At 41.4% G+C, this 72,089-nt stretch overlaps 4 protein-coding genes across 4 annotated transcripts; 3 read left to right on the top strand and 1 right to left on the bottom strand.

The window, feature by feature from the left end:
• Positions 1-14,501: 14,501 nt before the first annotated feature.
• Positions 14,502-15,461, bottom strand: LOC132901235 (olfactory receptor 4E2-like). Its single transcript, XM_060943563.1, has one exon. It carries the CDS (start codon positions 15,459-15,461, stop codon positions 14,502-14,504), a length of 960 nt encoding a protein of 319 aa, XP_060799546.1.
• Positions 15,462-32,560: 17,099 nt separating this feature from the next.
• On the top strand, positions 32,561-34,284 carry LOC132901234 (olfactory receptor 52B2-like). Its single transcript, XM_060943562.1, has 2 exons — positions 32,561-32,582; positions 33,332-34,284. Exons 1-2 carry the CDS (start codon positions 32,561-32,563, stop codon positions 34,282-34,284), a joined length of 975 nt encoding a protein of 324 aa, XP_060799545.1.
• An 8,668-nt stretch (positions 34,285-42,952) lies between these two features.
• LOC132901232 (olfactory receptor 52B2-like) lies at positions 42,953-46,189 on the top strand. The gene is made up of 2 exons (XM_060943561.1): positions 42,953-43,220; positions 45,225-46,189. The coding sequence occupies exons 1-2, from the start codon at positions 42,953-42,955 to the stop codon at positions 46,187-46,189; spliced, it is 1,233 nt and encodes a 410-aa protein (XP_060799544.1).
• A 472-nt stretch (positions 46,190-46,661) lies between these two features.
• On the top strand, positions 46,662-67,357 carry LOC132901231 (olfactory receptor 52A1-like). The gene is made up of 3 exons (XM_060943560.1): positions 46,662-46,718; positions 66,275-66,293; positions 66,384-67,357. The coding sequence occupies exons 1-3, from the start codon at positions 46,662-46,664 to the stop codon at positions 67,355-67,357; spliced, it is 1,050 nt and encodes a 349-aa protein (XP_060799543.1).
• The last annotated feature ends 4,732 nt before the right edge of the window (positions 67,358-72,089 follow it).

Below are 72,089 nucleotides of genomic sequence, written 5' to 3'. Positions count from 1 at the left end.
ATTGAATAAAAAGTAACTTGGATATATCATTGTTAATTATCATTCAAATTTTAGGTAAATTATTTTAATTTGCATCTTATACGGATTTTATCAGGGAAATACAGATTTTGGAGGTTGGTTATACAGGTTTGATTGACCAAAGGTTGACATGTATGTGTGTGTGTATGCCCCACAGGTTGGATGTGAGAATGAAGAGAAAGAGTCTTTCTGGGAAAAGATGGATGAAGTGGTAGAAAGTATACAGAGGGAGGAGCATGTGCTGATAGGAGCAGATTTCAATGGACATGTTGGCGAGGGAAACAGAGGAGATGAGGGCGTGATGGGCAGATATGGTGTGAGAGAGAGAAATGTGGATGTGCAAATGGTGGTTGATTTTTCAAAGGGGATGAATTTGGTAAGAGTCAATACATACTTCGAGAAGAAAGAGCAGCACAGGGTGGCATTTAAGAGTGGAGGAAGATCTACACAGGTGGACTACATACTCTGCAGAAGGGGTAACCTGAAGGAAATTAGAGACTGTAAAGTGATGGCAGGGGAGAGTGTAGCTAGACAACATCGAGTGGTCGTGTGCAGGATGAGCTTGAAAGTGAAAAAGAGGAAGCATGAAATAGTGGAGCCAAAGATTAAGTGGTGGAAACTAAAAGAGATTGATCATCAGAAGGAGTTTAGGGAAGAAATGAGATGAGCATTGAGTGGTAACGGAAGTCTGCCAGAAGATTGGGATACTACTGCTATAGTAGTAAGAGAGGCAGCAAGGAAGGTGCTAGGGTGGTCATCGGGAAGGAGGAAGGAAGACAAGGAGACATGGTGGTGGAACAAAGAAGTGCAGGGATTTATAAAAGAGAAGAGGCTAGTTAAGAATAATTGGGGCAATCAGAGAGATGAGGAAAGCAGGCAGTTATACAGAGAGATGAGACAGAAGGCAAAAAGAGCAGTAGCGAAGGCGAAAGCAGATGCATACCAGGAGCTGTACACAAGGCTGGAGACCAAAGAAGGAGAGAAAGACCTGTACAGACTAGCTAGGCAGAGAAACAGGGAAGTGAGGGATGCACAGCAGGTAAGAGTGATGAAAGATGTAAATGGAAATGTGCTGACAAACAAAGAGAGTGTATTAAGAAGGTGGAAAGAGTACTTTGAGGATTTATTAAATGAGGAGAATCCAAGAGAGAAAAGGTCAGAGTCATTGGAGACAGCAAATCAGGAAGCAGAGTTGGTTACTAAGGATGAGGTGAGGGTAGCCATTAAAAGAATGAAGACTGGGAAAGCAGTCGGACCAGATGGTATCCCAGTTGAGGTTTGGAGATGTTTGGGTGAGACGGCTGTGGAGTTCCTAACGAGATTGTTTAATAAGATCCTAGAGAATGAGAAAATGCCAAATGAACGGAGAGTGTGCTAGTCCCAATACACAAGAATAAGGGAGACGTACAGAGCTGCAGTAACTACAGAGGGATAAAATTGATGAGCCACACCATGAAGTTATGGGAAAGGGTATTGGAGGCGAGATTGAGAAGAGAGGTAGCAATCTGTGAACAGCAGTACGGGTTTATGCCAAAGAAGAGCACGTCGGATGCAATTTTTGCTTTAAGAATGTTAATGGAGAAGTACAGGGAAGGGCAGAGAAAGCTACATCGTGTGTTTGTAGACCTGGAGAAGGCATACGATAGATTGCCAAGAGATGAGTTATGGTATTGTATGAGAAAGTGTGGAGTGAATGAGAAGTATATCAGAGCGGTGCAAGACATGTATGAGAACAGTGAAACAGCAGTGAGGTGTGCAGTTGGAATGAATGAATGGTTCAAGGTGAAGGTGGGACTACATCAAAGATCTGCTTTGAGTCCTTTCTTGTTTGTCATAGTGATGGATAGCTTGATGGACGAAGTGAGGCAAGAGTCACCATGGAACATGATGTTTGTGGATGATGTTGTGATCTGTGGTGAAAGTAGAAAGGAGGTTGAGTTGGGTTTGGAGAGATGGAGGTATGCATTGGAATGAAGAGGAATGAAGGTGAGCCATAGCAAAACAGTATACATGTGCATCAATGAGAATGGCGATGAGAGTGTAGTGAAGATGCAAGGAGTAGACGTAAAGAAAGTTGGTGAATTCAAGTACCTGGGGTCAACTGTGCAGGAAAATGGGGGCTGCGATAGTGAGGTGAGAAAGAGATTGCAGGCAGGGTGGAGCAGTTGGAGAAGGATTTCGGGAGTCATTTGTGATGGGAAAGTCCCAGCAAAAGTGAAAAGTAAGAATTATAAGACAGTAGTGAGACCAGCTGTGATGTATGGATTGGAGACCGTACCCTTAACGAAGAGACAGGAGGCAAAGTTGGAGGTGGCGGAGTTGAGGATGTTAAGGTTTGCAATGGGAGTGACAAGGTTGGACAGGACAAGGAACAAGCACATCAGAGGGATAGCACATTTATGAGAGCTTGGGAATTAAGCTAAGAGAGATGAGACTGAGATGGTACGGGCACCTGAGAAGAGATGCAGAGCATGTCGGAAGGAGAATGCTGAGGATGGAGCTGCCAGGCACACGAAAACGAGGAAGGCCAAAGAGGAGATACATGGATGTGGTGAGAGAGGACATGAAAGTGGCAGATGTGGTAGAGAAGGATGTGGAAGACAGGGAGCAATGGAGATGAAAGATCCTCTGTGGCAACCCCTAATCGGGAGCGGCCAAAAGAAGAAGAAATACTAATATGAATATTTTTCATATCTCTCTTCATATATTTTAGGACACATTATCTGTTATATTTGAATAATGCATTTTTATTCAGTTACACCCCTAGTATACAGTTGAATTTGCATAAGAATTTCTACTATAGTTCTATTAAATAAATAAAGGCTAAAGGGCTTGGTACCTAGCTACCATCTCAAACTCCGTATGAACAAATATGTACACATCTATTTCTCACATTTCAAAGTACTTTTGATATTTTATCACAAAATTACTACCTAAGCAATTTACAATATAAAATATGAGAAAGGTACCATCTCTCACAATTTACGGTGGAAAACATTTGCCAGTGCCTGTATAAGGTAAGTGAATCCTGATGAAAATATTTGAGTGATACAAGCTTCATAATTTCAGAATGCTAGCCAGCATGTTACACCACCATGTGGCAGATAGTACATCTGCAATAATTAAATGACATGTTTGAGAAAGGCATGATATAAATGTAACTTATTATTTATTATTTTTAGGCTGGACCTAAAATATCACAGGTAGAGACATGCCAGAGACATGCAGATACTTGAAAGAGCCCCAAGTATACCAGCCTTGTATTCCCATGAGCTATTCTATGAGTTGTTCTGTCCTATTTCTTTCAAACATTTTCTCTATTTTTTTCTACATAAGAGATCCTGCGGGCGGCACGGTGGTGTAGTGGTTAGTGCTGTCACCTCACAGCAAGAAGGTCTGGGTTCAAGCCCCGTGGCCGATGAGGGCCTTTCTGTGCAGAGTTTGCATGTTCTCCCCGTGTCCGTGTGAGTTTCTTCCGGGTGCTCCGGTTTCCCCCACAGTCCACAGACATGCAGGTTAGGTTAACTGGTGACTCTAAATTCACCAAAGGTGTGAGTGTGAATGGTTTTCTGTGTCTATGTGTCAGCCCTGTGATGACCTGGTGACTTGTCCAGGGTGTACCCCGCCTTTCGCCTATAGTCAGCTGGGATAGGCTCCAGCTTGCCTGTGACCCTGTAGAACAGGATAAAGTGGCTAGAGATAATGAGATGAGATGAGAAGAGATCCTGCAGATCATGTTGTCTAGCAATCCAACCACATGCTCAATGGATCTCATCCCTTACACAATGATCAAGCCCATCTTGGAAGACCTCATGCCCTTCATCCAGTTCACTGCAAATGGCTCCATAACATCTGCTTATCTACTTACTGACTGACTTATACCCCTTCTAAAGAGGGGTTAGACCTATTGTGAAAAAGCCAACACTAGGCACCTCAGATATCAGTAACTCCCAAGAAGTATCTTTTTTCCTTTTATTTCAACAATTATTGAAATTTTTAAACTTAATGTTGCATACAATCAGCTAACGCTATAGCTCACCCAGAACAACCTTTAAGATCCTGACCAGTCTGCCTTCAATGTGACATACTCCAGAGAATCTATCTTTGTGGCTGTACTTGATAATCTTCATGGAACTAGATCAGAGAAATGGATATTTGTCCTCTTTATACTTGAGAATATTGTCAATCACAAGAATCTCCTGTCCTTTCTTATGACTTCTGGAATTACTTGTATAGCATGGTGGTGGTGTGCTTCTTACCAAGAGGTAAAGTCAAATGAGATGACATGGAGGGGCTCATCATCTGCATCTCTCTGCTGATTCTTTGTTTACTCAATGTGGTCATATCATCATCATATGGTTTTTCATAACACTGCTATGCTGACTGAGTATTGATTATAAAATACTACTATTGACCTTTAAAGCACTGAATGGTCTCACTCCACAGTACCTGAGTGAACTTCTGGTCCTCTATAACCCGCCACGCCTACTTGGATCAAAGGGTGCAGGCTATCTGCTGGTACCTTGTATAGTGAAGGCTACATCAGGAGGCAGAGCCTTTTCTTACAAAGCCCCACAGTTATGGAACAGCCTTCCAAGTAATGTTTGGGAATCAGACACAGTCTCAGCATTTTAGTCTAGGCTGGAAACATATCTGTTTAGTCAAGCCTTTTGTTAATGGTGTTTATGAGGTAAAGGAGTAGATCTGGAGGGTCCTCAGACATAGAGTGTTTTGGTAAACTGGGATGTCTGGATGCTGTCAGTCCCCACTTGCTTGCTCACTTGAGTTTTTTGACGGTGTAGTAGCTGGCTGCTTTATGTCCCTGGCTGCTTTATGTCCCCTCATGCCTGTGCTACCTTCTGGCTCTCCCCTTTTAGTTATGCTGTCATAGTTAGTTTTGCCGGAGTCCCTGCTTGTACTCAGTGCAATATGTATACTGTTCCTACTTACAGTATTCAGGTGACATTGGGCATACCTAACAACCTTTTTTTCTCTCTCCCCCCCATCTGTCCCTCTGAGTTACATGTTGGTCCTGGGATCGAGATGCTGACCTCTTCTGCTCCTCAGACCTGTCTGATCCATCCTGGTGCCCTGTGTCTGGTTGGAGTCTCATCACATCGCTCCTGTGGAGGACGGCCCCATGTGGACAGTTGAAAGTCACATTTGGAGGATGCTCTGGACACTTACAGTAATGCTTTTATGGCTGAGGACTACAGTTGACTTACTAACTTTAGGACTGGAGTTGTCATGAACAGGTTTGCACTCAAGTTTTCATCAATGAAGAGTTATAACATCAATGAAACTGACTTCATGTTAAAACTGTTAATGTTATAGTCATCTTGTCTGTTGTTGCCCATATGAGGATGGGTTCCCTCTTGAGTCTGGTTCCTTTCGAGGTTTCTTCCTCATGTAGGCTGAGGGAGTTTTTCCTTGCCACCATCGCCACAGGCTTGCTCATTGGGGAAAGATTAGGGATAAAATTAGCTCATGTTTTAAGTCGTTCAAATTCTGTAAAGCTGCTTTGCGATAATGTTTATTGTTAAAAGCACTATACAAACAATCTTGACTTGACTTGAGACTAAACTCATCTCCTTTCCTCCATCAGACATGTATGTTTCACATGGTCAAAAATGTGCCTCAGAGTCTCATCTCACATCTGACCCAGTGGGAAATCCCCTGAGGGATTCCCCAAGGAGTGAGGAGGTGCGGTGCCCTCCCCCCTCCCTGTGTCATCATGGTGTGGCGCTGACATGGACAGCCCTGGGACCGCCTCCCCAGCCAATGTTGCAGCAGGATTCCCCCGTGACATACTAATATACCGTACATACTAATGCAGGACCCATCCACTACTTACTGTTTTATTAATGTTCTCAACCCCAGCCAATCTGTTCCCAGGATAAGTGAATGTGTAAGGCTCAGACAAACTGCCACGTCCACACTATGCTTTTCTCTCTGGAAATGAATTGTGATGGGTATTAGCAGATATTTGTGAACATCCCCGTATACACACCTCACCTTCACCAATCGTGTATTTCCCAGTGCCCTGCATTGAATCAGGCTTTGGCACATGGAGATCTGATAACCAGAATCCACCAAAGCCTGGCGTGTACCCTTTGAATACTCACAGAGATGCAGTATGTTCCTGCTCAATTGGGGGAAGCCTGCAGCACATCAGGAATATGAATCAGACATCCTGCCCCTTTGCAGAAATACTCCATCCATCCATCCATCCATCCATCCATCCATCCATCCATCCATCCATTATCCATAACTGCTTATCTTGTGCAGGGTCGTGGCCAAGCTAGAACCAATCCCAGCTGACTATGTGCGAGAGGCCAGACCCTGGACAAGTTCATCGCAGAGCTGACACATAGAGACAAACAACCATTCACACCTATGGTCAAATTAGAGCCACCAATTAACCTAACTTGCATGTCTTTGGACTGTGGGGGAAATTGGAGCACCCGGAGGAAACCCACGCAGTTGGAGAACATGTGGAGAACATGCAAACCCCACACACAAAGGCCCCTGTTTGCCACTGAGTTCAAACCCAGAACTGTCTTGCTGTGAAGTAGCAGTACTAACCACTACACCACCATGCCGCCTGCAGAAATACTGATTCTGGGAAATTCCAGCCTTCTTGCTGCATCAAAAGTCTGGCCAGACTTGCTCCTGATTTCTGTGGGCACAGGTGGGTCCACCTGGTGAGAAAGAGAGGGGTTAGTGGCGACACTGACACAGGAGGAGAAAGGGGTGAAGAGGCATGAAGTAAGACATGAGTGTGGGGAGTGGGTTTCAGGAGAGTTGGCCCCCATTTCTGTGGAGCTGGGTTAGGGGAGGGTTGAGGAGAAAAAGGGGGAGAGAAAGAGAGAGAAGCTATGGGAGTGCCTGCTCCCGGAAACGCCACCAGATGGTCCTCAGCCAACTCGATCGCTCTGTCCAGCAATGCAGGGTGGTGGCACTGGACTCACTCTGCTGTTCCTATAGGCAGCCAAGCGATAAACTTCTCCAGTGTGACTGCGTCAATGCCTGACTCCCTCAACATCAAAATCTTCTTCCCGAGCCACTGCTAGCAGGTGTCCTGGAACTGCTGGCTGTAGGCAGATTGCCAACCAGCTTCCTCCATGGTCAGCATGCAGAAGCGCTGCTGGTGTTGCTCGGGGGTGCATCCGGGATGCTACAGGATTGCATGCTTCAGGTCACTGTACTCCAGCCTGCTGTCAGTGGGCAGTTGCTGAGCTGTGAGCTGCACTTCGCCCATGAGGGGTGGCAGTAGGCAACTGGTGCTGGTTGTGTTGGGTGGTGGCGAGGGCATGGACAAATTAATTGAGTGGCAAGGACTCCATGAGGGCATTATGTTCCTCAGGCCTGGGTTTTGGCACCAGTGTAACATTTATCTAAGGTGGGATAATGAGGAACTGGGAGGCAGGCTTGAAGAATGGGTGTGTTTATGGGTGAAGTCCAAAGACATGCAGTTAGGTTAACATGGCTTGGCCTTGGGCTGAAGTGCCCTTGAATGGCAGCGTGCATGTACGCAGTGGCTTTGCTCTCTGATGATGAACTAAATTTCATTGTACATTTGTGCAGTGACAATAAAGGCTTTCTATTCTATTCTATTCTGTTGTACTTTTCACTTTTCACTGACTGCTAAATTCATAAGCACAAGCACAGTGTTGGGTGGCTCAGCTTTCTTTCTCATAACTGGTTATCTGAATGACACACAGAGACACACATTGAGAGACAGCCAGTAATTAGACACAGGTGTAACTCATAACATGTTACCTGCTGGTTCAACCTGACTCCTCATCGTTCACAGCCAATGCTTGACCACACCCTTGCTGCCACGCATGTGTAAGGAAAGAATCTAAATATTGTGCAAAAAATATGGTTAAAACATGTCCTGTCACAGTAATATTCTGCAAATCCCTGTATTTTTTGTTAAAAAAAAATCACAAAACAAACCAAATCAGAACATAGGTTCACAACACAGAACTCCCTTTAGCCACTGAATTCCAGCATAGAAGCAATGGTTTTCAGTACAAAAAACATTATTTTTGACATGTTCTGTAGGTTACACTGGATAAAATATTCTTTCTATACTTTTATATGAACTTTACCTTACTATTACTATTAATAATAATGACAACAATAACAATAATGTTATCAACTAGTGTCTGGTTGTTAATACATTGGTCAGTCGGACAGACGGTAGGTCGGTCGGTCTCTCTCTCGCTCTCTCTCTCATCACAAGCTCCTCCTGAGATACAAGTGATCCTGACCTAACCGATCCATCCTGATGATGGTTTTCATCACCTGCAAACCACTCACTGCTGCTGAGGATGGCTTCACATAGACATCCTAAATATCAGTAAGATTACTGTGGATGGTACTACTGAGAAACCATAAAGATGCCTTAGGACTGCTTTTGCGACAAAAAGTTTTGCAATCGACTCTATGTGCTGACTTTGTTGATCTTATTATCTGGTGATGTGCAGATTCAGCCAGGTCCTAACACAGGTAATTCATGCGGAGTGTGCCAGAAAACTGTCAAGGACTCTCAGGCTGCCATATGCTGTGATGGCTGTGATACATGGTCACATCGTAAGTGCATCGGAATGTCAATACGTGAGTACCGTGTACTTGGTGACACAAATAGTGAATGGTTTTGCTACCAATGTATGACAGTGCCATTTACGGACTCTTTCTTTGATGACTTCTGTCATGAATCACTACGATCTCATTCCCAAGACAACACATGTTATCATGACGCAACCGTAACAACGCTCGATTCTAATCAGATGAACCCCAGCTATGAGTGTCTGCGTGGGAAGGGGCTGAATATAGCACATCTGAATGTTCGCAGCCTTATACCCAAGCTCGACGAACTTAGGACTCTCGCTATCAATACAAGACTTGCTGTAATTGGAATAACAGAATCCTGGCTGGACGACAGCGTTACAGACTCTGAAGTGGAAATACCGGGATACGAAATAGTGCGACAAGACAGGGACAGACAAGGAGGTGGAGTATGTGCTTACGTACGTAATGACATTGTATTCAGTGTTCACCATGATCTCTCAAGTGACTTAGAGACTATTTGGATCGATCTATTCCCACCAAAGACTAAACCTATCCTTATTGGAATTTGCTACAGACCACCAAGAAATACAGACTTTTTTGAGAAACTGTGTCAAGCTTGCCTTTCTAGTGACCTCATTGTGGACAATGAATGTGTTATTTTAGGTGATTTTAACGTTAACTATGACAATCAGAACTCAGATTCACTGTTCAAGTCACTGAAATGTTTTATGTCCACGTTTGACCTGCAGCAAATAATCAGTGTTCTAACAAGAGTGACCAATACATCATCTTCTATATTGGACCTCATCTTTGTGTCTGACTCTCAGAAAATCAGTCAGTCAGGTGTATTGGACTTGTGCATAAGTGATCACTCTATGATATACTGCACAAGGAAAACCAAAAAGGCTTCGATCAATGACCATAAGACTATCCACACAAGATCCAACAAGAATTATAGCAAAGAACTGTTTGATGAGATGCTTTCATCTGTAAGCTGGCAAGAAGTATATGACAGTAATTGTGTTGAAAATGCTTGGTGCACTTTCAAAAATCTATTTATGTCTGTTGTGGATAAAATAGCGCCGCTCAAAACTATCAGAGTAAAACAAAGAACTGCACCCTGGATGCATGGAGAATTGTTACGGTGTATCCATGAACGAAACTGTGTATATCGCAAATTCAAGAGGTCAAATCAAACACAGTGTTATAATCAATTTGTCTGTCTCCGTAACAAAGTCAACTTGCTAAAGAAATCTGCCAAATCAGACTACATAGCCAGTAAAATAGACGAACACAAACAGAACCCAAAGAAAATGTGGCATGTTTTAAAAAATTTAGGAACATCATCCAAAAGCCAAATAAAGTCAGAAAACATTGGTCTCAATATTGACAACACAGTATGCAGTGACAAAGCCAAAGTTTCTGAATGTTTTAACCAATATTTTACTTCAATAGCTTCTAATCTTGTTAACAAACTGCCTCAAAGTTCAGGTTTATTTGGCAAATCCTACATTGATTCATTTTACCAAGATAAAGTTACAAACAGTTTTACTTTTAAAAATATCTCTGCAGAAGTTGAAAGGATCTTGACTACTCTTAACCCAAGCAAGGCTACCGGTTTGGATAATATTTCCCCATGTTTTATGAAAGACGGAGCCAAGCTTATCTCGTCACCTCTTGCACATATTGTGAATTTATCACTGACATCTGGCATCATCCCTCTTGATTTTAAAAATGCAAAGGTGACCCCTCTCCACAAGAAAGGTTCCAAAACAGATCCTGGCAACTACCGCCCCATATCGATTCTCAGCACTATGTCAAAATTACTTGAGAGAGTGGTATACAATCAACTTAGTGAACATCTCTCTCAGAATAATCTTATCTATCAGTTCCAGTCTGGTTTCAGGTCCTCATATTCTACTGAGACCTGTTTGATCCACCTTTGTGACTACATCAAATCTGGAATGGACGAAGGCAAATATGTTGGTATGGTTCTGCTGGATCTCCAAAAAGCCTTTGATATGGTGGATCATGAAATTCTTCAGCTGAAATTTCAAGCAATGGGTCTTGATAATTCAGCATTGGACTGGTTTAGCTCTTATATGGAGCCCAGACAGCAAGTTGTAGAGATAGGTGGCACCCTGTCTAATCCAGCAAGTATTACATGTGGGGTGCCCCAAGGGTCAATATTAGGACCACTGCTGTTTCTCATCTATGCCAACGATATTACCTCTGCTGTTACATGCAAATTGTTACTATACACTGACGACTCTGCCCTTATTGTGGCTGATAAGAGTGTAGAGGTAATAGAGCATAGATTAAGTAGGGAAATGAATTTGATCAGGGAATGGCTGACCGACAATAGATTATCCCTACATTTGGGTAAGACAGTGTCCATCCTCTTTGCTTCAAAAAAGAGGCTATGCAATTTTAAAACCATTCAGGTGCAATGTGCTGGCAATGTTTTATCCAGCGCTTCTGAAGTGAAGTACTTAGGTCTAACTTTAGACCAATCCCTAAATGGAGATGGCATTGTGGACAAAATAGTCAGTAGATCTAATGCCAAACTAAAGTTTCTGTATAGACAGGCTGGCAACCTGAGTCTAGACACTAAGAAACTTCTTACTTCAGGCCTACTACAAAGTCACTACGACTACGCCAGCACAGCATGGTATTCTGGCACAAATAAAAGGAGCAAGTCACGGCTCCAGTGTGCACAGAATAAAATCATCAGGTTTATTTTGAATGCACCATTCAGAACACACATAGGAGCTGATGAATTTAGACGGGTCAGTATGTTGCCAGTTGATTTTAGATCCAAACAACTCAAAGCCCATATGATGTTCAAAATTAAAAATTCCTTAGCGCCTCAATACTTGTCTTCTGCAATTCAAAATGTTACTCATAACTACAGTACAAGATCCAGTCACTCTTCTCTTCAGCTCCCCCGGTGTGGTCCTTTTGGAAAAACTTCTTTTCTGTACACTGCAACCAAAATTTGGAATGAACTACCATCAGAAATAAAATCAGTAGAAAATCTTCCCCCGTTCAAGAAGAAGGTAAAACAGTACTTTTTCAACATTCTATTTGATGAGGAAGCAGCAGATTATGTGTATTTTTAGTTTCTATATTTTTTAATTTCATTCTTTATTTATTATTATTTTAATTATTATTATTTTTATTATTATTATTATTATTATTATTATTATTATTATTATTATTATATTATGTGGTTTTTTTTCTTTTTCTCTTTTGCTTTTCTTGTTTTTCTATTATTATTAACATTATCAATATTGTTCAGTATTATTTGTTATGGTATTAGTTTTCACATTTTTGCTATGCTTCCCCATGATATTCAGTTATACAGTATTGTCAATTTTTTTTTAATTTTATTATTTTTTAATTGTGTGTAGCTATTTTTTGTCTATGATAAGGGACCACAATGGAAACAAGTTTTTATGCTTTTTTGTGTCATCCCTGCCACACCTGTACCGTTTTTTTATTGTACGTTTATGGCAAAATAAACAAATTAAAAAAAAAATCAAGTTTCCATCATTGAATAGATGATAACTTCAACAAAATAGATTTCAAGTTCAAACTAAAATTAAATTCAGAAATAACTCTGATGCTCATATTCATAAGTTGCTTATAAGTTTTGGTTACACAATTGCATTTTTTGTTTGTTTTTACTCATTACGGATACATTTAATATTTATATCTAGAATGTTCTGTAAAGCAGGGCGGCATGGTGGTGTAGTGGTTAGTGCTGTCACCTCACAGCAAGAAGGTCCGGGTTCGAGCCCCGTGGCTGGTGAGGGCATTTCTGTGTGGAGTATGCATGTTGTCCGTGTGGGTTTCCTCCAGGTGCTCCGGTTTCCCCCACAGTCCAAAGACATGGAAGTTAGGTTAACTGGTGACTCTAAATTGACCGTAGGTGTGAATGTGAGTGTGAATGGTTGTCTGTGTCTATGTGTCAGCCCTGTGATGACCTGGTGACTTGTCCAGGGTGTACCCTGCCTTTCGCCCGTAGTCAGCTGGCATAGGCTCCAGCTTGCCTGCGACCCTGTAGAACAGGATAAAGTGGCTAGAGATAATGAGATGAAATGTTCTGTAAAGATGCTTTGTAACAATATCTGTTGTTAACAGTGCTAGATGAATTGAATTGAATTGAATTTCTTTTTCAGGGCATTCCAAATCTATGGCCTATGCCCAGTGTTTGTGCACTGGCTCTGTTTGATGATTTTTCCTTCTTTTCACAGCTTCAGAATGACTTGCTTTCACCCATAAACACATCTCTGGTCTTTGTTCAGTTATCCTTTTCAACAAATAATGCAGTCTTCAAATGTGAAACCAAGAGCTCAAACCAAGAGTTGACATTTGGAGCAATTAATTGTTAATACAATCAATATTACATGGCATATCTGGGCAAGAAACATGTGTCAGTCAGATGTTCCAGTATTTTTTGATCACTTGGAACACCAGTGGGTTCAAACAGAAGGTGCTGTATTCTGACGAAGGTTTTTTTGTTGTTGTTTTGTTTTTAACACAGCTAGATGTAAATATTAGGAAATTCTCATCTCATCTCATCTCATCTCATCTCATCTCATCTCATTATCTCTAGCCGCTTTATCCTTCTACAGGGTCGCAGGCAAGCTGGAGCCTATCCCAGCTGACTACGGGCGAAAGGCGGGGTACACCCTGGACAAGTCGCCAGGTCATCACAGGGCTGACACATAGACACAGACAACCATTCACACTCACATTCACACCTACGCTCAATTTAGAGTCACCAGTTAACCTAACCTGCATGTCTTTGGACTGTGGGGGAAAACGGAGCACCCGGAGGAAACCCACGTGGACACGGGGAGAACATGCAAACTCCGCACAGAAAGGCCCTCGCCGGCCATGGGGCTCAAACCCGGACCTTCTTGCTGTGAGGCGACAGTGCTAACCACTACACCACTGTGCCGCCCCTATTAGGAAATTAAAACTGAAATTCTGATCTATCATCTCATATTCACCTTTTGTTTCAGTACATTCAGAGGGGACTATAGATTCAAAACACATAATAAACTGTGATTTTCAGTAGAAAAACATTTTGACAAAAAGCCAAGTTTCTCTGGATCAAAGCTTCTTCCAAATGACTAAATCACATGTACAGTTCAGTTTTAACAAAAAGCAATAATGTTAAACAGTATCTTTCATCAGTATGTAAAATGTTAAATTACTTTAATTGTGTCATATTTTAAGGTCACTTAATCTTCATGTAACACAACAACAATTTGAATTTGGTAAATCTGGTGAAGGATGACTTATGAAAATCATTCTGAAAGAAATTATTAAATTATAAAAGAAAGATTTTGGGTGTTTGATAAAACAACAATGAAAAATTATGGGATAGCCTGTACATAATTTCCTGCCCTAAATTCAGTATATAGTAATTTTTATGAAACTACTTGGGCAGAAAGCACCTTTAGAATTGCCTCTAAAATCTTATGAACCAGCTAGTAACAGTTACAAATGTACATAAGTGACATTTACAAATGTTGAAGAAATAGGATAGGCAAAAGATATATCCATCATCAAATAACTGAAACAATATAATTTCCTGGCCTGTGAGAAATAATGTTTAAATGACTATAGTATACTGTGATAATACTGATATTCATAACAGCACAGAGCATTATTTCAATGATTGAATAAGGAACAGTATCAAATTTACTCATGATATAAGGGTTACATAAATTTACTCAGCAACAGGAGTAGATTGAATTTAATAAACCAAATAGATATTACATCATTAAATTAGTGCATAATTTCAGATACTTTTAGCATGGTTATTATTTGATGAAAATAAAAATATTCAAAGAAGAATGCACATATGCTTTTGGTTTTGTTTCCTATTAGACAGAAGAAATCTTTCTTTGGAAAAACTTAAAAATTGTTTGCTGAATTTCCCTTGTTTTCAACCCATAAATTAGAGGATTGAGAAATGGAGGAAATATTACAATTGAAACACCAAAAGCTCTTCTTAAGTGTGGAGATACTGCTTCTAACCTGTGAGAAACCAGTAGTAAGAATGTGTTAATCTCAAAACTCAGAAAAACAACTAAATGTGTCCCACAGGTTTGCATTGCCTTACTTATAGAATTTTTCTGTTTTGTAGAAAGACAGGTAATTAGGATTTTGAGATATGTTAATGATACAATCAGTATGGAGGAGCCTTGAACAAGAGCTAAATTAAACAAACCATAGTAGTTAATTGCTCTTGTATCCTCACAGCTTAGCTTCAATAAAGAAGGATTATTGCAGTACATGTCCACTATATGTGTCTTGCAAATTTCTCTACTTAGCGTGAGTATGAATGAAATCCCAATAATCGAACAATTAACAGACCAGACCATAAACATAATTTTTATCAATGTCCCTTGTGTCATCAGATTGTGGTACCTTAAAGGTTTGCAAATAGCAATATATCTGTCATAAGACATAACGGTGAGAAATAAAAGAGATCCACATGCATAGAGGTGAATAACTAGGCCTTGTAAGCCACAGGCAGGGTAGGAGATTTTTCTCGTCTCAGACAGTATACTACCAACCAGCTGAGGGTAAAAACCTGTAGCTCCCATAAGGTCACATATGGACAAATTAAACAGCAGTATGTACATAGGTTTATGCAGCTCTCTTTTTGCAATGATAGTCACAAGTAACACAGAGTGGAAGAACAAAATTAAAAAGTAGGTAACGGTGCTAAAAATGAATATAGAAAAAGCACTGGATGGTGGTATGTCCAGTGATTCCATGGTCAGAATTGTCATAAAGCGTATTAAATTTGAATTATTAAGAGATGTGTCTCCTTCCATTGTCACGACAAGATCTGGAAAACAGTAATACAACAAAATATCGGTGAAGCTGGACAATTTTTTGCTTTGTTTTGTGACATCTATACCATTTTACTTAGAAAACGACTGTTAAGACTGTTGAAAACAAATTCAGGGAAAGTGCCACAGCATCACAAAATGAACAAACTGAACGCAATGGAGGCAATGGTATCCATTATCATCACTCAGGCATCCACCTAGAGACCTAAAATGTTTGGATCACTGACTGTTTACTTTATACCACAGGTGAAATACGTTTCAAATCCCAGTTGTTGACTCTAGGTTAAATTGGATTGTGAATTTGAGATAAATCCTATGAGCTTTGTACCCAACAGTGGGTTATGAAAAAAAAAAGTTAAATGAAGAGGATAATCATCCTGGTATCTAGAAGTACATTTCAAAGAATGGGCATGAGACTTTGTGTGTTTTGCATTTGTATTTGTTTGAAATAATTATAATAATATAAGCTGATAAATTTAATAATATATTATAGCATACTTTGTTATGCATAATGTTTTTTCTTTTGCTAAAATTATGCAGGTTTTTCTTTAAAATTTTAATTGCGATAAATCCTTTATTTTTATTTTTCAAAGGAAATAGACATACTAGAGTTTTTATTAGAAATTTTGATTTCCATAATTATAACACCAGAGGAAAGAACAATATTCATATCATGGAAATAAACTCAAAATCAGGAGATGGGACTTTCGCTTTTTCAGCTGCCATATTATATAATTCTCTGCCTATGTTAAAAACTCTGAGACTATTAAAAAATGTAGAATTAACTACTGGAAACAATTTTCTGGTATTTAGATTTTTTTTATTCATTATTAATCATAATAATATGTTTCTCACTATATTTTATATTACTTATTTTATATTAGTTATATTACATAATTTATGAATTTAATAATGTAGATATAGATTATTAGCATAAGTGTATACACATATCCAATGGAAACCAGCATCAGCTGAGTAGATCTTGTATTTATTAAAGCTAGCTAGCTAGCTAGCTAGCATTTACCATATGGCCTTCTAAGGGTTTTACTACTTAATGACGAGTCTGTATTTGTCAGGCAAAATGCCTTTACAATGATAATCAGCAGTGAAGAATGCAAGATGATCACATATACATGAGGTCCTCTAAACATTTTAATTCAATGTACGTAGGCTCAGCTTAAGGAGCTTGATGTTAAAATACTTCCCAAATATATCAATCATAAATTAATGCATAATAATACAATTTCACCATGCTCACACCTTTGGTGCCTCCAGGGACAGAAAGTCAACAGGAATCCCAACACATTCTGAAGCTGAAAACCACAAGCTAAAGACAAAATTCTCTCACAATGCCAGCTGGTAAACCCAGCAGCCACGACAAAAGCACCATTGCACCCATTACCATTCATGGAGATCCCTTTCAAAAGAATCGGCATGGATTTTTCAGGCCATTAGATTGATCTGCATGTGGGTATCACTTTTTGTTAGTCATAGTGGATTATTTAGTGTGATACCCAGAAGCAGTGCCTCTTCACAGTATCTCAGCATGTATTGTTGCTGAGGCACTCTTCCACATTATTTCCCGAGTCAGGATTCCAAAATAAATCCTGACTGATCAAGACACTACTTTCATGTCATGCACGCAATGCAAACTGTATGAATTATTGGGAAAAATCAATTCGTACCAGTGCTTATCATCTGCAGACATGATCTAGGCTGGTTGAATGATTTAATCAAATGCTTAAAAACATGATTTGTAATTTAGTTCATGGGGATGCCAGAAATGGAAATAAGTGGCTACACCCTCTCTTGCATGGATCATTCATTGACATCTAGTCCTTGAGCTCTTCAAGTTTGAGGTGGTCCACAGACTGGGGGTGCAGATGATGGTGGCAGATTACCTCTCCCACCAGGGGGGTGAAGAGTCAGCTGCAGGCCAAACAGCTCCCTGGGCTGAGTCAGGCAGTGGGGGTATGTGGCAGCAAGGGTGTGGTCAACTGTTGACTATGAAAGGCAAGGATTCAGGTTGAAACAGCAGATAACATGTCACAAGTTACACTTGTGTCTAATTACTGGATTTTATACCCTTAATGTAACGGATATAGGTCATTTCATTCAACAACTATTTCGTCCAATGCCATTTTGTCCAATAGTTAAGACATTTTGTTCAAAGCCTTTTTCATATGCACTATCAATTATTTTATATTTCAGGTATTTGTTTGTTGGAAAAAAGGTGGAATTCTCAATGGAATTTGACCAAAGCAAAACACATTTTTCAAAATAAAAACAAAACCAGAAATGATGGGAATCAGCAAGTGTCAACTTCGGGCACGTTCGGCTGGGGCCACTTGTGGGGAGAGAGCGTTTTTATTAGACCAAATTACATAGAAAATCCGTATTCCCACTTGCCAGATATCCTTGGCAAGTGTGAGATATGAGATATGATATCCAGATATGAGATAATGTGCATTTTCTCAGTCTTTATATAGGCACACTGATGCCTAGTGATCATGTGCAGTTGAGCCTCATTAACAGCGCACGTGCGAGAGTCCGCTCAGATGCACTCCAGACTGCGTGTGTGCCGAGTGGACTCTCTCGTGCGCACTGTTAATGAAGCTCTCCTGCACATCATCAAGAGGCATCAGTGTGCCTATATATCTCATCTCATTATCTCTAGCCACTTTATCCTGTTCTACAGGGTCACAGGCAAGCTGGAGCCTATCCCAGCTGACTACGGGTGAAAGGCGGGGTACACCCTGGACAAGTCACCAGGTCATCACAGGGCTGACACATAGGAATCAACCAGTGCAAGCGCCTCCGCCCTGCAAAGCAGACCATCGCTTTTGTGAGAGCCGGGGAGAAACCACTAGCTGTGGCCAGGACCAAGTATTCTGGTTTGTTGGCAACAGCTCAAGACTGGGAGTTGAGAGCTGACTTGGGAAGGCAACTTAAGTTCCCAGAAAAGGTAGCCACAACAACACTAAAACCAGATCTCGTCCTCACCTCAGAAGCCATCAAACAGGTGGTCCTCTTGGAGCTTACTGTCCCATGGGAGGAGTGCATTGAGGAAGCGAATGAGAGGAAGAGCGCTAAGTATGCTCAACTAGTGGAGGAGTGCCGCCGCAATGGGTGGGGGACAAGATGTGAACCCACTGAGGTTGGATGTAGAGGGTTTGCAGACCAGTCCCTCTGTAGGGCTTATAACATGCTGGGCATCAGAGGGGCACGGAGGCAAAGGGCCATAAAGGAAGCCACTGAGGCAGCTGAAGTTGCCTCATGGTGGCTGTGGATCAAAAGAGGAGATCTGTGGGCAGGGTAGCGCTACCTGGACACAAGCTGGGGCTTGATCACCACTGGCTGGGTCACCTGGGTGAGAGTGTCTGATGCTTGAAAGACCCGAAACACTCGAAGACCCCAGGTAACATCACTGAAGATGTGTCCAGGTTGCATCACTTGCTGATGTATGTTATAAGCTATTACCTGGAGTAACCAGTGACTATCAGGAAGAGACTGATTGACAACCAAGTATAGAGTGGTGACAGCTGGAGAGACAGCGGACAGCTCGGAGAGACGGCATTGGGGCAGTGAGGGGTAGCAGCCCAATCTGCATCTTCTGAGAGGAAGAACTCATTTCACAGCTACAGATCAACTTATGGATAGATACCCCCAAGGATCCCCGAGATGGGGGGAGAATGAGGATCCTATTTGAACAGACCAAAGAATAACTGACCTTGGAAATGGAAGCACGACTATGAGCGCAGTTTGCACTTGTGGCAAAGTGTGCAAGAACCCATGTGGCCTGAGGATCCACCAGGCCAAGATGAGATGTGTGCAGATGGGGCAGGTGCCACAGCACTCAGGGAATAACCCTGGTGAGACACAGGAGGAGCATGGCCCGGAGTCAACCCACAGTGCCAAGAACCTCCAGGTGACACGAGCACCAAAGCCACACAGACCATCAGAACACTGTCAGGTCAAGTGGCCACAAGCCAACAAGGAGAAGGAGTGGCTCCAGTTTGATGAAGATGCTGATAACATCTTGGATGGCATGGCTAAGGGTGATGTTGACCGGTGCCTCCAGTCCATCATCATGACCACCATCATCATGAGCCTAGCAGCCGAGAGGTTTGGATTGGAAGAGAAGAAAACAGAGAAACTTCCCTACACCAAGAACAATCGGGCGAAGAAGATTCACCAGCTTAGGCAAGAACCGAAGAGCCTGAGGCGGCAGTTCAAGGAGGCAAGTGAGGAGGAGAGGGGACCTCTTTCAGAGCTACGCAGCATCCTACGCAGGAAGCTCGTGACCTTGAGGAGGGCTGAATGGCACAGGAGGAGGAGAAAAGAGAGAGCCAGGAAGTGAACTGCCTTTCTAGCAAATCCATTTGGATTTACAAAACAGCTGCTGGGGCAGAAGCACAGTGGCAAGCTGAACTGTTCTAAAGGTGACATTGACAAATACCTCTCTACCACCTTAAGTGATGCACTCAGGGAGCAAGATCTGGGCAACTGCAAGCTCCTAATTGACCCTCCTGTACCAGTACTGGACTTTGATGGAAAGGAGCCCAGTTGGAAGGAGATCCAGGAGGTGGTCAAGAAGGCAAGAACAAGCTCAGCTCCAGGACCTAGCGGGGTGCCTTATAGGGTTTATAAGAACTGCCCAAGGTTACTCCACAGGCTCTGGAGGATCCTGAAGATGATATGGAGGAGGGGAAGGGTAGCTGAACGGTGGAGGTTTGCTGAAGGAGTGTGAATTCCGAAGGAGGAAGAGTCAAAGAACATCGACCAGTTTAGAACCATCTCCCTGCTCAGTGTTGAAGGAAAGATATTCTTCAGCATTGTTGCCAGGCGCCTAACGGACTACCTCCTAAAGAACGACTATATTGACACCTCAGTTCAAAAAGGAGGGATCCCCAAGGTATCAGGGTGCCTGGAGCATACAGGTGTGGTTACCCAGCTGATCAGAGAAGCAAGAGAGAACAGAGGTGATCTAGTTGTGCTGTGGCTGGACCTCACAAACGCTTACAGATCCATACCACACAAGCTGGTGGAAGAGGCACTGCGGTGGCACTATATTTCAGATAAGTTCAAGAACCTCATTCTTGACTACTACAATGGCTTCAGTATGAGGGTTTCTTCAGGGGCCATAACATCGGACTGGCATAAGATCGAGAAGGGAATCATTACAGGGTGTACTATCTCAGTGATTCTTTTTGCACTAGCCATGAATATGCTGGTAAAGTCAGCTGAGTTTCAGTGCAGAGGGCCCCTCTCCAAGTCAGGCATCAGACAGCCACCAATCAGGGCCTTCATGGATGACCTGACTGTAACTACACCACACATGCCAGGGAGCAGGTGGATCTTGAAGGGTTTGGAGGAAGTGTTCACCTGGGCCCGTACGGTATGACCTTTAAGCCACAAAAATCCAGATGCCTTGTGCTGAAGAAGGAGAAGGTCATGGACAAGTTCCAGATCATGCTGGGCAGTGCCCAGATTCCACCCATCACAGAGAAACCCGTGAAGAGCCTGGGGAAGGTTTTCGACTGCAGCCTGAGAGACACCGCAGCCATTCAATCAACCAACCAAGAGTTGGAAGCATGGTTGACCGCAGTGGACAAATCGGGCCTACCAGGCAAGTTCAAAGCTTGGATTTACCAACATGGCATCCTTCCAAGGATTCTGTGGCCCCTCATGATCTATGTGGTTCCAATTTCTACGATCGAGAACTTTGAGAGGAGAGTCAGCAGGTTCCTGCGGAAGTGGTTGGGCCTTCCTCAGAGTCTGAGCAGTATCGCCCTGTATGGCCATAACAACATGCTGAAACTCCCAACTAGCAGCTTGTTGGGAGAGTTTAAAGTGAGACGTACAAGGGAGGTGTTGCAGTACCGAGAGTCAAAGGACCCAAAGGTCTCTCAGGCCGGCATTGAAGTTAGGACGGGGCAGAAGTGGAGAGCTGCGGATGCTGTGGAGGTGGCTGAATTACGGCTACAATACAGGACACTGGTCGGGACAGTGGCTCAAGGTAGAGAAGGCCTCGGCAGCAATGTAACACCTCGCTTCGACCAGGTAAAGGGAGAGGACAGGAGAGCACTAGTTCAGAAAGAGGTGCAGGCATTCATCAAAGAGGAACGAGCCAGCAAGGTGGTGGGGATGCAGCAGCAGGGAGCCTGGACTCGATGAGAGCATGCACTAGACCATAAAGTCTCCTGGAATGAGCTGTGGAGAGCAGAGCCTCAGCGCATTCGGTTCCTAATCCAGGCTGTCTGTGATGTGTTACCAAGCCCATCAAACACTACCGCTGGCGCCATGACCAAGTGCTAAGGGTGATTGCGAATACCATCTGCAACAGAATCAACCAGTGCAAGCGCCTCTGCCCTGCAAAGCAGACCATGGCTTTTGTGAGAGCCGGGGAGAAACCACCTAGCTGTGGCCAGGACCAAGTATTCTGGTTTGTTGGCAACAGCTCAAGACTGGGAGTTGAGAGCTGACTTGGGAAGGCAACTTAAGTTCCCAGAAAAGGTAGCCACAACAATGTTAAGACCAGATCTAGTCCTCACCTCAGAAACCATCAAACAGGTGGTCCTCTTGGAGCTTACTGTCCCATGGGAGGAGCGCATTGAGGAAGCTAATGAGAGGAAGAGCGCTAAGTATGCTCAACTAGTGGAGGAGTGCCGCCACAATGGGTGGGGGACAAGATGTGAACCCATTGAGGTTGGATGTAGAGCAGTGCTTAATTTGTAAAGTGGGAGGTCCTGGAGCGCAGAGGATGAGTGGCTCCGGTGCGAAAAAAAAAAGAAGAGGGGGGGGCGCTTCTGGGCATGTATTGTAATAACACTAGTCACATTAAATTGGCCACACTTGGCCACATTAAATTTAACAATGAAAACACCAAGGCTCAGCAAAATATCGATATTAACCAGCACAGCAGAGAATAATAAAGTTCATCTTACTTACACATATCTCAGTTGTTCAAAACAGCCCATACAGCATCCATAGACCCAGTGGCCTCTCTTTCCCTGCATCTCTCTCTACTCCTCTGGTCCCGTGCAGTTCTGTGTCCTTGGATAATCCACGACTTCACGTATGGAATGGGATTGAAGCGAGTAAGCGGCAGGCCGACAAGGCAAAGAAAGAGTAATGAGGAGATGGTAGATGGGAGAAGAGATGCTCTATTTGCGGTGCAAATTAAGTTCATCTGCGAAAAACCCCGCTCAGACTCTGCATTTGAGATAGGGACAGTGTTGATCGCGGCCAAGAGGCCCTTCAGTTCATCGGGGATGAATTCTCCATTACTTTCCCTGAATTCCCTGAATGCCCTGATGACATGTCGTGGGTCATTGTTGCAAAACTGCTGGCAGAGAGCTTCCACTTCTTTTTCCTCGAACAGCTCGTCTTCCTTCCGCGGCCAATATTGTGGATAAACTACCTTTACATCCTCGATTAGCTTGTTATATCCGGATTGGTCTTTTCCATGTGATAACAGGCGTTTCTCCAAATTTCTTGCCAGGCTTCCAAAAAATGCCCTGCTGTCCAACGTTTTGTCGGTCACTCGTCCTGCGTGCAGGGGTACTCCAAAGAAGGAGTTCTCCTCGACCCCGCTCTAGCTCTGTAGGCTGTGTCGACCGGGCCACTCAGATATGGCCTCGAAAACCCGGATCTGTCTGCAAATGGCTTTGTGTGACATTATGATGTTGCACTCTCATTTTTGGAGCTCGAGGGACAGCTATGACAGCTTTTGTAATGCATCGTACATAAGGCCTAAGTTGGTTACAAATGCATGAGATGACAGGCGCTTTGCCAGCCTGTTGTAACTTTCTCTTGTTGTGCTGTCACGGGTAGGATCCTGTGCTGCCTGCGTAAAATGCCTGTGGAGGGCAGGATAACTTTTCCACACCACTTCGACAGCTCTGAGACTAGATGCCACCCATCTTGTGTCCAACACCCGGCCAATTTTACACAGCTGAACGTCCAGTGCGTCTGCGCATTCTTTGAGTGCCGCTCTATTTTTGTTTTGATGTGCTGTACAATGAGTACAGTTTATCCATGAATATTTTGAAATGATTGACAGCCACCATTTCTTTCACCACGTCACCTACTGCAAGTTCCAGCCGATGCGCGACACAGTGCCACACCACAATATGTGGGAAGCGACTTTGGAGTCGGACTGCCACCCCGCTCTTGCGTCCATGCATCACTGACGCACCGTCACAGGTAAGGGCAATCACTGTTTTTGAGAGGAAGTCCTCGTTTAAGTTGGCACGATCTAAAGATTCCAACAGCTTGCGGACAATGCCTTCAGCGCCCAAATCATCCAGCTCGATGAGTTCAAAGAAAATGTTTTCAGGCGATTCCATCTCTGGCAACTGCACTCGTAGATACACAATCAATGCACTCTTTCTATTTAAGCCTGTGGCCTCATCCAGCATGAGTCCGATTTTTGGAGCACAAGTGACAATCTTCTCAAGCAGTTTCTTTTTCATGTCAGTTGCAATGTGCTGTTGTATATGAGAACACGCCACGTTGGAGTGGAGAATCCTTCCCATGTTCAGGCCGTTCATCTCCTGGCAGTCTATTTCGTGCTCAAATCCGTAGGCTGGCCTGTGGCGCTTAGCTTCCTTGTAAGCAGTATGGAAAATTCTGGCAGTTGTTTGGATATGGTCAGCTTCATTATTTATTATTATGTTTGTCAGCGTGTCTTCTTTTGCCTTATCAACAATATCGGATGCCATTTCATGCACTTTTGTATTCCCATGCTCACAGATTTTTTTTCTTAAGACTCTGTTGTTTTACAATGTCAGGCACAGACGATCTAACTGTGCCCGAAACCCATTCTTTGGCAAGCCGCATACCAGCAGTTTTATCCGGACCCAGCGATCCCACTTTTTTGCAAGTAGCACACCCCAGTCCCGTTTTGCTCATAGTCAGCCATGGATACGTTTTTTGTTTTTCTTTAAACTGTTCTTTGGTCCGGGCGGCACGGTGGTGTAGTGGTTAGCGCTGTCGCCTCACAGCAAGAAGGTCTGGGTTTGAGCCCCGTGGCCGGCGAGGGCCTTTCTGTGTGGAGTTTGCATGTTCTCCCCGTGTCCGCGTGGGTTTCCTCCGGGTGCTCCGGTTTCCCCCACAGTCCAAAGACATGCAGGTTAGGTTAACTGGTGACTCTAAATTGACCGTAGGTGTGAATGTGAGTGTGAATGGTTGTCTGTGTCTATGTGTCAGCCCTGTGATGGCCTGGCGACTTGTCCAGGGTGTACCCCGCCTTTCGCCCGTAGTCAGCTGGGATAGGCTCCAGCTTGCCTGTGACCCTGTAGAAGGATAAAGCGGCTCGAGATGATGAGATGAGATGAGATGAGATGAGATGAGATGAGATGAGATGTTCTTTGGTCCAGATTTCCCCACTTGCTGCTTCACCGCCATCAGTAACAAGACCTTCCTGCTCCTCATTCCCTCTGACTGGTGCACTAGCAGGTGCACCAGCTTCACTGTCATCCTTAGCTGTCTCACCATGATCTCCCTGATCCTCGACATTCCCGCTGACTGAGCTGCTACCTTCTCTGTGGCCACCGCCGTCCACCGCAAGCTTAGCTCGTTTGGGATCCGGCTGTCCGGATGGTTTGAAAAACTACAGCAAACTTTCTTGCTTTTTTTGCATTTTCCCCCGTGCTAGCGAAAAACATAGACGTAGGCTATGCATGCTACACGGTCAAATGCCCTCTAGAACGGAAGTGTGCACCCTCCTTTTCTGTAATATACAAACAGATATTTTGTGGATGTCGTTTCATGAGAGAAATCACCAACAAGACAGATATCAAAATCAGACATTAACACTAAATAAACTTGCATTTATTTATTTAATTATTTGTTTGTTTGTTTTTTTAAATTTTGTTATATAGTCAAGAGAGGTGGCGGATCACCGGATCCAGTGTAAATAGCTGCCGGAGCCAACGTCCGAGGTTCCGGAGCACGCTCCAGCTTGCTCCCCCTCAAATTAAGCCCTGAGAGGGTTTGCAGGCCAGTCCCTCTGTAGGGCTTATAACATGCTGGGCATCACAGGGGCAAGGAGGCAAAGGGCCATAAAGGAAGCCACTGAAGCAGCTGAAGTTGCCTCACGGTGGCTGTGGATCAAAAGAGGAGATCCGTGGGCAGGGTAGCACTACCTGGACACAAGCTGGGGCTTGATCACCCCTGCCTGGGTCGCCTGGGTGAGAGTGTATGATGCTTGTGTAGGTGCAATTGGGTAATTGAGTGATCAATCTCATTAAATCTGAAGGTTAATAATTAAATTGAATCAGTCTCATTGAATCAGTCTCATTGAATTGTTAAATCACTCATGGAATCAGTCTCATTGGATCAGTCTCATTAATTAATACCATTAATTTTGGTGCTTAATAATAAATTACCAAACAGCTAAATTATGGTATATTCCAAATTATTATGATCACTTACCATATTACATAAATCATATGCACCTTTGAATTCTTGGAGATTGTGTGACTTCAAAGATATTGGAACACAAATAAATACACAGTTTCAATAATAAATGAATTTATTATAACAATGATAAAAATTGAATAATAGCAGTTGAAATATATACAAATATGATATATACTTGATGAGTGTGTGTGTGTGAGCGTGTGTGTGTGTGTGTGTGTGTGTAAAAAAAAAAAGAAATTAAACATGTAGTGTGTGTGTGTGTGTGTGTGTGTGTGTGTGTTGACCACGTGTTTCTAAGTGAAAACAAGGGAGTTAGCTTTGGTTGCTAAGACAAAAGAATTAGCTTTGTGTTGCTAGCTAAGGAGGGTGTGTCACCACGTGGGGTTTGAGAACAAAGGATTTAGCTCTGGTTGTTAGCTAAGATGTGTTGGCCACATGTGGAGACAGATTAGCCTTGTGTCGCTAGCTAAGACAAAGGGATGCTAGCTAGCATGTGTTTGTGTGTGAAAGGCCTGGTGACCACGTGGTAAGGCCTATGGCCTAGCAAAAGAAAGGCTAGTGTGGGATGCTAACTGAGGTGTGTTTGACCACGTGGAGACACAGATTAGCCTTGTGTCACTAGCTAAGACAAAGGAATGCTAGCTAAGGTGTGTTTGTGAGGCCTGTGGAGGAGGGCCGCCACGTGTTCTCCTTTGAGACAATACAATTAGCCCTGGATGCTAATGGGACAAAAGAATTAGCCGTAGGCTAATTTCACTAGCTTATAACAGTACTGAATCCACTGAAATCTTGATGAGGTCAAGATGTGTGTAAATAATGAAATTAAAGTATTAGAAAGAAAGAGAGAGCATGCAAAACCTATTTAACAATTGAGAGATTAAAACAAAATGGAACAATCAATTCAATTCAACACGCTGCGTGTTTACAGTGTACACATTTAAACCATTCCAGAGTTTAAATTCACACTTCTTCATAAAAGCTAATTCCTAAGACTAGGTTTTTGCCCAAAATGCCAGTCTTACTCAGTATTTTGCCTCTACACAAAATTATGAAGAGATGTTCCGAGACTTTTGGAGTTTCACTGTTGTGAAGCCTTCCGTGAAGCAGAGGATTTCTTGGTCTGATGCGTGTTCGCTCGTGATGAAAAGAAAGTCTCTGATCAAACAATGTGCACAGAATTAATTAGAAGGATCCGGTCGCTCCTAATTTTAAATTAACTGCTCGGGCTGCAGTTTGTATGTACTTGATAATAGAAATAAAAACCAGTTGTAACTCATTTGAGTTAGATCGCGCGATTTTTGGATTTTACCGTGGCCAAAGGTAAACAAAGAAATCGCACTCAATCGTGGATCTTGCAAGAAAGAGAAGACAAGACATCTATCTTGGGTTTGCTCGGCGGAGCGAATCTCTTTGTGCCTGCAGACCGCTGGTCCAGACGGAAAGAGAGAGAGAGAAGTCCTCCTTGTGTCCGTGTTCAAATCATGGCACCAAAAGAGTAGGAGCTAGGAGTTTCCAGGTTTCTTATGCTTTCATGGAGGATGTGACGTTGGTGATCCCGCCCCCGCGTGACGCAGGTCAACGCGGAAGCTGGTGATGGGAGTTGTAGTCCTTAAAGGGACTGTTGTAGTTCTTAGATGGACTGTACCTACACTTGAAAGACCCGAAACACTCGAAGACCCCAGGTAACATCACTGAAGATGTGTCCAGGTTGCATCACTTGCTGATGTATGTTATAAGTAACCGAGCCTTATTCTCCTGTGTAGATTCCCTGGGTTTCCCATCCTGTTTCTTGTTCTTAGTTTCTGTTTTTTTCTTTGCCTGATTTAGCCTGTTTGTACCTCACCCGACCTTTTGATAGTTTCACGTTTACGAGATTGCCTGCTGTTTTGGATCACTTACTTGTGTGTTTTTGATAGTGCTTAATGCACTCCCTTAAATGAATTATGGTTTGTTTTTATCTCGATTTTGTCACACATAAAATAATTGATAGTGCATATGAAAAAGGCTTTGGATGAACTGTCTCAACTCTTGGACAAAATGGCATTGGACAAAATGGTCATTAGATGAAGTATCTTGATCCCAGTGTAACTGCACACAAATGTAACCATGCACACATAGCTTGATGTCATCATATAAACAATAATTTGGTTTATGATGATTGTATTTTGATTCATATGTAACCACACACACACACACACACACACCTTGATGTAATCACATCAGCACTAATGTGGTTTATAATGATTATATATTAATTCAAAGCCAAGTATATTGATTTTCAGTAAAGAGTAAATGAAGTTGATTCAATTTAAAGTAATAATAAATTTATTTATAAATGATCATATTTACAGTAAATAAGTAAAATAGGTACCCTATGGGCACATGTGGCTACTGCTTATAAATAAAATTGTTTTCTGATACCATGTCCATACAGTGAATATAGCATATATCCTCCTGAGAACCAACTCATAGACTTGCGTCCTCTGTAGTTGACATTTGTTTTACGTGCACACCCTCTTACTCTTTCAAGCTATTCACTTGAAGTCTGGTGTCTTGTAAAGAGTACATCCTGGGCTTTCCAATGATATATCATGTGACTAGGAGGGTTGCTGGGAAATTCCTAGTAAGGAAATCACAACAAAAGAGAAATTGAGAGACACGTTTTTTTTTTTCTTGGTTCCCAGGAGGATATATACACTGAGTGCAGAATTATTAGGCAAGTGAGTATTTTGACCACAACATCCTTTTAATGCATGTTGTCCCACTCCAAGCTGTTTAGGCTTGAAAGCCTACTACCAATTAAGTATATCAGGTGCTGTGCATCTGTGTAATGAGAGGGGGTGTGGTCTAATGACATCAACACCCTATATCAGGTGTGCATAATTATTAGGCAACCTCTTTTCCTCTGGCAAAATGGGTCAGAAGAGAGATCTGATAGACTTTGAAAAGTATAAAATTGTGAGATGTCTTGCAGACGGATGCAGCACTCTTGAAATTGCGAAGATGTTGAAACGTGATCACCGAACAATCAAGTGTTTCATTGCAAATAGTCAACAGGGTCGAAAGAAGCGTGTGGGGAAAAAAAGGCGCAAAATAACTGCACATGATCTGCAGAAAATCAAGCGTGAAGCTAACAAGCAGCCATTAGCATCCAGTTCTGCCATATTCCAGAGTTGCAACATTCCTGGAGTGTCAAAGAGTACAAGGTGTGCAATACTGAGGGACATGGCCAAGGTAAGGAAGGCTGAAAAACGACCACCACTGAGTAAGGCACACAAGATAAAACGTCAAGACTGGGCCAAGAAATATCTTAAGACTGATTTTTCTAAGGTGCTGTGGTCTGATGAGATGAGAGTGACTCTTGATGGGCCAGATGGATGGGCCTGTGGCTGGATCAGTAATGGGCACAGAGCTCCACTCCGACTCAGACGCCAGCAAGGTGGAGGTGGAGTACTGCTATGGGCTGGTATCATCAAAGACGAGCTTGTTGGACCTTTTCGAGTTGAGGATGGACTCAAACTCAACTCCCAGACCTACTGCCAGTTCCTGGAAGAAACCTTCAAGCAGTGGTATAGGAAAAAGTCAGCATCTTTCAAGAAGAACATGATTTTCATGCAGGATAACGCTCCATCTCATGCGTCCAAATACTCCACTGCGTGGCTAGCCAGTAAAGGTCTGAAAGGTGAAAAAAATAATGACATGGCCCCCTTGTTCACCTGACCTAAACCCCATAGAGAACCTGTGGTCCATTATAAAATGTGAGGTCTACAAAGAGGGAAAACAGTACACCTCTCTGAACAGCATCTGGGAGGCCGTGGTTGCTGCTGCACACAATGTTGGTCGTGAACAGATAAAGAAATTGACAGAATATATGGATGGAAGGCTTTTGAGTGTCCTCATGAAGAAGGGTGGCTATATTGGTCACTGATTTGTTTTTGTTTTGTGTTTGAATGTCAGATATGTTTATTTGCAAATCTGGAGTTGTCATATCAGTGTACCTGGTGAAAATAAATAAGTGAAATGGCTACACATTTGGTTTTTATTAAGTTGCCTAATAATTCTGCACAGTGAAAGTTACCTGAACACATACATATTCTCCTAAAATGGCCAAAACTAAAAACACCCCACTCTAACTTCCATACATATTCAGCTTTGATATTTATGAGTCTTTTTGTTTGATTGAGAACATAGTTGTTGTTCAATAATAAAACTAATCCTCAAAAATACAACTTGCCTAATAATTCTGCACTCCGTGTACTCTATGAGTCAGTAGCCACAAAAATGAAGCGTAATCCAAAACAAAAGAACAATTTAAAAATCACAGAAGTAAAATATACCAAGTGTCTGTACTTTATAGTATTCTACTCCTATCTCTTACAGTTTTCGAAACTGAAACCTCCGAGCTGAGGCTGACATACACACGCTGTCGCCATGACCCAAACTCTTATTTCCTGGAAAAGGCCCGGCGCTAGAGCTCAGTGGTCTCAATACTCTTTTCGACAACTTCCCATAATAACTCAGAAGTGCATCACATCTACATCATACACGGGACCACTGGCCGAAGAAGATGAGGAAAGGGGGACAACCTGGAGCATATTTAAAAATAGGAATGCACTTTCCCTCAGTAATAAGCATAAACATGTCTGAAAGTGATTTCTTTAGTCTAGTCCATTTATTTCGATTGGTGAACTGAATTGTATACACACACCTGTCATTTTAATAGGAACACCTGTATGCGTATGTGCATGCGCAGTGTGCTATTGTTACACTCATTCTTACATTCTTACAACATGATGACATAGTGGCTCCTGCCTCTATGAGGCAGTAGCTACAAAAATACAGTAGATTGCTTATACTGAAGATTGTTTTCGGTTAAATCACAGGCCTATTCAAAAAGTGTATTATTCTAACTCCAGCACCTGCAGTGTTATCAGATGTTGTAATGGGTTAGACAAGACCATGTTGAATTAAGCAATTGCTCATTCTGGATTGTTTTGCATGCTAATATAATACATTTTATCAAGTTGTTCTGAATTGGGTATAGTTACAAGCTGCAATGTACATTTTCTTTTTTTAATCCTATGGTGTGGTAGACTGGCCAAGGCCACGAGTGTTGTGTTCGTTTGCACCTGCAGCCTGTATCAATCTTCAACCTGATTTGACTCCAGTCATTTTGAATCATGTATTGTATGCTCTGAATGCTGTGTTGTTCATGATGTACCATTCTTTATCATATGTTTTGATTCTTCCTGAATTGACCATTCATATTGGAAATATTGGCTCGGTTGATGCAAAATATGAGAAGTGTGAGATGTACTGCCCAATAGAAAATGTTGAAGTGGTATGACGTGACATGTTAACCAATGAAATTATTTGTATACACTTTGAGACAGTATAAAATGAGAACTTTGTGATTCTGAGTTGGTTCACTCTGCAGACTGAACATGGATTTTATTAATTGATTTAATAAAAGGGGCGGCACGGTGGTGTAGTGGTTAGCGCTGTTGCCTCACAGCAAGAAGGTCCAGGTTCGAGCCTCGTGGCCGGTGAGGGCCTTTCTGTGTGGAGTTTGCATGTTCTCCCCGTGTCCACGTGGGTTTCCTCCGGGTGCTCCGGTTTCCCCCACAGTCCAAAGACATGCAGGTTAGGTTAACTGGTGACTCTAAATTGACCGTAGGTGTGAATGTGAGTGTGAATGGTTGTCTGTGTCTATGTGTCAGCCCTGTGATGACCTGGCGACTTGTCCAGGGTGTACCCCGCCTTTCGCCCGTAGTCAGCTGGGATAGGCTCCAGCTTGCCTGCGACCCTGTAGAACAGGATAAAGCGGCTAGAGATAATGAGATGAGAATGAGATGAGATTTAATAAAAGTCTAAACTTTTCTGCAACCTCTTGGACTTTGAATCATTTTTGCTTGGAGAGTTTAAGAGTTTCCACGACAAGATCAACAGGGCAAATAACATGAGGGAGGGTTAACAGTAGCTAGTTAATCAATCAGCAAGCAAGCCCAGCTATCAACAGAGCAATGAACACAGTATTTCACTTACTTCTCTGAGTGAAGTCTTGCCAAATGATGATTGAAGTTTGAGGATGTCCCCATCGTCTCCTCAATTGTTATTCTACATGTGGAACACATAGCAGTGTATTTTTTCCCACTTCATGAGAAGTCTGTATAAGTAAAGTGGACAATCCTAGGAGCATTCTCTCCAGGCATTTTGGCACCATTAATGTTAGTTTGTTCCTGAACATGACATCTAAACAGGTGAATGTGCATTCTCTTGCAGGAAATTAGTATAAAAATTAATGTAGATATAAATATCTTATGCCAAATTATTGTGGCATGTTACACAAAAAATAAAGAAAAAATCGGAGTCCTCGTCTCCAATTTACAAGACCAAATGCAGGTAATGCACCAGTCCAAGTCCAAGTCATCAGTGCTCAAGTCCAAGTCAAGTCAAGTCAAGTCGCGAGTCCTTAAAATTAGAGCATGAGTTGGACTTGAGTCTGAGTCCTGGACTCGAGTACTACAAGCCTAGTTCCATCCATCTGATCCTCAGACTAATTGAGAATCTGTCACAGATTAAAGATGCAATGAGCTCCATTCTCTAAATAGAGACTGGCCCAGACCCTCCCATGACATACCAATCAATCAGGCATGTCTAATGCCCACCTTAATGGTATTATTTAGAAGGTATATTAATGCAGGATATTCTATTGCTGCTACTTGGGTGTCATTGTGCATCAACATCGCCCTTTGCCAGTGGTGTGAGAGTGACACATTACTGAACAAAGCCATGCAGAGGACATTCAAGGACAAGGTGATCAAAGTTTTAAAAGGACACATCAAAATGGCAAACCAAACGCTGCTTAATTACAGCAAATGGCATTAAGCATAATGACGGATAAAGTGTGCCTTATTATATGATTAGATTATCAGATTATATTATTATAATTTTTTTCAAACAGATACAAATGCAAAATGCATGACAATGTAAAAAACATCTTATGCCCATGCTTCCAAATGCACTTCTCAACAAGAGGATGATTGTCATCATTTTACTTTTTTTTTCATTACCCACTGTTAGCTGCAAAGCTCATAGGATTCATCTCAAACTCACAATCCCATTTAACCTCAAGTCAACAACTGGGATTTGAAAAGTATTTCACCTGTGGTATAAAGTAAACATCCAGTGATCCAAATACTTTAGATATCTGGGTGGATGCCTGAGAGATAATAATGAATACCATTGCCTCTGTTGTGTTCAATTTGTTGGTTTTATGATGCTGTGGCACTTTCCCTGAATTGAACAGTCTTAAGAGCTTGTTCGGGGTAAGATAGTACAGTTGTCACAAAACAAACAAGCAAACAAAAAATTGCCCATGTTAAACATCTTAATCAACGTTTTCTTGTTTTCTTGTTTTCCAGGCCTTGTAGTCACAATGGGAGGAAACACATCTGTTAATAATTCAAATTTAATACGCTTTATGACAATTCTGACCATGAAATCACTCGACAGTGCTTTTTTCATGTTCATTTTTAGCATCATGATCTACTCTTTAATTTTGTTCTTCCACTCTGTGTTACTTGTGACTATTGTTGCAAAAAGAGATCTACATAAACCGATGTACATACTGCTGTTTAATTTGTCCATATGTGACCTTATGGGAGCTACAGCTTTTTATCCTCAGCTGATTTGTAGTATACTGTCTGAGACGAGAAAAATCTCCTACCCTGCCTGTGCTTTGCAAGGCATCGTTATTCACCTCTATGGGGGCGGATCTCTTTTATTTCTCACTGTTATGTCTTACGACAGATATATTGCTATTTGTAAACCTTTAAAATACCACAATCTTATGACACAAGGGACGTTGATAAAAATCATTTTTATGGTCTGGTCTTTTAATTGTGCTACTACTGGGATTTTATTCATGCTCACACTAAGTAAAGAAATCTGCAGGACACATATAGTGGACACGTACTGCAATAATCCTTCTTTAATGAGGTTAATCTGTGAGGATACACGAGCAATTAACTACTATGGCTTGCTTTGTATAGTGCTTGTTCAAGGCTCCTCTATACTGATAGTGTCATTAACATATATAAAAATCCTAATTACCTGTCTTTCTACAAAACAGAAAAATTCTATAAGTAAGGCAATGCAAACCTGTGGGACACATTTAATTGTTTTTCTGACTTTTGAGATTAACGTATTCTTAACACTGCTTTCTCACAGGTTAGAACCAGGATCTCCACACTTCAGAATAACTTCAACTGTCATGTTTCCTCCATTTCTTAACCCTCTAATTTATGGGTTGAAAACAAGGGAAATTCGGCAAACAATTTTTCATTTCTTCCAAAGAAAGATTTCTTCTGTTTAACAGGAAACTTAACTAAAAGCATATGTGTATTCTTCTCTTTATATTCTTATTTTCTTAAAGTAGCAACTATGCTAAAATTATATGAAATTATACACTGATTTAACAGTGAAATATCTCTTGGTTTATTCACTTCAATCTCCTCCTGTTACTCAGTAAATTTACATCTTGCTTATATAATGAGTAAATTCGACACTGTTCATTATATAAATGAAACAGACAGAACATATATGATGACAAGCCATTGCAAAGGCTTATAATTATATTTAATGTGCTGTTATAAAAACTAGAAGCTTGGAATTGTGCAACTGAAATATCAATGACCAAATTAAATATATAAGACCAAAATTAAATATATAAATCACTGAAATAATGTTCTGTGCTGTTATGAATATCAGTATTAACACAGTATGCTGGAACTATATAAATATTAGTTCCAACTAATCAGCAAATTAAATTGTTTAAAATTGTCTATTATTTGATGATGCCTTTGTCTTTGGCATACACTTTTTTCTTCGTCATTTGTAAATGTCACTTAAGTTACTACCTGGTTCATGAGACTTTATAGGGAATTCTAAAGGTGCTTTCTGCCTGACTGGTTTCATAAAAATGACTGTATACTGGAGCGTTATGTTCAGGCTGTGCCCAAACAACAAATAAACTATCATGAGCTAAATACATTTTTGCTTTACAAAGCACCCTGAATCTTTTTTTTTTCATAATTTCTTTCATAGTTGATTTTTATAAGTCATCTGACAGGCAGTGGTCTTCTAAAATATGATAATAATCACCAAATTTAAATTGTTGTGTTCTACAACCCTGATTCCAAAAAAGTTGGGACAAAGTACAAATTGTAAATAAAAACGGAATGCAATGATGTAGAAGTTTCAAAATTCCATATTTTATTCAAAATAGAACATAGATGACATATCAAATGTTTAAACTGAGAAAATGTATCATTTAAAGAGAAAAATTAGGTGATTTTAAATTTCATGACAACAACACATCTCAAAAAAGTTGGGACAAGGCCATGTTTCCCACTGTGAGACATCCCCTTTTCTCTTTACAACAGTCTGTAAATGTCTGGGGACTGAGGAGACAAGTTGCTCAAGTTTAGGGATAGGAATGTTAACCCATTCTTGTCTAATGTAGGATTCTAGTTGCTCAACTGTCTTAGGTCTTTTTTGTCGTATCTTCCATTTTATGAGGCGCCAAATGTTTTCTATGGGTGAAAGATTGGACTGCAGGCTGACCAGTTCAGTACCCGGACCCTTCTTCTACGCAGCCATGATGCTGTAATTGATGCAGTATGTGGTTTGGCATTGTCATGTTGGAAAATGCAAGGTCTTCCCTGAAAGAGACGTCGTCTGGATGGGAGCATATGTTGCTCTACAACCTGGATATACCTTCAGCATTGATGGTGTCTTTCCAGATGTGTAAGCTGCCCATGCCACACGCACTAATGCAACCACATACCATCAGAGATGCAGGCTTCTGAACTGAGCGCTGATAACAACTTGGGTCATCCTTCTCCTCTTTAGTATGAATGACACGGCGTCCCTGATTTCCATAAAGAACTTCAAATTTTGATTCGTCTGACCACAGAACAGTTTTCCACTTTGCCACAGTCCATTTTAAATGAGCCTTGGCCCAGAGAAGACGTCTGCGCTTCTGGATCATGTTTAGATACGGCTTCTTCTTTGAACTATAGAGATTTAGCTGGCAACAGCGGATGGCACGGTGAATTGTGTTCACAGATAATGTTCTCTGGAAATATTCCTGAGCCCATTTTGTGATTTCCAATACAGAAGCATGCCTGTATGTGATGCAGTGCCGTCTAAGGGCCCGAAGATCACGGGCACCCAGTATGGTTTTCCGGCCTTGACCCTTGCGCACAGAGATTCTTCCAGATTCTCTGAATCTTTTGATGATATTATGCACTGTAGATGATGATATGCTCAAACTCTTTGCATTTTTACACTGTCGAACTCCTTTCTGATATTGCTCCACTATTTGTCGGCGCAGAATTGGGGGATTGGTGATCCTCTTCCCATCTTTACTTCTGAGAGCCGCTGCCACTCCAAGATTCTCTTTTTATACCCAGTCATGTTAATGACCTATTGCCAATTGACCTAATGAGCTGCAATTTGGTCCTCCAGCTGTTCCTTTTCTGTACCTTTAACTTTTCCAGCCTCTTATTGCCCCTGTCCCAACTTTTTTGAGATGTGTTGCTGTCATGAAATTTCAAATGAGCCAATATTTGGCATGAAATTTCAAAATGTCTCACTTTCGACATTTGATATGTTGTCTATGTTCTATTGTGAATACAATATCAGTTTTTGAGATTTGTAAATTATTGCATTCCGTTTTAATTTACAATTTGTACTTTGTCCCAACTTTTTTGGAATTAGGGTTGTATAAAAATAAAAAAAAAAACTTAATTTTTTAAGTTGGCATGGTACAATTAAACAATCAAACTAATTAAACAGGTGGCATGGTGGTGTAGTGGTTAGCGCTGTCACCTCACAGCAAGAAGGTCCGGGTTCGAGCCCCGTGGCCGATGAGGGCCTTTCTTTGCGGAGTTTGCATGTTCTCCCCGTGTCCACGTGGGTTTCTTCCGGGTGCCCCGGTTTCCCCCACAGTCCAAAGACATGCAGGTTAGGTTAACTGGTGACTCTAAATTGACTGTAGGTGTGAATGTGAGTGTGAATGGTTGTCTGTGTCTATGTGTCAGCCCTGTGATGACCTGGCGACTTGTCCAGGGTGTACCCCGCCTTTCGCCCGTAGTCAGCTGGGATAGGCTCCAGCTTGCCTGTGACCCTGTAGAACAGGATAAAGCGGCTAGAGATGATGACTAATTAAACATGGTATATACTGAGGTGGGAAATGACTTAACATTATTTTGCTTTGCTATATTTAACTGTACATTTGATTTTGTCATTTTGAAGAACTTTTGATCCAAAGAAACTTGGCTTTTCTGTCAAAGTGTTTTTTACTGAAAGTCACAGTTTATTGTGTTTTGAACCTCCAGTCACCTCTGAATATATTGGAGCAAAAGATGAATATGAGATGATCAATCAGAATTTCAGCTTTAATTTCTTAATATTTACATGTAGATGAGTTACACAACTTAGAACGTCACCCTTTGTTTCTCATCTCATTATCTCTAGCCACTTTATCCTGTTCTACAGGGTCGCAGGCAAGCTGGAGCCTATCCCAGCTGACTACAGGCGAAAGGCGGGGTACACCCTGGACAAGTCGCCAGGTCATCACAGGGCTGACACATAGACACAGACAACCATTCACACTCACATTCACACCTACGGTCAATTTAGAGTCACCAGTTAACCTCACCTGCATGTCTTTGGACTGTGGGAGAAACCGGAGCACCCGGAGGAAACCCACGCGGACACGGGGAGAACATGCAAACTCCACACAGAAAGGCCCTCACCGGCCACGGGGCTCGAACCCGGACCTTCTTGCTGTGAGGCGACAGCGCTAACTACTACACCACTGTGCCGCCCCACCCTTTGTTTGACCCCACCAATTTTTCAAGGGATTAAAAATATTGGATTATGTGACTGACAGGTGTTTCTTTTTGCCCAGTTGTGCCCTGTTATATTGATTGCATAAAAAAAATTCATATCTCTGAATGTCTACTCTTCTTTTGAGCTCTGGGTTTCACTTGTGAAAACTGCATTAGTTGTTAAAAAGGATAATCCAACAGAAAAGGCCAGAAATCTGTTAATGGGAAAAAAGCAAGCCATTTTGAAGCTGAGAAAAGAAGGAAAATCCATCAGTGAAAATAGAAAATGGCTTGAGCCTTTTCACAAGCATTGGACATAGCTAAAGTATTTGAAATGTCTTGAAAAATAAATTCAATTCAGTTTTATTTGCATGGCACTATTAACAATGGATATTATGACAAAGCATATTTACAGAACATTCTAGATATAAACATTAAATTAATACATTTATCCCAAATGAGCAAAAAGTGCAATTGTGTCACCAAGAACTTATCAGCAACTTCTGAATATGAGGATCAGAGTTATTTTAGTTTTAGCTTGAAATCTTTTTAAGTGATCAACTGTTCAATCATGGAAACTTGATTGCAATACTCCACAGCAATTGCACTCCTAAGCCATCTTAATGGTTTCTAAGTTGTTCTATCCACCATAATGTAGCAGCAGTAGTTTTCAGGTGATGAAAAATCATTAGGATGGATCAGTTAGATCTGTAGAGCAAAAGGGGTCAAGGTCCTCCTATATATCAGGAGGAGCATGAATAGCTTGAGACAGAGAGAGAGATATTTTGATTAACCTCCTCCAAAGTGTTGTAAAGGTAAAGTGTGGAGATAGAAAAGATCTGTTCATGATCCAAAACACATAAACTCATTGGTCAAGCACAGTGGAGGTAGTGTCATGGCTTGGTAAATCTGATGAAACATTGTAAATCTTTTTAAAACCAGTCCATGCCCCAGAAGCTCTCTCTTTTGGGTTTCTATGCCCTCTCCATTAATCACATAATGATAAATAGAGAGCTTCAATAAATAATAAGACAAGTATATAGTAAAGCATTTAACTTGGGCAGACAAAAAAAAATTTGAAAGAAAGCATTTTTGATAGAGACTACAAAGTATTTCTGCATCAGAGCATCTCCTAAGTGATGGAAATGTAAATTAATGGTGCATACCTAATCAACTGCATCTTGTTCCCAAAACAGTACCTGCTCTCTCTCTCTCTCATTACACATCACTCCTGATCACTCCTGAGATACCAGTAATGCTGACCTCTACTGCTCACCAGACCTGCCTGATCCATCCTGATACCCTACTACTGGCTGGAGTTTCTCATCATTTTGCTCCTGCAAGGATGGCCCCATATGTACAGACCTGATCCATCCTGATGTCCTACTTCTGGCTGAGGTTCTCATCACGTCATTCCTGTGGAGGTTGGCCACAGCCTAAAGATACACTGAGAAGATGGCTCTGGACACTGAAAACAAACAGTATCACAAAGATGGCTTAAGACTACAATTGCCATGATAACTTTAGGACTGGGGCGGCACGGTGGTATAGTGGTTAGCGCTGTTGCCTCACAGCAAGAAGGTCCGGGTTCGAGCCCCGTGGCCGGCGAGGGCCTTTCTGTGTGGAGTTTGCATGTTCTCCCCATGTCCGCGTGGGTTTCCTCCGGGTGCTCCGGTTTCCCCCACAGTCCAAAGACATGGAAGTTAGGTTAACTGGTGACTCTAAATTGACCATAGGTGTGAATGTGAGTGTGAATGGTTGTCTGTGTCTATGTGTCAGCCCTGTGATGACCTGGCGACTTGTCCAGGGTGTACCCCGCCTTTCACCCGTAGTCAGCTGGGATAGGCTCCAGCTTGCCTGCGACCCTGTAGAAGGATAAAGCCGCTAGAGATAATGAGATGAGATGAGAACTTTAAGACTGCAGTTGTCATGCACTCAATTCTCCATCAATGTATGATTGATAATTTCAACAAAATAGACTTAATTTCAAAACGATAATGAATTTCCTGTTTACACAATCACACTTGTTGACGATGTAAGACATACTTACAGAAGTGAGTTATTAATAATCACGCTATCTGTTATTGCCCAAAATGAAGATGGGTTCCCTTTCGAGTCTGGTTTCTCTCAAGATTTCATGTCATCTCAAGGAGTTTTTCCATCATCACTGGCTTGCTCATTCGGTATAAATTTGTTAATTGGTATGTCTCATCTCATCTCATTATCTCTAGCCGCTTTGTCCTTCTACAGGGTCGCAGGCAAGCTGGAGCCTATCTCAGCTGACTACGGGCGAAAGGTGGGGTACACCCTGGACAAGTCGCCAGGTCATCACAGGGCTGACACATAGACACAGACAACCATTCACACCTATGGTCAATTTAGAGTCACCAGTTAACCTAACCTGCATGTCTTTGGACTGTGGGGGAAACCGGAGCACCTGGAGGAAACCCACGCGGACACGGGGAGAACATGCAAACTCCACACAGAAAGGCCCTCGCCGGCCACGGGGCTCGAACCCGGACCTTCTTGCTGTGAGGCAACAGCGGTAACCACTACACCATCGTGCCACCCTTAATTGGTATGTTTAAAACATATATTTATCTGCAAAGCTGATTTGTGACAATGTCCATTATTAAAACCACTATACAAATAAATTCATTTGACTTAACATAGTGGCAAGTCCCCATTTGAACAAAGATTTATGTCATGGCCAATGTGGGCATGGTACACAGAAAAAATACGAGAAGTTTATGAAGAGCTGAGTCATTGGCTGTCTTCGACTGAAGACTATAGACCTACCTCTTCACCAAGCAATTCAATTAGCACTTATTCAAGCTATTTAAAACACTTGCTGTACTAACTTGTCCCCAAGGGGCTTTTAACTTGATGGATTACTATAAAGGATGGATGTAAATCGCTCAGGATTAGGGTGCCTGCTAAATGCTGTAAATGGAAATGATTGTTGTGTACCTCATCAGTTGCATCGATTGGTATAACTCCATGCTTTGATGACATGTTTGCCTTGTATATGTTGGTGTCCACATGACTGTTGAGTGACCTGGGGACTCAAAATATCATATACAACTTTTGTTAACCAAATGATTGACCTTACAGCTTTCCATGCCCAGTGCACCCCCTAAAGTGTTACTTAAACTGGACAGTGGCCATCTCATCCTCAAACCTTGTCCGCTTGTCTGAGTAGTGGACATCATGACTTGCCACAAGCAGGGTTTATGAAGGATGATAAATTGAAATGCCCCTAAAAACTGCATTTTGTTTTTGTATGTTTGTTTGTTTTATTTTTTTTTTTTTGATGTATGATCACTTCAGTTAAAAGATTGGGAATACTGCATGCTTTGGTGATGAGATTGTGATGCACATGTTGGTGGCCAGATAACCCTGGAATGAATTGTGGTCAAACCCAGGGTTTGTGTCCAAGGAAATATTACCAGATTTTGTAAACCAATCAATTTACCCTATAAAGTTCCATCCATCTGATCCTCAGACCAATTGTGAACCTGTCACACATTAAAAATGCAATGAGCTCCCTTCTTTAAAAAACAGACTGACCCAGACCCTCCCGTGACATACCAATCTCTAAATCATGTCTAATGCCACACGTCATTTGTATGTGCCATTGAAAGGCAGCATTATGTTGCTCTGACTATAATTTTAATAGTTTACGTGTATTTTTTAAGTTACATGGGTCCTCCACGTAATGAACTACTTCCTAACAGTCTTGGGAAACTTCGTTGGCCAAAATATCGCGGAAAACGTTCTGGACGACTCGTTAAATTAAGAGAAAGCACTCCATGTCATTTTATCAACATTGTGCAACCACGGACTGTTAACCGTGATAGTTTATCGAAGCTGAATTGCCACAGACCGTCAAACTGTATATTCATTCCTACTTCAACTTCAACTACTTCATTTCCAAAGATATTCTTCTCGAATGCTCATTCTATGGTCAACAAAATTGATGATATTCATGGATCAATAACCTCTAATTTATGTGACATTGCTGTGATCACTGAGTCGTGGCTCTTTTCATGCATCACAGACGAACTAATTAACATTCCTGGCTTCGCTACTTTTCGCAAAGGTAGACCTGATGATCAATGAGAAGGTGGTTTGTGTACATATACCGTATATCGTCTAATCTGGATTTTATTTATCTCAGTGATTTAAATGATTTTGATTTTGAATGCCAATGGTTTTTAATTAAACCAAATAGACTGCCTCGTGGTATTAATTCTATCCTACTTGGCACCGTTTATCACCCACCAAAGAATGACGATGCAAAACTCCATAACTATCTATTTGGCTGTTTAGATACTGCTCTTGCTGCCCATCCTAATTCAGCAGTTATAATTCTGGGTGATCTTAATCACTTCAAACCTGATGCTCTTATTTCATCATTCAAACTGAAGAAACTTGTCAGTAAACCAACCAGAGGCAACAACATACTAGCTCAAGCCTATTCAACACGTTCTTCATTCTATGAGGAAGCGCAAATTCTCCCTCCTGTTGGCAGGTCTGACCATTCTAGTGTTCTTCTTCAGCCCAAACAATATCAAACCACCAGTCTCCCAACGACTCGGGCTGACAAGCGGATTTGCAAAGAGTCCAATAAGCGTTCAATATTTTTATCTCTACAATCTGTGAATTGGAATGCTTTATATAATCTGAACACTCCTGAGGAACAACTTTCTTTGTTTCAATCCACTATTTCTGACACCATAGACGAATACCTTCCTGTTCGCTCAGTTAAACTCCATCCAACTGATAAACCATGGTTTACTTGTGAAATTAAAGATGCAATTGCTAAACGTCAATGAGCCTGGTGCAATGGGAACACCTTAATGTTTAAATTCTATAGGAACAAGGTTAACAGACTTTGCAAGACTGCCCGCAGCAACTTTTATCAGAGTATAACTGATTCTAATTTGACACCTAAAAAGTGATGGGATAATATCAAGCATCTTTCTGGCCAAACTAAAACCACAACGTTTTTGAGCCTTGCCGTCGACAGAAATGTGCTGCGTGGCAAAGAGCTGGCTAACACAATCAACAACTCCTTTTGTAAAGTCGCCAGTGACATGAGCTCTCTTGACTATACACCTACACCTGTCGATTGTATACTGGATGAATATAACACCTGATGCTGTGGAGAACTCTTTACTGAGCATCAATGTCAACAAGTCCATGGGTCCTGATAACATCCCTAACTGGTTGCTGAAGGATTTTGCTCCAATTATAAGCCGTCCTATCTGCTCTATCTTCAATGCATCTATCTCACAAGGCTTGGTTCCTTCATCGTGGAAATGCACCAATGTCATCCCACTGCCAAAGGTACCTAATCCTGAAAGCGCTGACAATGATTTAAGACCAATTTCCTTAACATCAGTACTGAGTAAGGTCCTGGAACATTTCATCTTCATGTGGTTATGTAACATCATCATGCCAAAGCTCGATCCTTTTCAGTTTGGGGGAATTAAAAACTCGTCCACAACACATTGCTTGATAGAGCTTCTTCATAATTGGCTCTCTGTTGACAAGACCTGTACTGCCATTCGTTCCTGCTTGATAGACTTTTCTAAAGCATTTGATAGGATTGATCACAACGTTTTAATTGGTAAACTATGACTGTTGGACGTCCCTCCAATTCTTCTCAATTGGTGTTCTAGTTTTTTAAAGAACCGAAAACAACGTGTTATTATAGACAACTGTCGTTCTGATTGGCTTCCGGTGACTGAAGGAGTACCTCAAGGAACAAACTTGGGTCCTTTATTTTTCCTACTGATGATTAATGACATGTCCTGCAGAGTCCCTATATATAAATATATTGATGATTGTACCGTCTTCGAAATCATCTCGCCATCAGGAACATCCACACTTCAAGAGGAACTAGACAGCATTCAACAATGGTCCATCGATAATGGAATGCGCATTAACTTCAAGAAGACTAAAGAATTGACTGTTTCCTTTTCTAAGTTGACACCTCATTTTCAACCCCTTCAACTAGATGGTAACAACCTTGAAACTGTGAATGAAACAAAGCTCTTAGGCGTGTGGCTGTCATCAGACCTCAAATGGAACACTCACATCGAATTTATATGCACGAAAGCAAGCAAGCGTCTCTACAGCTTGAGAACACTAAAACGTCGTGGCATTTGCTTAGATGATCTCCGTCTTGTGTATTGCAGTTTTGTTCGCCCCATCGTTGAATATGCTTGTCCAGTATGGCACTCGTCACTGCCATCTTATCTGCAAGATCGTATAGAACAAGTCCAACGAAGAGCTACGAAAATCATTTTGCCTGGACTAAACTGCAACGAATGATTGGATAAATTAAATCTACCCAAGTTGAACGACAGATGTGAATCCTTCTCGATGAATTTTTTAAAATCAATATTGAACACTGGTAACAATATAGGAAGACTCTTACCTAATAAAAATGCAAGTAAATACTCATTACGTAACAAGAGAACTTTCGACTTGTATAATTGTAAGACGAAAAGATTCATGACAAGCTTTTTACCTAATCAATTGAGCAAATGGGATGCCGTCTTCTAATGAATTGTTGTAGTTTTAATTCTATTATATATCTTTTATCTATTATATTATATTGTAAATTCAAGTTTTTCAATTTTAATTGCAATTTGAATAAAGTCACTATAATAATAATAAAGTATATTGCTGCAGGATATTCCATTGCTGCTACCTGGGTGTCCTTATGCATCAACATCGCCCTTTGCCAGTGGTGTGAGAGTGACACATTACTGAACAAAGCCATGCAGAGGACATTCAAGGACAAGGTGATCAAAGTTTTAAAAGGACACATCAAAATGGCAAACCAAACGCTGCTTAATTACAGCAAATGGCATTCAGAATAATGACAGATAAAGTGTGCCTTATTATATGATTAGGTTATCAGATTATATTATTATAATTTTTTCAAACAGATACAAATGCAAAATGCATGACAATGTAAAAAAACATCTTATGCCCATGCTTCCAAATGCACTTCTCAACACGAGGATGATTGTCCTCATCATATTACTTTTTTTTTTAAACAACCCCATGTTAGCTGAAAAACTCATGGGATTCATCTCAAACTCACAATCCCATTTAACCTCAAGTCAACAACCGGGATTTGAAAAGTATTTCACCTGTGGTATAAAGAAAACATCCAGTGTTCCAAAGATTTTAGGTCTCTGGGTGGATGATAATGAATAACACTGCCTCTGTTGGGTTCAGTTTGTTGGTTTTATGATGCTGTGGCACTTTCCCTGAATTCAACAGTCTTGAGAGCTTGTTCTAGGTGAGGTGGTATACTGTATTTGTCACAAAACAAGGAAACAAACAAAAAATTGCCCATGTTAAACATCTTAACCAATGTTTTCTTGTTTTCCAGGTCTTGTAGTGACAATGGGAGGAAACACATCTGTTAATAATTCAAATTTAATACGCTTTATGACAATTCTGACCATGAAATCACTGGATATGCCACCATCCAGTTCTTTTATCATGTTCATTTTTAGCATCATGATCTACTCTTTAATTTTGTTCTTCCACTCTGTGTTACTTGTGACTATTGTTGCAAAAAGAGATCTGCATAAACCGATGTACATACTGCTGTTTAATTTGTCCATATGTGACCTTATGGGAGCTACAGCTTTTTATCCTCAGCTGATTTGTAGTATACTGTCTGAGATGAGAAAAATCTCCTACCCTGCCTGTGCTTTGCAAGGCATCGTTATTCACCTCTATGGGGGTGGATCTCTTTTATTTCTCACTGTTATGTCTTACGACAGATATATTGCTATTTGCAAACCTTTAAGGTACCACAATCTTATGACACAAGGGACAGTGATAAAAGTCATTTTTATGGTCTGGTCTTTTACTTGTGCAATTATTGGGATTTTATTCATGCTCACGCTAAGTAAAGAAATCTGCAGGACACATATAGCGGACACATTCTGCAATAATCCTTCTTTAATGAGGTTAATCTGTGAGGATACACGAGCAATTAACTATTATGGTTTGTTTACTATAGCTCTTTTTCAAGGCTGTTCCATATTGATAGTGTCATTAACATATATAAAAATCCTAATTACCTGTCTTTCTACAAAACAGAAAAATTCTATAAGTAAGGCAATGCAAACCTGTGGGACACATTTAATTGTTTTTCTGACTTTTGAGATTAACGTATTCTTAACACTGCTTTCTCACAGGTTAGAAGCAGTATCTCCACACTTCAGAATAACTTCAACTGTCATGTTTCCTCCATTTCTTAACCCTCTAATTTACGGGCTGAAAACAAGGGAAATTCGGCAAACAATTTTTCATTTCTTCCAAAGAAAGATTTCTTCTGTCTAACAGGAAACTAAACTGGAAACACATTTCGATTCTTCTCTTTATATTCTTATTTTCAGAATTAGAATCAGGGCGGCACAGTGGTGTAGTGGTTAGCGCTGTCGCCTCACAGCAAGAAGGTCCGGGTTCGAGCCCCGTGGCCGGCGAGGGCCTTTCTGTGTGGAGTTTGCATGTTCTCCCCATGTCTGCGTGGGTTTCCTCCGGGTGCTCCGGTTTCCCCCACAGTCCAAAGACATGCAGGTTAGGTTAACTGGTGACTCTAAATTGACCGTAGGTGTGAATGTGAGTGTGAATGGTTGTCTGTGTCTATGTGTCAGCCCTGTGATGACCTGGCGACTTGTCCAGGGTGTACCCCGCCTTTCGCCCGTAGTCAGCTGGGATAGGCTCCAGCTTGCCTGCGACCCTGTAGAACAGGATAAAGTGGCTACAGATAATGAGATGAGATGAGGTAAACAACTGGGGGGGGGCAGAGTAAATGGGGTCACTGATCTTGTTTATTGAGGTGGGGGGCAGAGTGGGTCAGGAGTCTGAGGTGAGGAGGGGGGGCAGAGTAAGTGGGGGTCACTGGTCATGTTTACATAAAGTAGCAACTATACTAAAATTATATGAAATTATACACTGATTTAACAGTGGAATATCTCTTGGTTTATTCACTTCAATCTCCTCCTGTTACTCAGTAAATTTACATCTTGCTTATATAATGAGTAAATTCGACACTGTTCATTATATAAATGAAACAGACAGAACATATATGATGACAAGCCATTGCAAAGGCTTATAATTATATTTAATGTGCTGTTATAAAATCTAGAAGCTTGGAATTGTGCAACTGAAATATCCAGGATCAAATTCAATATATAAGACCGAAATTAAATATATAAATCACCAAAATAATGCCCTGTGCTGTTATGAATCTCAGTATTAACACAGTATGCTTAGCCATTGAAATATTATTTCTAACCAGTCAACAAATGAAAGTTTTTAAATTAAAATTGTCTATTATTTGATGATGCATTTGTCTTTGGCATACACTTTTTTCTTCATCATTTGTAAATGTCATTTCAGGTTACTGCCTGGTTAATGAGACTCTATAATTTATGACTGGTTTCATAAAAATGACTGTATACTGGAGCATTATGTTCAGGCTGTGTCCGAACAACAAATAAATGATCATGAGCTAGATATGTTCTTGTTTCACAAAGAACCCTAAAATTTTCTTTCATAATTTCTTTCATAGATAATTTTATAAGTCATCTGACAGGCATTGGTCTTCTAAAATATGACAGTAATCACGACATTGAAATTGTTGGGTTCTATGAAAATTAAAATACCTTAAATTTTTAAGTTGACATGGTACAATTAAACAATCAAACTAATTAAACATGGTATATACTGAGGAGAGATATGATTTAACATGATTTTGCTTTGCTATATTTAACTGTAAATTTGATTTTGTCATTTCGAAGAACCTTTGATCCAAAGAAACTTGGCTTTTCTGTCAAAATGTTGTTTTTTTTTTACTGAAAGTCACAGTTTATTGTGTTTTGAACCTCCAGTCACCTCTGAATATACCGTATTGGAGCAAAAGATGAATATGAGATGATCGATCAGAATTTCGGCTTTAATTTCTTGATATTTACATGTAGATGAGTTACACAACTTAGAATGTCACCATTTGTTTGACCCCACCAATTTTTCAAGGGATTAAAAATATTGGATTATGTGACTGACAGGTGTTTCTTTTTGCCCAGGTGTGCCCTGTTATATTGATTGCATAAAAAAAAATCATTTCGCTGAATGTCTACTCTTGTTTTGAGCTCTTGGTTTCACCTGTGAAAAATGCATCAGTTGTTAAAAAGGATAATCCAACAGAAGAGGCCAGAAATCTGTTTATGGGAGAAAAGCAAGCCATTTTGAAGCTGAGAAAAGAAGGAAAATCCAACAACGAAAATGAAAAATGGCTTGAGCCTTTGCACAAGCATTGGGCATAGCTAAAGTATTTGGAATATCTTGAAAAATAAATTAAATTAGATTTTATTTGTATAGCAATATTAACAATGGATATTGTCAAAAAGCATCTGGACCTAACATTCTATCTATAAATTTTCCAATTTAAAAATTTAACCTGAATGAACAAAAAGTGCAATTGTGTAACCAGGAACCTATCAGCAACTTATGAATATGAGCATCACAGTTATTTTTGTTTTAACTTGAAGTCTGTTTTGTTGAAGTGATCAGCTGTTCAATGATGGAAACTTGATTGCAATACTCTTCACAGCAACTGCAGTCTTAAGCCATCTTGATGGTTTCTAAGTTGTTCTATCCACCATAATATACTAGTGCATCTCAAAAAAATTAGAATATTGTGAAAAAGTTCAATATTATCCATTAGCTATTTAAGAAAGTGAAAATGTTATATGTTATAGACTCATTACACATAAACTAAAATGTTTCAAGCATTTTTCTATTTTAATTTTAATCAGTATGGCATACAATACAAAAACATAAAAAAAAATCTCAAAATATTAGAATATTTCATTTTGAGTTTGAGTAAAACAGTATGAACACAGTGTATCTCTCGGTCTAGTTCAGTACACACAACCACAATCATGGGTAAGACTGCTGACTTGACTGTTGTCCAGAAGATGATCACTGATGCCCTCCACAAGGAGGGTAAGCCACAAAAGGTCATTGCTGAAAAGGGTGGCTGGAAAAGGTGCACAAGCAACAGGGATGGCTGCAGTCTTGAGAGGATTGTCAAGAAAAGTTGATTCAAGAACTTGGGAGAGCTTCACAAGGAGTGGACTGAGGCTGGTGTCAGTGTATCAAGACCCATCACGAACAGACATCTTCAAGAAAGGGGATACAACTTTCGCATTCCTAATATCAAGCTACTCCTGAGCCAGAGACAATGTCAGAAGTGTCTTATCTGGGCTAAGGAGAGAAAGAAATGGACTGTTGCTCAGTGGTCCAAAGTCCTCTTTTCAGATGAAAGTACATTTTGTATTTAATTTGGAAATCACGGTTCTAGAGTCTGGAGGAAGAGTGGAGAGGCACAGAATCCAAGGTGTTTGAAGCCCACCGTGAAGTTTCCACAGTCTGTGATGATTTGGGGTGCCATGTCATCTGCTGGTGTTGGTCCACTGTATTTTATCAAGTCCAAAGTCAACACAGCCATCTACCAGGAGATTTTAGAGCACTTCATGCTTCCATCTGCTGACGAGCTTTTTGGAGATGCTGATTTCCTTTTCCAGCAGGACTTAGCACCTACCCATAGTGCCAAAACTACTACCAAATGGTTTGCTGACCATTATATTACTGTGTTTGATTGGCCAGCCAACTTGCCTGACCTGAACCCCATAGAGAATCTATGGGGTATTGTCAAGAGGAAGATGAGAAACACCCGACCCAAAAATACAGATACGCTGAAGGCCACTATCAAAGCAACCTGGGCTTCAGTAACACCTCAGCAGTGCCACAGACTGATCACCTCCATGCCACACCACATTGATACAGTAATTCATGGTAAAGGAGCCCCAACCAAGTATTGAGTGTATAAATGAATATACTTTTCAGAAGTTGGACATTTCTGTATTGTAAATCCTTTTTTTGATTGATCTTAGGGAATATTCTAATAATTTGAGATACTGGATTTCTGATTTTCATGAGCTATAAGCCATAATCATCAAAATTAAAACAAAAAAGGCTTTAAATATTTCACTTTACATGTAATGAATATAGAATATATGAAAGTTTACATTTTTGAATTAAATTATGAAAAAAGGAACTTTTTCATGGTATTCTAATTTTTTGAGATGTACTAGTATATACAGAGGTGGAGCCCTCCCCCTATCCATACAGGGCCCCATCCTTTGACATTCAGGCCCTCCCAATAAATGTGCCTTACGCGATTTCATTGGAAATTCCTTGAAACCTACAAGTTTTCACATGATTACCGACTAGTTGATCTATATATCTCTCATTTTTGCTACACATTCTTATCACAGTTAAAAAAAATAAAAAATAAAAAAACCCTGTGAAATCCCTAAACAAACTTAAAATATAATAAATTGTAATGGTTTCAAGCTAAACTAAGCTGTTTCTTTTGTATTTAATTGTTTTTCGTTTGAGGAATTTGCAAAAAACTGCAATGCATGATGGGTAGGATCTAAAGGCTGCCTAACGTCTTCATCCGTCTGAGGACATACAACCCCGATTCCAAAAAAGTTGGGACAAAGTACAAATTGTAAATAAAAACGGAAAGCAATAATTTACAAATCTCAAAAACTGATATTGTATTCACAACAGAACATAGACAACATATCAAATGTCGAAAGTGAGACATTTTGAAATTTCATGCCAAATATTGGCTCATTTGAAATTTCATGACAGCAACACATCTCAAAAAAGTTGGGACAGGGGCAATAAGAGGCTGGAAAAGTTAAAGGTACAAGAAAGGAACAGCTGGAGGACCAAATTGCAACTCATTAGGTCAACTGGCAATAGGTCATTAACATGACTGGGTATAAAAAGAGCATCTTGGAGTGGCAGCGGCTCTCAGAAGTAAAGATGGGAAGAGGATCACCAATCCCCCTAATTCTGCGCCAACAAATAGTGGAGCAATATCAGAAAGGAGTTCGACAGTGTAAAATTGCAAAGAGTTTGAACATATCATCATCTACAGTGCATAATATCATCAAAAGATTCAGAGAATCTGGAAGAATCTCTGTGCGTAAGGGTCAAGGTCGGAAAACCATACTGGGTGACCGTGATCTTCGGGCCCTTGGACGGCACTGCTTCACATACAGGCATGCTTCTGTATTGGAAATCACAAAATGAGCTCAGGAATATTTCCAGAGAACATTATCTGTGAACACAATTCACCGTGCCATCTGCCGTTGTCAGCTAAAACTCTATAGTTCAAAGAAGAAGCCGTATCTAAACATGATCCAGAAGCGCAGACGTCTTCTCTGGGCCAAGGCTCATTTAAAATGGACTGTGGCAAAGTGGAAAACTGTTCTGTGGTCAGACGAATCAAAATTTGAAGTTCTTTATGGAAATCAGGGACGCTGTGTCATTCAGACTAAAGAGGAGAAGGACGACCCGAGTTGTTATCAGCGCTCAGTTGAGAAGCCTGCATCTCTGATGGTATGGGGTTGCATTAGTGCGTGTGGCATGGGCAGCTTACACATCTGGAAAGACACCATCAATGCTGAAAGGTATATCCAGGTTCTAGAGCAACATATGCTCCCATCCAGACAACGTCTCTTTCAGGGAAGACCTTGCATTTTCCAACATGACAATGCCAAACCACATACTGCATCAATTACAGCATCATGGCTGCGTAGAAGAAGGGTCCGGGTACTGAACTGGCCAGCCTGCAGTCCAGATCTTTCACCCATAGAAAACATTTGGCGCATCATAAAACAGAAGATATGACAAAAAAGACCTAAGACAGTTGAACAACTAGAATCCTACATTAGACAAGAATGGGTTAACATTCCTATCCCTAAACTTGAGCAACTTGTCTCCTCAGTCCCCAGACGTTTACAGACTGTTGTAAAGAGAAAAGGGGATGTCTCACAGTGGGAAACATGGCCTTGTCCCAACTTTTTTGAGATCTGTTCTTGTCATGAAATTTAAAATCACATAATTTTTCTCTTTAAATGATACATTTTCTCAGTTTAAACATTTGATATGTCATCTATGTTCAATTCTGAATAAAATATGGAATTTTGAAACTTCCACATCATTGCATTCCGTTTTTATTTACAATTTGTACTTTGTCCCAACTTTTTTGGAATCGGGGTTGTACAACAAGACTAGGAAGGTACATGCCTGGTTGCGGTTGTTGGTTGTCAACTAGAAACAAATTCAACATGTTTAAAAGTAAAAGTGGGGCACAAAAGAGGAAGGAAAAGAAAAATAAAGAGGAGGCAATCTCTAAACTTCCAAAGTTGGATTCATTTTTTACTTTGCCTTCTCCTGTCCCTGAATTTGCTAGTAGTGAACATGCATTGCCCTGTGTTAGCACTAGCAGCAGTAGCACGGTGGTGCTTAGCAGTAGCTCAGGCCAAAGTCATATAGAGGGGGGTGGGGATCGAGACGTAATGGGTGTTGCTACAGATATCAGGATAGTTGAGGCTTTTCTTGGATTCAAGATAACTGTGAACTGAATTTGGTACTGAATGATTCTGTCAAAACGATCCCAGAGATTAGACAGTTTTATGATGTGGTTGAAGAACTGTACAACTTTTTTGCCAACAGTGTTAAGAGATGGGCATTACTTGGCGACTTATTGAGCCCAGAGAGCAGGGACATAACCTTGAAACGCCTCTGCCCAACCTGCTGGTCCTCCTGCTACGATGCACTTCTTGCGTTAAAGTACAGATATGGAGACGTCATTAAAGCTCTCGACAAGCTCTCACAAGCGAGAAAACAAATGAGCGAGATGAAGCAGATGCACTTAAAAAGGCCATTACTAAATTTCAGTTCATATTTTTAATCAGCCTTCAGACAAAGATTTTGGAGTGCACTAATGCCATCTCAAAGTTACTGCAGGAGAAGATCATTGATCAACTCAAAGCATCTGCATTATTGCAGAATGCTGTACGAACTCTACAGGGAGCGGTTTGATGAGGCAAAGGCTTCCACTCTGGCACTGGCTGTGAAATGGGGCAGTCAAACGCAATTTGTAGCCACCAGGCTGAAAAAAAGTGAAGCGCCACTTTGATCACCTTAGCGAAGACAGTCGGCTTTCCCTTGATGTAATCATTCAGCAGCTGTCACAAAGGCAAAGTTTACATTAGACCGTATCTGTCTTGTTTTCTTCGTGGATGCACTGTCCGTTCACATTAAAATGCCTGGAAATGCCGGGAAACGGGAATCCGCCAGAGCCCACGTATTCAATCCAGTTCGTGTCTGGTCCAGTGCTGTGTAAACATTGAGGATACGCTGTGCTGAGCTCTAGCTGACGTCGTCATTGGACAATGTCACTGTGACATCCACCTTCCTGATTCACTGGCGTTGGGATCTCACACACAGCGGCTCAGTCCCGAATCACTGCTCGTGCGCTTCACTCGCGCGCTCTGTGAGCTACGCAGGGCCGGAGTGAGCACCCTCCAGAGGGCACTCGCTGTTCAGGGCGGAGTGATTTGGAGCGCAGGAGGAAGCGCTGAGCCACACTGAGGTTTATTTACACATTTCAACCTCCTTCAGGCGCTTAACCCTTTGGTGACTGACCCCTTGAAAATGGTTCCTCCAGGAACCATGACGTTTCAGTTGTCAAGACAACGGAAAAACTAAAATACAAATACAAGAGCATTTTGTTTTGTGCACAAGAGCATTGTGACGTATCTTTCTGTTTTTGTATTTTAGTTTTTCCGTTGTCTTGACAACTGAAACGTCATCGTTCCTGGAGGAACCATTTTCAAGGGGTCAGTCACCAAAGGGTTAAACTCAGTGAGAACATGAACATCACAGCCAGGTGTGTTTATCTGCTGGAGAAGGTGTTCGCTTGCCATCCTTCCACTTGCAAGTGGTGAGTGACTTGCGCATGCCCGATATGCACTGGGATCATGTGACATGCCGTCTAATTAGTCATGTGATTAGCGTATCCGTGTATTGGTGTTGCTGTGTACACGCGAATCGTGTATTGGCGTTGCTGTGTGTACGCGAATTGTTTTAAAAACGTTAATCTGATGATCCGCTGATTCGAAATAATGTAAACAGGGCCAAAGGTTTGTCAGTTTAAATCGGACTGCTCATTTGTTTGAGGCTATTCATCCAAATACGTTCCAGCGTGCGAAGGACGAGGAGCTGTACAAAGTGGCCCGTCGACTGTGTGATCACTATAGTCGGGATATTGACTCCAGCTTTCCTGGTCAACTAGTGTCATTTAGGGCTTGTTTCAAGGAGCAGATAGTGAGACACACATCTGTGCTTAGCCTGGCCAGGTTGTTGGTAGTAGATCAGCAGTAACTTCTACATTTAGTGAGGTGTGCACGGCCTTCTTGCTTTTTCTCACTCTCCCCGTCTCCGTTGCGACAGCAGAACGCTCTTTCTCCAATTTAAAATTGATAAAAAATTACCTCAGGAGCGCAATGGGTCAAGAGAGACTCTGTGGATTGGCCATTTTATCAGTTGAGAATGAGCGAGCAAGAGCACTTAACATCCCTCAAATAGTCGACGAATGCCTTTATAATGACGAACGCAGGTTTCCGTGTCAGCTTTGTAGTTGAAGACGTGCTTACACAATGAGGGTATATCATTCATGATTGCTGGATTTTTTTGTTGTTGTTGTTGTTTAGTGTCTATTTGGAACATAATAAAAAATGAATGGAAAATACAGGCTATGTAGGCCTATAAAAAATAATAAAAACACCTTTGAGCAAGTTCTGTTCTAATATAGCCTGATTATATGCCGCAGGCCTTCTGTTTGTTTGCAATTTCGCCATGGCTAGGTCCAAAGGCTACGTTCTTAAATACTGCTTTTTGTTAAATATAGCCTGAGTAGGCCTGTATGCCGCAAGCCTTCTAATTTGTTTGTTTGCAATTTCGCCGGGGGTGTGTGTGCTGATTGGTGTTTTGCCCTGGGGCCTTGTATGCCTGTAGATAGATAGATAGATAGATAGATAGATAGATAGATAGATAGATAGATAGATAGATAGATAGACAGACAGACAGACAGACAGACAGACAGACAGAGGCATGCAAAAGTTTGGGTGCCCTTACTGAAAATGTCTGTTACTGTGAATAGTTAAGTGAGCAGAAGATGAACTGATCACCAAAAGGCATAAAGGTAAAGACGACACATTTCTTTTCAGCATTTTCTGCAAGATTTGTGTATTATTTTTGTTTTGTACAATTGGAGAGTGAAAAAAGAAAAGGAACACCATGTGAAAGTTTGGGCACCCCAATACATTTGAGTTCTCAGGTAACTTTTACCAAGGTTCCAGACCTTAATTAGCTTATTGAGCTGTGGCTTGTTCAAATTCTTCATTAGGAAAAATCAGATGATGCAGATTTCAAAGCTGTATAAATTCTCTGACTCCTCAATCTTGTCCCTAAAATCAACAGCCATGGGCTCCTCTAAGCAACTCCCTCGCATTCTGAATAATAAAATAATTGATGCTCACAAAGCAGGAGAAGGCTACAAGAACGTAGCAAAGTGTTTTCAGGTAGCTGTTTCCTCAGATTTTAATGTTATCAAGAAATGGCAGTTAACAGAAACAGTGGAGATCAAGGTGATGTCTGGAAAATGAAGAAAACTTTCTGAAAGAACTGCTTGTTGGATTGCTAGAAAGGCAAATAAAAACCCCTGTCTGACTGCAAAAGACCTTCAGAAAGATTTAGCAGACCCTGGAGTGGTGGTGCACTGTTCTACTATGCAGCGACACCTGAACAAATATGACCTTCATGGAAGAGTTGAAGTTAAAAAGAGGACGGGTCCTACAATAAGACGATGATCCAAAACACACCTCAAAATCAACAATGGAATACCTCAAGAGGCACAAGCTGAAGGTTTTGCCCTGGCCCTCACAGTCCCCTGACCTAAACATCATTGGAAATCTGTGGATAGATCTCAAAAGAGCAGTGCATGCAAGACAGCCCAAGAAACTTGTGGAACTGGAAGCCTTTTGCAAGAACAAATGTGTGAAAATCCCCCAGGTAAGAACTGAAAGATTATTAGCCGGCTACAAAAAGTGTTTACAAGCTGTGATACTTGCCAAAGCGGGTGTTACTAGGTAGTAACCATGCAGGGTGCCCAAACTTTTGCTTCAGGCCCTTTTCCTTTTTTTGTCATTTTGAAAATGTAAAAGATGAAAATAAAAAAATTGTTTTTGCTTAAAATATAAAGGGAATGAGTCATCTTTAACTTTATGCCTTTTGGAGATCATTTCATCTTCAACTTGCTTAACTGTTCACAGTAACAGCAATTTAGACCAGGGGTGCCCAAACTTTTGCATACTACTCTCTGTGTATATATATATATATATATATATATATATATATATATATATATAAAAAATCTCCTTCTCACCCCCGGCGGGGGGGTGGTATCCATGTCATCCTCAAGCTCGGGTCCTCTACCAGAGGCCTGGGAGTTTGAGGGTTCTGCGCAGTATCTTCGATGTTCCTAGGACTGCGCTCTTCTGGACTGAGGCTTCAGATGTTGTTCCTGGGATTTGCTGGAGCCACTCTCCCAGTTTGGGGGTTACTGCCCCAAGTGCCCCCACTACCACGGGGACCACGCAACCCTTGACCTTCCACATCCGTTCCAGCTGCTCTTTCAACCCTTGATACTTCTCAAGTTTCTCATGTTCCTTCTTCCTGATGTTGGCGTCAGCTGGGATCGCCACATCTATCACCACCACCCTCTTCTGCTCTTTGTCCACCACCACTATGTCCGGTTGGTTAGCCAGGATCTGTTTGTCAGTCTGGAAGCTGAAGTCCCACAGAATCTTGGCCCTGTTGTTCTCAGCCACCTTCTGTGGTATGGCCCATTGGGACTTGGGTATTTCTATTCCATACTGGTTGCAGATGTTCCTGTATACTATCCCAGCCACTTGGTTGTGCCTCTCCATGTACGCTGATCCAGCAAGCATCTTACACCCTGCTACTATGTGCTGGACTGTTTCAGGGGCTTCTTTGCACAGTCTGCATCTTGGGTCTGATCTACTCTGGTAGATCCTGGCCTCTATGGCTCTTGTGCTTATGGCCTGTTCTTGTGCTGCCATGATTAGTGCTTCTGTGCTGTCTGTCAGTCCTGCATTATCCAGCCACTGGTAGGATTTCTTGATATCAGCCACTTCCTCTATCTGACGGTGGTACATGCCATGTAGGGGTTTGTCTCTCCAGGTTGTCTGTTCCTCCTCCTCCTCTGCACTCTCATCAGGGTTCTGCTGCCTGAGACATTCACTTAGCAGTTCATCCTTTGGGGCCATCTTTCTGATGTATTCTCGGATTTTCGATGTTTCATCCTGGACCGTGGTCTTGACGCTCACTAGCCCTCGGCCTCCCTCTTTCCGCTTAGTGTATAGTCTCAGGGTGCTGGACTTGGGGTGGAACCCTCCATGCATGGTGAGGAGCTTTCTAGTCTTGATATCTGTGGCTTCTATCTCCTCCTTTGGCCAGTTTATGATACCAGCGGGGTATCTGATGACTGGTAGTGCGTACATGTTGATGGCTCGGACCTTGTTTTTACCATTCAGCTGACTTTTCAGGACCTGCCTTACTCTCTGGAGGTATTTGGCTGTGGTTGACTTCCTTGTGGCCTCTTCATGGTTTCCATTAGCCTGTGGGATGCCAAGGTACTTGTAGCTGTCTTGGATATCACCTATGTTGCCCTCTGGTAGGTCAATCCCTTCAGTCCGGATCATCTTGCCTCTCTTTGAGACCATCCGGCCACACTTGTCCAATCCGAATGACATCCCTATGTCATCGCTGTAGATCCGGGTGGTGTGGATCAGCGAGTCTATTTCTCGCTCATTCCTGGCATACAGCTTGATGTCATCCATGTAGAGCAGGTGGCTGATTGTTGCCCCACTACGGAATCGGTACCCGTAGCCGCTCTTCGTGATGATCTGACTGAGGGGGTTCAGGCCTATGCAGAACAGCAGTGGTGATAGCGCATCTCCTTGGTATATGCCGCACTTGATGTTGACTTGGGCAATGGGTTTTGAGTTGGCCTCTAGGGTTGTCTTCCACATTTCCATTGAGTTCTGTATGAAGGTCCTTAGGTTCCTGTTGATCTTATACAGTTCCAGACATTCCAGTATCCATGTGTGTGGCATTGAGTCGTAGGCTTTCTTGTAGTCAATCCAGGCAGTGCACAGGTTGGTCTGCCTCTTCTTACAGTCTCGGGCGACTGTTCTATCGGCCAGTAGCTGGTGCTTGGCTCCTCTGGTGTTACTGCCAATTCCTTTCTGTGCCTCGCTCATGTATTGAGCCACATGCTTACTCATTTTTGCCGCAATGATGCCTGACAGGGCCTTCCATGTTGTGCTGAGACATGTAATTGGCCGGTAGTTGGATGGGATGGGTCCCTTCTGGGGGTCCTTCATGATTAGGACTGTCCTGCCTTGGGTTAGCCATTCTGGGTGGGTTCCATCCCTCAGCAGCTGGTTCATCTGTGCTGCTAGGCGTTCATGGAGTGCAGTTAGCTTCTTCAGCCAGTACGTATGGATCATATCGGGGCCTGGTGCTGTCCAGCTCTTCATCTTTGACACTCTTTCTTGGACGTCTGCCATTGAGATGGTTACTGGTTCTTGTTCTGGGAGGTTGCTGTGGTCAGCTCTTAGGTCCACTAACCATTGGGCATCGGTGTTGTGTGATGCCTTTTTTTCCCATATGTCTTTCCAGTATTTTTCCACCTCAGCTCTTGGTGGGTCTGACCGGTTGTTGTTCCCCTGCCATTGAGAGTACACCTTGGCTGGTTCAGTGGAGAACAGCTTGTTTATTCTCCTGGCCTCTCCTTCCTTGGTGTATCTCCTCAACCGGGTGGCCAGAGCTGTTAGTCGCTGTTTGGCAGTTTCGAGTGCCTCTGGTATGGAGAGTGAGTTGTACTTCCTGGGCGCCCCTTTATTCACCATGTTCCCTTTGTGTAGTTCAGCTAGCTGGCTAACTTCCCTCCTTGCTGCCTTTATCTTGGCCTCTAATCGTCTCTTCCATGGTGGATACTGTTTGTTATGTCCCGAGCCCACCTTGTGTCCAAGCATCTCCATGATTACTGTTGCTGTACTGTGTATCAGCTTGTTGGTCTCAGTGATGGTTCTTGTGGAGATTGTCTTCAGAGCAGCATTCACATCTACTAGTAGATCTTCTGAAGGTACTTGGCAACTCAGCTTCGGTATTTGTCGGGGGCTCCAGGTTTCCAGTTGGGTCACGATCTTCCTTCTCAGGTCAGCAGCTCTTGTGTTGAGGCTGTTAGCTGTTGGGGCTTGGTACCCAATCTCTGGTTGTGGGGATGATGACATCTCCCCGCTGACCTGTCTTCCTGGCTCCCCCTTGCCGTAGTATTGTTGTTGTATTTCATTAATCTCTAGTTGTGATAGCAGATTTCGATTATGGATGTTGGAACACTGGGCTAATAGCTGTTTCTTTGTTAGCCTTGATTGTGGGTTTCGAAGTATCCAATGGTCCCACATTCTCTGCATGTATCCCCTCTCTCTGGGATTGCTTGTATAGTAGCATTCCAGCAAATATATATATATATATATATATATATATATATATATATAATCTCATCTCATTATCTCTAGCCGCTTTATCCTGTTCTACAGGGTCGCAGGCAAGCTGGAGCCTATCCCAGCTGACTACGGGCGAAAGATGGGGTACACCCAGGACAAGTCGCCAGGTCATCACAGGGCTGACACATAGACACAGACAACCATTCACACTCACACCTACGGTCAATTTAGAGTCACCACGGGGCTCGAACCCGGACCTTCTTGCTGTGAGGCGACAGCGCTAACCACCGTGCCGCCCCTTATATATATATATATATATATATATATATATATATATATATATATATATATATATCCATCCTAGAAATTCATATATTTTTTTCACCAACCAGCCGGACTAGTTACCTTCCAAAGTAACTCGCCAAACAGAAAATCAACTAGCCAAAATTTGTTCATGTATGAATTTTACTTCTGTCAAAAATAACGCAAAAGAGAGTAGTTACCATTGTTCATGACTAATGTGCATTTATTTCAAGACCCGAGTATTTTGATACTGTTGTTAAATACATAAATGAGAACAACACAGAGCACCATAATATAATATCAACAAATAATAATATATTGGAAAACTTGGCAACTTGGTGTATGAGTAATGAAAACAAATATACTTACTATCATGACTATAGCACCCAAAATATGTCCAACATTCTTTCTGTATTTAACCATTTATGAGAGAGAAAGCATTAGGAGCTTTATATTGACTAGGAATCAACTTGAAAAAAATTAATTATTCCATAAAAATCGTATCGCAGCCAAGGCCTACCCTGCTCCCACGTTTGCTTATAAGTCCTTTGTCATTTCTCCTTCTCGTACGCTTTATTAGCGGTCTTTTTCTCCTCTTCAGACCGAGGTTGCTTTGTCCCCGTCTCTGGCGGTTTCTGTACACCTTTCAGAAAATTCCACATCGCAACGTAGCTTTGGCAGATGTAGATGTAAACAACAACAAGAACACGTGTTTAAATGGGTGATAATGTGGCCACATCTATTGAATTTGATAATGTGATTACCGCGATATTCAACGAGATGCGTTATATGCATGCACAGTAGTGAAAAAACCGACAGCCTGACTCGTACACGATATGATTCAGAATTCTTCGGTATTTTCCGTCCTGCTGATAAACACATTGATTACCACATGCTTAATATGTGGCAGCTTTAGTTGATGGTGTGTCTGAATCTTCACTTCATATATATTTTTTATTTTCAACTAGCCAGCCGGGCTGGCTAGTAACAGGAAATACCCGCCAAATGACAAATTAAGTCGTCTCGGGCGACCGGCGAATTTCGAGCCGTGTATATATATATATATATATATATATATATATATATATATATATATATATATATGAATCAGTCCTTGGACTGGTTCTTTCTTATCTGTGTATGTAGAGTACCACTCAAAAGGTTGCACACACTATATAATTCAGTGTTTTTTCTTTATTTGTATGAATGAAAAGACAATTCATGTCTTAACATGGCCAACAACATGGGGCCTGTCATGTTGGGAAAAATCAGCTAGCCAAATTTCTCCTGATTGCACCTCACATCACAAGAGGGATCTCAATGGCTTTTGCAAATGAAAGAAACAATGGAATTGTATTATTTCATGAAATATCAGTACCAGTGGTTCCCACTTTCTCTGTCATAAAATTGAAGGAGATGTCCCCTGTTGCTCACGTTAAAAACCTGATGAAAGCTGTTGCATTTTGCTTCAGGTCTCTTTGTATCCTATCCATCTATCACATTAAAAGAGTTTCAAGGAATAAGCAAACAGTTATACAGTAATGCATTTAACTTGGGCAGTGATGGCTCAGTAATTAAAGCTCTGAGGTACTGATCACTATCAGCCTCCCACTGGCCCCTGAGCTAGCCGTTAATACTTGGCTGTTCCAAGGGCACAATTTCATGATGGACCCTGTGCGAGGATATTGGAAGGCTCTCCTCCAGCTTGTTTTATGCATAACACAATGTGTGGTTAGCAACGCCTGCCTTACCAGAAGCATATAAATCAATCCTATGAAATATGCCCTGTGTGACATCGACCTCCTCTTTGGACACTGCTTCGAAAAGGCCCTAGAAAGGAGAATACAGGGATCAGCAAAATGATCAATGCCAAACATACCAGCCACATTGTGCTTTAAGGTCACCATAGTCCAACACCCTTAAGGTTCTCTCAGCCAGCATTTGGCAGATAGTACATTTGCAATAATTAACCAGGCTGCTACATACAGTATGTGTGGTAATGGTACCTGCTGAGGCTGACTACTGACAGCAACCTCAGTAATAATTCCACTTGGTTTATTGGAATCTTCAAAAATTGGGTTACCTATCTTAAGATGGAGCTAAAATATCACAGACAGAGACATGCTCATCTCAGTAAGAGGGGCACAAACTGAAACTTGACTGTGATGCAAGGCCTTTCCAACAAAAAAGGTCATCTGGGTGCACAACTTCAGAGGAAGATACTAAAACATTGGCTGAACTGTCCCATGATACAGGGGTACAGAAGGCATGTGTCCCTGTGAAGTCAGAACACATCGTCAAAATGAAATTGAGGGTGGTCTATCTGACCCTCAGTTGTTTTATGCTCTCAGAAGGTACAGTGTCTTGCAAAAGTATTCATCCCCCTTGGTGTTTGTCATGTTTTGTCGCATTACAAGTTGGAATTAAAATGGATTTTTTTTGGGGGGGGGGGTAGCACCATTTGATTTACACAACATGCCTACCACTTTAAAGGTGCATTTTTTTGTGTGACACAAACAATAATTAAGATGAAAAAACATAAATCTGGAGTGTGCATAGGTATTCACCCCCTTTCGTATGAAAACCCTAAATAAGAGCTGGTCCAACCAATTCACTTCATAAGTCACATAATTAGTTAAGTAAGAGCCACCTGTGTGCAATCAAAATGTAACATGATCTGTCACATGATGTCTGTATAAATCAACCTGTTCTGGAAGGACCCTGCCTCTGCAACACTACGAAGTAAGCAACATGAAAACCAAGGAGCACTCCAAACAGGTCAGAGATAAAGTTGGTCTCATGGGTGAGGTATAGATGGGTGAAGTATAGATCATGGGTTGGGTCATAAAAAAAATATCCCCAACTTTGAATATCCCAGGGAGCTAAATCCATTATAGCAAAATGGAGAGAATATGGCACCACTACAAATCTGACAAGAGAAGACTGCCCACCAAAACTCACAGACCAGGTAAGAAGGGTATTCATCAGAGATACAACAAAGACATGAAAGATAACACTGAAGGAGCTGCAAAGATTCACAGCGGAGACAGGAGTATATGCCCATAGGAATACTTGAAGCTGTACACACCACAGAGCGGTTCTTTATGGAAGAGTGGCCAGAAAAAAGTCATTGCTTAAGAAAACACATTTGGAGTTTGCCCAACAGCATGTGGCAGACTCCCCAAACACATGGAAGAAGATTCTCTGGTCAGATGAGACTAAAATTGAACTTTTTGGGCATCATGGGAAATATCATGCGTAGCGCAAACCCAACACTTCCCATCACCCTGAGAACACTATTTCTACAGTGAAGCATGGTGGTGGCAGCATTATGCTGTGGGGATACATTTCATCTCCAGGGACATAAAAGCTGGTCAGGATTGAAGCAACGCTGGATGGCACTAAATACAGGGCAATTCTGGTGGAAAATCTGTTTGAGTCAGCCAGAGGTTTGAGACTGGGACGAAGGTTCACTTTCCAGCAGGACAATGACCCTAAACATACTTCTGAAGCTACACTGGAGTGGTTTAAAGAGAAAGATTTAAATATCTTGGAATGGCCTAATCAAAGGCCAGACCTCAATCCAATTGAGAATCTGTGGCATAACTTGAAGATTCCTGTACACCAACGCAACCCATCTAACTTGAAGGAGTTGGATCAATTTTGCCTTGAGGAATGGGCAAAAATCCCAGTGGCTAGATGTGCTAGGCTAATAGAGACATACTCCAAGAGACTTGCAGCTGTAATTGCAGCAAAAGGTGGCTTCTGAAGCAGATCTGCTATCTGTAATAGATAATAAGAAAAAAAGGATGCTAACACCTAACTATCACATCCATGTGTACTTGTTGAATAGCCCATTCTAGAGACAATCCCCCCTGATGTTGGGAAAGAAGGCCTGGTGCAGAGTCAACATTCCAATTCAACCCAAATTTATACAATGGGGTTGATATCTGGGCTCTTTGCAGGCCAGTTAAGTTCTTCCACTCCAACTTTGGCATACCATGTCTTTATAGACATCACAGACACATTGTGATGCTGGAACATGTTTGGATTCAACACCTTCAGTCCAATTAAGGAAAATCTGAAAGCTATGGTATACATTCAAGACATGCATGGTTCCACATTTGTGGCAACAGGGGAAGGCCTGCATATGGGTGTAGTAGTCAGATGTCCACATAGTTTTGGTCATATAATGGAGATGTAATGGGAACGCTTGAATGCCTGGACTGAGTATTGTGCTCTAGTAACCTAGAAACAAGAGAAACAAGTGCCTATAAGCCTTGTATTATCAGTAGGGGTTACAGACATCCTGAAAAAGCCAATTTTGGACACCTCAGACATCAGGAGCTACCAACAACAAGTGTCACATTTCTCCTTTTCTTTTTTAAAATTCTTGAAATTCTTAAAATTCATGCTGTATACAAGCAGTTAATTCTATATCTCACCCAGAAAAACCTTCAGGATCCTGACCAGGCACACTCCAGATAATCTGCCTTTGAAACTAGATCAGAGAAACATTTCTCCTTATTCTACTTGAGAAGCCCATCAATCACAAGACTTTCCTTTACATCCTAATGAGTTGTGGAATTATTGGGATAACATGGTGGTGGTGGTGTGCTTCTTAAAGTGGTGCTTGAAAGTTTGTGAACCCTTTAGAATTTTCTATATTTCTGCATAAATATGACCTAAAACGTCATCAGATTTTCACACAAGTCCTAAAAGTAGATAAAGAGAACCCAGTTAAACAAATGAGACAAAAATATTATACTTGGTCATTTATTTTTTGAGGAAAATGATCCAATATTACACATCTGTGAGTGGCAAAGGTATGTGAACCTCAAGGATTAGCAGTTACTTTGAAGGTGAAATTAGAAACAGGTGTTTCCAATCAATGGGATGACAATCAGGTGTGAGTGGGCACCATGTTTTATTTAAAGAACAGGGATCTATCAAAGTCTGATCTTCACAACACATGTTTGTTGAAGTGTATAATGGCACGAACAAAGGAGACTTCTGAGGACCTCAGAAAAAGTGTTGTTGATGCTCATCAGGCTGGAAAAGGTTACAAAACCATCTCTAAAGAGTTTGGACTCCACCGATCCACAGTCAGACAGATTGTGTACAAATGGAGGAAATTCAAGACCATTGTTACCCTCCTCAGGAGTGGTCGACCAACAAAGATCACTCCAAGAGCAAGGTGTGTAATTGTCAGCAAGGTCACAAAGGACCCCAGGGTAACTTCTAAGCAACTGAAGGCCTCTCTCACATTGGCTAATGTTAATCTTCATGAGTCAACCATCAGGAGAACACTGAACATCAATAGTGTGCATGGCAGGGTTGCAAGGAGAAAGCCACTGCTCTCCAAAAAGAACATTGCTGCTCATCTGCAGTTTGCTAAAGATCATGTGGACAAGCCAGAAGGCTATTGGAAAAATGTTTTGTGGACGGATGAGACCAAAATAGAACTTTTTGGTTGAAATGAGAAGCGTTATGTTTGGAGAAAGGAAAACACTGCATTCCAGCATAAGAACCTTATCCCATCTGTGAAACATGGTGGTGGTCGTATCATGGTTTGGGCCTGTTTTGCTGCATCTGGGCCAGGACGGCTTGCCATCATTGATGGAACAATGAATTCTGAATTATACCAGCCAATTCTAAAGGAAAATGTCAGGACATCTGTCCATGAACTTAATCTCAAGAGAAGATGGGTCATGCAGCAAGACAACGACCCTAAGCACACAAGTCGTTCTACCAAAGAATGGTTAAATAAGAACAAAGTTAATGTTTTGGAATGGCCAAGTCAAAGTCTTGACCTTAATCCAATCAAAATGTTGTGGAAGTACCTGAACCGAGCAGTTCATGTGAGGAAACCCACCAACATCCCAGAGTTGAAGCTGTTCTGTATGGAGGAATGGGCTAAAATTCCTCCAAGCCGGTGTGCAGGACTGATCAACAGTTACCGCAAACATTTAGTTGCAGTTATTGCTGCACAAGGGGGTCACACCAGATACTGAAAGCAAAGGTTCACATACTTTTGCCACTCACAGATATGTAATACTGGATCATTTTCCTCAATAAATAAATGACCAAGTATGATATTTTTGTCTTATTTATTTAACTGGGTTCTCTTTATCTACTTTTAGGACTTGTGTGAAAATCTGATGATTTTTAGGTCATATATATGCAGAAATATAGAGAATTCTAAAGGGTTCACAAACTTTCAAACACCACTGTACATGGACGGGAAGGTCATATCAAGTGGCTTGAAGAGGCTCATCATCTGCATCTCCCTGCTGTTTCTCTGCTTACTCAATAGTTATCATCATCATTTTACTTTTTTTTTCCTCCATAACCCCCTGTTAGCTGCAAAGCTCAGAGGATTCGTCTGAAACTCACAATCGCGTTTAAGCTCAGGTCAACAACTGGGATTTGAAAAATATTTTACCTTTGGTATAAAGTATAAATCCAGTGATCTAAACATTTTAGGTCTCTGAGTGGAAGCCAGAGTGAAGATAATGAGTACCATTACCTCTGTTGTGTTCAGTTTGTTTGTTTTGTGATGCTGTGGCACTTTCCCTACATTTGTGTTCAACAGTCTGAAGAGCTTTTTCTAGGTGAGGTGGTATAATTGTCACAAAACAAAACAAAAAAAATGTCCATGTTAAACATCTTAACCAATGTTTTCTTGTTTTATTGTTTTCCAGGCCTTGTTGTGACAATGGGAGGAAACACATCTGTTAATAATTCAAATTTAATACGCTTTATGACAATTCTGACCATGGAATCACTGGACATACCACCATCCAGTGCTTTTTTTATATTCATTTTTAGCATCATTATCTACTGTTTAATTTTGTTCTTCCACTCTGTGTCACTTGTGACTATTGTTGCAAAAAGAGAGCTGCATAAACCGATGTACATACTGCTGTTTAATTTGTCCATTTGTGACCTTATGGGAGCTACAGGTTTTTATCCTCAGCTGGTTGGTAGTATACTGTCTGAGACTAGAAAAATCTCCTACCCTGCCTGTGCCTTGCAAGCCATCGTTATTCACCTCTATTTGTGTGGATCTCTTTTATTTCTCACTGTGATGTCTTACGACAGATATATTGCTATTTGCAAACCTTTAAGGTACCACAATCTGATGACACAAGGGACATTGATAAAAATCATTTTGATGGTCTGGTCTGTTAATTGTGCGATTATTGGAATTTTATTCATGCTCACGCTAGGTAAAGAAATCTGCAGGACACATATAGTGGACACGTACTGCAATAATCCTTCTTTATTGAAGCTAAGCTGTGAGGATACAAGACCAATTAACTACTATGGTTTGTTTACTATAGCTCTTGTTCAAGGTTCTTCCATACCTATTGTATCATTAACATATATCAAAATCCTAATTATCTGTCTTTCTACAAAGCAGAAAAATTCTATAAGTAAGGCAATGCAAACCTGTGGGACACATTTAGTTGTTTTTCTGACTTTTGAGATTAACACATTCTTCCTACTGATTTCTCACAGGTTAGAAGCAGTATCTCCACACTTAAGAAGAGCTTTTGGTGTTTCAATTATCATATTTCCTCCATTTCTTAACCCTCTAATTTATAGGTTGAAAACAAGGGAAATTCGGCAAACGATTTTTAAGGTCTTACAAAGAAAGGTTTCTTCTGTCTAACAGGAAACTAAATAAAAAAAGTTTTCATCAAATTACTACTATGCTGAAATTATCTCCAATTTTGCACTGATCCATACATTATCCATAACCGCTTATCCTGTGCAGGGTCACGGGCAAGCTGGAGCCTATCCCTTCTGACTATGGACAAGAGGCCAGGTACACCCTGGACAAGTCACCAGATCATAGTTTTGGTCATATAATGTAGATGTAATAGGAACATTCGAGTGCCTGGACTGAGTATTGTGCTCTAGTAGTCTAGAAACAAGTGCTTGTAAGCCTTATATTATCAGTAGGGGTTACAGTCATCCTGAAAAAGCCAATTTTGGATGCCTCAGACATCAGGAACAACCAACAACAGGTGTTGCAGGGCCAACATACAGAGACAAACAACCATTCACACTCAATTTTGGAGCCACCAATTAACCAAACCTGCATGTCTTTGGACAGTGGGGGAAACCAGAGCACCCGGAGGAAACCCACGCAGAGAACATGCAAACTCCGCACAGAAAGGCCGCCATCGGTCACTGGGCCTGAACCCAGAATGTTTTTGTTGTGAGGTGACAGTTCTCACCACTACACCATCATGCCACCCCTGTGCACTGATTTAACAGTACATTTATGTAATGTTTATATAATGAGCAAATTCAACACTGTTCATTATATAAATGAAACAGATAGAGCATACATGGTGAAGAACCATTACAAGGGCTTATAATTATATTTAATGTGCTGCTATAAAATATAGAAGCTATCCATGCTCAAATTAAACATATAAGACATTTAATCTCTAAACTAATGCTCTGTGCTGTTATGAATATCAGTATTAACACAGCATGCTGTAGCTGTTTAAATATTAGTTCTAACCAATCAGCACATGAAATTGTCTCATCTCACAAACCATCAATCCTGAAAACCCGGGACTGAATCAGGGACCTTCAGTCTAATGGTCTCCCTACTGAGATATTTCAGCATGCCACATGAAATTGTTTCAATTAAAATTGTCTATTATTTGATGATACCTTTGTCTTTGGCATACACTTTTTTCTTCATCATTTGTAAATGTCACTTAAATTTACTACCTGCTTCATGAGACTTTATAGGGAATTCTAAAGGTGCTTTCTGCCTGACCGGTTTCATAAAAAATTACTGCATACACTACCGTTCAAAAGTTTGGGGTCACTTTGAAATGTCCTTATTTTTGAAAGAAAAGCACTGTTCTTTTCAATGAAGATCACTTTAAACTAATCAGAAATCCACTCTATACATTGCTAATGTGGTAAATGACTATTCTAGCTGCAAATGTCTGGGTTTTGGTGCAATATCTCCATAGGTGTATAGAGGCCCATTTCCAGCAACTCTCACTCCAGTGTTCTAATGGTACAATGTGATTGCTCATTGCCTCAGAAGGCTAATGGATGATTAGAAAACCCTTGTACAATCATGTTAGCACAGCTGAAAACAGTTGAGCTCTTTAGAGAAGCTATAAAACTGACCTTCCTTTGAGCAGATTGAGTTTCTGGAGCATCACATTTGTGGGGTCGATTAAATGCTCAAAATGGCCAGAAAAATGTCTTGACTATATTTTCTATTCATTTTACAACTTATGGTGGTAAATAAAAGTGTGACTTTTCATGGAAAACACAAAATTGTCTGGGTGACCCCAAACTTTTGAATGGTAGTGTGTGTGTGTGTGTGTGTGTGTGTGTGTGTGTGTGTGTGTGTGTGTGTGTGTGTGTGTGTTGGGGGGTTCAGGCTGTACCCGAACAACACAAACTATTCTGGGCTAAATACATTTTTGTGTCGTAAAGCACCTGAAATCTTTCTTTCATAATTTCTTTCATCGATGATTTTTACAAGTCATCTAACAGGCAGTGGTCCTCTAATATACGACAAGTGAGCAAATTATCATCAAATTTAAATTGTTGTGTTTGATGAAACTTAAGAGCTGAAACTTTTAAGTTGGCATGGTACAATTAAACAATCAAACTAATTAGAAATGGTATATACTTATGAGGGATATGATTCAACATTATTTTGCTTTGCTAAATTTAACTGTACATTTGATTTAGTCATGTGGAAGAAGCTTTGATCCAGAGAAACTTGGCTTTTATGTAAAAATGTTTTTGTACTGAAAGTCACAATTTATTATGTGTTTTGAACCTACAGTCTCCTCCGAACATATTAACAAAATATGAATCAGTCATCATCGAAAAGATGATAGATCAGAATATCAGTTTTAATTTCCTGATATTTACATCTAGATTAGTTAAACAGCTTACAGTAGAACATGTCACCATTCTTGGACCCCAATGATTTTTCAAGTGATTAAAAATATTGGAACACATGCCTGACGAGTGTGAATGGTTGTCTGTGTCTATGTGTCAGCCCTGTGATGACCTGGCGACTTGTCCAGGGTGTACCCCGCCTTTCGCCCGTAGTCAGCTGGGATAGGCTCCAGCTTGCCTGCGACCCTGTAGAAGGATAAAGCGGCTAGAGATGATGACTAATTAAACATGGTATATACTGAGGAGGGAAATGACTTAACATTATTTTGCTTTGCTATATTTAACTGTACATTTAATTTTGTCATAATTTTGAGATGAGATGAGACATGCCTGACGGGTGGGTGGCACAGTGGTGTAGTGGTTAGCACTGTTGCCTCACAGCAATAAGGTTCTGGGTTCAAGCCCCGTGGCCGGCGAGGGTCTTTCTGTGTGGAGTTTGCATGTTCTCCCCGTGTCTGTGTGGGTTTCCTCCGGGTGCTCCGGTTTCCCCCACAGTCCAAAGACCTGCAGGTTAGGATAATTGGTGGCTCTAAATTGACCGTAGGTGTGAATGTGAGTGTGAATGGTTGTTTGTCTCTGTCAGCCCTGTGATGACCTGGCAATTTGTCCAGGGTGTACCCTGCCTCTCGCCCATAGTCAGCTGGGATAGGCTCCAGCTTGCCTGCGACCCTGTAGGACAGGATAAGCGGCTACAGATAATGGATGGATGGATGACTGATGGGTGTTTCTTTTTGCCCAGGTGTGCCCTGTTATACTGATTGCATAAAGAATTTATCTCATCTCATCTCATGATCTCTAGCTGCTTTATCCTGTTCTACAGGGTCGCAGGCAAGCTGGAGCCTATCCCAGCTGACTACGGGCGAAAGGCGGGGTACACCCTGGACAAGTCGCCAGGTCATCACAGGGCTGACACATAGACACAGACAACCATTCACACTCACACCTACGGTCAATTTAGAGTCACCAGTTAACCTAACCTGCATGTCTTTGGACTGTGGGGGAAACCGGAGCACCCGGAGGAAACCCACGTGGACACAGGGAGAACATGCAAACTCCACACAGAAAGGCCCTCGCCGGCCACGGGGCTCGAACCCGGACCTTCTTGCTGTGAGGCAACAGCACTAACCATTACACCACCGTGCCGCCACCTTTACTGAACATTCTCAATATAAACATTAATTTAATAAATTTATCCCAAATGAGCAAAAAGTGCATAGAAGGTTCACAGCAAGAAGGTTCTGGGTTTGAACCCAGCGGCCGGTGAGGGCCTTTCTGTGTGGAGTTTGCATGTTCTCCCCGTGTCTGTGTGGGTTTCCTCCGGGTGCTCTGTTTTCCCCCACGGTTCAAAGACATGCGCTTAGGTTAATATGGGACGGCCTTGGGCTGAGCTGCCCTTGAGCGAGGCACCTAACTCCCAACTGCTCCCCGGGCACTGTTAGCATGGCTGCCCACTGCTCTGGGTATATGTGTGTGTTCACTGCTTCAGATGGGTTAAATGCAGAGAGGAAATTTCACAAGTGTGTGATGAATAAAGTTGTACAGTGGTGCTTGAAAGTTTGTGAACCCTTGAGAATTTTCTATGTTTCTGCATAAATATGACCTAAAACATCATCAGATTTTCACACAAGTCCTAAAAGTAGATAAAGAGAACCCAGTTAAACAAATGAGACAAAAATATTTTACTTGGTAATTTATTTATTGAGGAAAATAATCCAATATTACACATTTGTGAGTGGCAAAAATATGTGAACCTTTGCTTTCAGTATCTGGTGTGACCCCCTTGTGCAGCAATAACTGCAGCTAAATGTTTCCGGTAACAGTTGATCAGTCCTGCACACCAGCTTGGAGGAATTTTAGCCCATTCCTCTGTACAGAACAGCTTCAACTCCGGGATGTTGGTGGGTTTCCTCACATGAACTGCTCACTTCAGGTCCTTCCACAACATTTTGATTGGATTAAGGTCAGGACTTCGACTTGGCCATTCCAAAACATAAACTTTGTTCTTATTTAACCATTCTTTGGTAGAATGACTTGTGTGCTTAGGGTCGTTGACTTGCTGCATGACCCACCTTCTCTTGAGATTCAGTTCATGGACAGATGTCCTGATATTTTCCTTTAGAATTGGCTGGTATAATTCAGAATTTATTGTTCCATCAATGATGGCAAGCCGTCCTGGCCCAGATGCAGCAAAACAGGCACAAACCATGATATTATCACCACCATGTTTCACAGATGGGATAAGGTTCTTATGCTGGAATGCAGTGTTTTCCTTTCTCCAAACATAACACTTCTCATTTAAACCAAAAAGTTCTATTTTGGTCTCACCCGTCCATAAAACATTTTTCCAATAGCCTTCTGGCTTGTCCACGTGATCTTTAGCAAACTGCAGATGAGCAGCAACATTCTTTTTGGAGAGCAGTGGCTTTCTCCTTGCAACCCTGCCATGC

The sequence above is a fragment of the Neoarius graeffei genome, chromosome 17 (genome assembly GCF_027579695.1).
Source record: "Neoarius graeffei isolate fNeoGra1 chromosome 17, fNeoGra1.pri, whole genome shotgun sequence".
In the NCBI taxonomy this organism is placed as follows: domain Eukaryota; kingdom Metazoa; phylum Chordata; class Actinopteri; order Siluriformes; family Ariidae; genus Neoarius; species Neoarius graeffei.
This window is presented reverse-complemented; position numbering and strand designations above follow the sequence as displayed.

Coding starts and splice junctions, on each gene's coding strand:
- LOC132901232 (XM_060943561.1), top strand. CDS start 42,953: ATGAATATAACACCTGATGCTGTGGAGAACTCTTTACTGAGCATCAAT. Junction 43,221..45,224: donor TTCCTTAACATCAGTACTGA/GTAAGGTCCTGG, acceptor CTTGTTTTCCAG/GTCTTGTAGTGACAATGGGA.
- LOC132901234 (XM_060943562.1), top strand. CDS start 32,561: ATGTCTAATGCCCACCTTAATG. Junction 32,583..33,331: donor GTCTAATGCCCACCTTAATG/GTATTATTTAGA, acceptor CTTGTTTTCCAG/GCCTTGTAGTCACAATGGGA.
- LOC132901231 (XM_060943560.1), top strand. CDS start 46,662: ATGGGGTCACTGATCTTGTTTATTGAGGTGGGGGGCAGAGTGGGTCAG.
- LOC132901235 (XM_060943563.1), bottom strand. CDS start 15,461: ATGGAAGGAGACACATCTCTTAATAATTCAAATTTAATACGCTTTATG.